The sequence below is a fragment of the Echiichthys vipera genome (genome assembly GCF_963691815.1).
Source record: "Echiichthys vipera genome assembly, chromosome: 4".
NCBI classification, from domain to species: Eukaryota; Metazoa; Chordata; class Actinopteri; order Perciformes; family Trachinidae; genus Echiichthys; species Echiichthys vipera.
This window is the reverse complement of record NC_139829.1, coordinates 30,784,513-30,846,868: the sequence shown is the minus strand read 5'-3', so window position 1 is coordinate 30,846,868 and position 62,356 is coordinate 30,784,513. Positions and strand designations below refer to the sequence as shown.

The following is a 62,356-nucleotide window of genomic DNA, read 5'->3' as shown; positions in this document are numbered from 1 at the left end:
AAAAAAGACGTTTTAATGCGTTCACCGGGCCGCCCGAGCTAATCAGTGTTAGCCGCATTCGGCTCTTAGCGACTGTTAACGGCTTTCCGGGATTTCTCCATTAATAGTTTATACGCGAAAAAATATATCTCGATGGCTTATTTGATGAGTGTATTTGCCAAAAAAGACCCTGGGGTGATTTTACGCCAGAATTTCACTTTAAGAGCAATAGCAACGTTTCCGAAGAATGTGTGCTGGCTCAACATCACCAGGGAGCCATTATTCATTTAGGTTTAATGAAATAAAGAATTAGGCTACACATTTTCAGGGTTATCTATAATTGTAGCACTCCAAACACATTACAATGCATTTGTATCGCCCTCACATCTCATGACATCAGAGGACAATCATAGAAACATCAAGATAACCACAATACAAAGGAACATTAGGCAGCTGTGCCTTCAGAATAAAAGCACACGTTTGCCACTTGGCAGACTTAGAATACATCATACGTGTTTATTTTATTGCGATGTATTCAAAATGTATGTATCACGTTCAAGTAGGTTGCCAGGTTGGTGCTAAATCCCACAATCATGTTTCAATAACAAAATCTAACTTCTGAATACCAAAGCCAAATATTTAATACAAGTTAAGTCAAGTCTCAAGTCACGTTGAATACCAAGTCAAAGTCAAATCGACCCTTTTATTTGATGTTCATCAAACAAATGTCAAGTTCCCTGGGTCCTATGTTCCCCAGTCCTATGTACCCCGGGTTCTATGTTTCCCTGGTCCTGGGTCCTATGTTCCCCGGGTCCTATGTTTCCTTGGTTCCCCGGGTCCTATGTTCCCCGGGTCCTTTGTTCCCTGGGTCCTATGTTCCTGGGGTGCTATGTTCCCCGGGTCTTATGTTCCCCGGGTACTATGTTTCCCTGGTTCCTGGGTCCTATGTTCCCCGGGACCTATGTTCCCTGGGTCCTATGTTCCCCTGGTCCTATGTTCCCTGGTCGTATGTTCCCCGGTTGTATGTTCCCCGGGTCCTATGTTTCCCTGGTTCACGTGTCCTATATTCCCTGGTGCCTATGTTCCCTTGGTCCTATGTTTCCAGGTTCCTATGTTCCCCGAGTTCTATGTTTCCCTGGTTCCGGGGTCCTATGTTCCCCGGGTCCTATGTTCCTGGGTCCCATGTTCCCCGGTCCTATGTTTCCCGGATCTTATGTTCCCCGGGTCCTTCGTTCCCTGGTTCCTGGGTCCTATGTTCCTGGGGGCCTATGTTCTCTGGGTCCTATGTTCCCTGGGTCTTATGTTCCCTGGGTCCTATGTTCCCTGGGTCTTATGTTCCCTGGGTCCTATGTTCCCCGGGTCTTATGTTCCCCGGGTCCTATGCTCCCCTGGGCCCTATGTTCCTGGCAGCCTATGTTCCCCGGTCCTATGTTCCCCGTGTTCTATGTTCCCCCTGTCCGGTGTTCCCCGGGTCTTATGTTTCTTCCCTGGTTTGTGTTTTTAGCATTACCGTTTGAAGCTGGGTGCTGACTTTTTGGAAGTGGAAAGTGGAAGGGACCCTCTTTTCCATACCACATGAAAGCAGCCTATGTCTGGCACACTATTCTCACTTTTTGTCCTTTATTTTGAAAACCGGAAGTTGTCTGCTTCTGTTACTCCTGCGGCCTTGACAGCGATAAAAAGATCCATCGAGTGAAAAGTGTTGCTGAGCAAAATTTAGCTACAAGCTTAAATCCAAATAACGAGCGAGTGCCTCGGAGACCCAGGACCTTCTCTGTCGTCGTGAGGCTCGGATCTGCTAAGATGACGGAGCTGAGGCACCGCGGAGCCAAAGACACCGACCCGACGTTACAACAGCAGCCGTCAGAGGACAAGGTAACGCCAGCCAGGAGCACTCAGTCCTACCGCCTGGAAGCGATGCTAATGCTAGTTAGCCAGCTAGCTATCGGTAGTCCTTATATCATCGTGTAGCTAGAGGAACATTTAAGTCAAAATCGATTAAAAAAAAGGGTGTTTAACGTTGGTTCCCCCCCTGTTTTCCCACAATAACCGTTGTTATTTAAAAGCCCCCTAACGCTGAACTAACATCCGCCAAACCGCTCACATTTTGGGCTTGTGAGTGATGCTTTTTACGGTCTTCCTGTCGGTGGTCGTCATGAAAACAACCGCCACAAGTTACAGTCGTATCGAGATGAACTGCGCTTTATTTACAGGAAAACACCTTCAGTTATATTTTAATAAGTTTTTATTTTACACCAAGCAAAGTAACAGTGAATTGTAAACAATAAGAAATGTGGGAAATACGTTTTCCAGGTCCAAACTGTGTTTTTACAGTATTTATTTACAGTATGTTTACTTGTTTACACATATGGTCCCTGCCAACAACAACAACAACAACTGTTTCAGGCAGTCTGTTGTCCAGTGAGATATCATATTTATTATTATTAGTCGTGGTTTTGGGGGAAGGGGGAAATAAACCATTATAAAGCTTTATCTGTGTTGTCAACATGGATGTCAAAGTCGCTTCCCAGAGATTAGTCGGAGCCCGAGGGGCGTGGTGATGGTGTGATGGATGTGGGGATCTGTGTATGACCTGAGGACGTGATGTCAGATCATTGCAACAAACTACACAGGACATATTATATTTTTTAACATTATATATTGTAAACATTCAGTTTTTCAATTTTACTTTATTTAATTCAATTGGAGGCAAAATATGTCATTACCTGCTATGAAAACAAAAACAATACAGTGGATTGTCAACTTACTAAGTTTCATATCCATAAAACTAAATTCTCCAAATCTCTTACATGATTATTCTTTAAGAAATTTAACAGTGCTACAAGAGGGTTCCTGGTTTGAATCCCTGCTGGGGCCCTTCTGTGTGGAGTTTGCATGTTGTCCCCGTGTCTGCGTGGGTTTTCTCCGGGTTCTCCGGTTTCCTCCCACAGTCCAAAGACGTGCAGGTGTTCGGTTCATTGATGACTCTAAATCACCGTAGGTGTGAATGGTTGTCTGTCTCTGTTCGTCTCTATGTGTCCTGTGATAGACTGGCGTCCTGTCCAGGGTGGACCCCGCCTCACGCCCGATGTCAGCTGGGATCGGCTCCAGCCCCCCGCGACCCTGATAGCGACAAGCGGTTGTAGATGAATGAATGAATGAACAATATAGCTCACTTTTTAATTAAATTTCTTTCCACAACGCCATTCATGTTTACATCTCGTGCTGTCAGGAGCACAGGCCTCTCGTCCATGAGCACGCTTCCTTCTTTGCTGTGATGGTTGGCAGGTGAAGTTCTGTAGAAAGATACCGCTCACAACAAGATATGTGGACTATCTTGAGTAACCGGGTCACAATTGATGGACAACTTGCACCAAAATAATCTAGATGGAAGACTATGAAGTTTTGATTTTGGGCTGAACTGTCCCTTTAACTCTTTATTTGTCCGTAGTTTGTGAAGCAAAGCTCAAAATGCAGGCAGCTGAACCTGACATGTCTGGGGGAGCACATCTGTGAGATCACCTAAAGCAGGTTTTACATGTAAACACCAGTGTAAAGCAGGATCCCATCAGCTAAATCCAGTGTAAATACCACATCCTGGCTTAAAAGAATACCACGCTAGCTCAACCCTGACCCACCCCTCAACCAAGTACGAATGCTAGAGCAGAACTAGGCCGCGCTCAACCCTAACTATAATGACATAAGAGAATGAAAGCTAACCAAACAAAAGCCTTTTCTTAAATTTGTTTCCACAGTCAAATGACCCCATTTGCTTTGCAGTGTGCACACTCTCTGACTGACTCATTTACACTCACCGGCCAAGTTATTAGGCACACCTGGTGCTTAATTAAGTGTCAGTGTGATCTAATTTAAAAGCTCGCTTCATTTCTTCTCCTTTCTTCCCCGTTCTGATGCTCGCTTTGAACTGCAGCACGTCCTCCTCACCATGTCTGCATGCCTGAATGCATTGGCTGATTAGAAATTTGCGTTAACGAGCGGTTGGACAGGTGCACCTAATAAAGTGGCCGGTGAGTGCATATTTTTGGGAGGTGAAAAAGGCCAAAAATTGATTGCCAATTTCTCAAAATGGCTGTTACAGTTGAGCGCTGCTTGGATTCATTTAGTCTGGAGTAAGCTGGACAAAATGCAAATGTATGGAAACCTCGAGCAACATCACACAACAATCAACCAGATAAAGTGCATCACTGCTGTTCTGGTGGATCCCCTTCCAGCGACATAGTGATCCAAGCAAAAGGAGGGGACAACAATTAGTTAAAAAAAAAAGCTAACTCCATTCTGGCCCTGCTGCGACCTTTTTATCTGGATCAGCTTTGAAAGAACTCTAGATAAAACGACATTAGTGTATGAAATGAGGATATTAGGTAAGGTACTTTGTTTATTTTGGTGGTTTGCGTAAAAAGGAGCAGAGTGAAATGCAGTTCGCAGATGTATGAATGAGTCACGCTGGGATCAAACTTTAGCAATGCCCCAAAATTCAGCTGCTACATCATTTCCGGATGGTGGTGCATCATCCGGTTGTATTTCTAATTATAGAAGGTTCTTTCAGGCGATGTCGGGAAGTCTGAGTTACCCTCGGTCTATTGGGAACACTTTGAAACAGTTGCTGTTAAGTATTTGTGCCCGATGAACTCACATCACGGCCCCGCTGAACCTCCTCTTTCCATTTCCTGTGTTTCTGAAGGACCCACGCTCCTCTACGTTTAGACGTCTCAACTCTAAAACCCCTGAAAAGAGGACCTTGGCTCATAAAAGTGCTCGTTCTCACTCACAGATTTAGATTTTTCTAATGAATCAGAGAAGAGCAAAAACAGAGACACTCCGCGTTGACAATGACTCCCTGAGCATGAGAGGGGGGGAGTGTTTATGTGAAATGAGCGCCTATTTTTAACTCAAGCATCCTGAGTGACGGATGTGGTCTCCATAGAAACCAGCAGGCGGAGAATGGGTCTGTATGTGCGCGTGTCTTTCCGGCTGCTTCTGCACTCAGTCGATGACGTTTTCCAAATTTGGGAAAATGTGCAGTTTTGCTTTCTCTTGGTTCCAGAAAGATCAAGTTAGTAAATCAGTGTTTTCCTTAGAGACACTGTTATAAAGGCACACGCACACGCACACGCACATGCACACGCACACACACACACACACATACACAGACACACACACACACGCTATCTCTAAAGAGCCAAAACATATTGTAGTTTTATTGCTATGAAACAAACATGTCTAGTCTTGGTGAACGTTATGACATTTTAGACATATTTTTTTTTGGTTTATTACAATTATTACAGTTGAATTGTAATATATGTAGGATATGTTGTAAGTAGTTTCTTGTTAAAACTGAATCATTTGGTAATATGTCATCATAATGTGAGACTAAACTTGTTTTAACTTGAAAAGGATCTTTTTAAAACATGAATTAATTTCTTGTTGAGAACTGAGAAAATCTTGAATATGAATGACTGAATCTAGTGATATGATATGTATCGCAATACAGGCATTAGGATATATTAGGATACTGTAAACACACCACTTTCCGCTGGCCTTCACCGAGAGCTAAACGCAGAGTTTCTTTCAATTAAGTGTACAATGTGCAAAATACGTTGTTGAAGCACTTCCTAGTTCCTCCATATCCTGTAAATCTCAGGAGACCTGTGAATGGCAAAACAGTTGCATTGATATATAGATATAATTTAGTGTTGTGGTCCCTTATTCTACCTATCCTCCATTGTTACAGTCTATATAATCCACGTTTAGTCTATTTGAGAAAAGGGAAATAAAGTCTGAGATGAGATTGTAACGTAATACGACAATAACTATAAAAATAGCGTGCTGTTGAGGCCAAAATCAACAAAGGTATATTATTAATGTCAAAAATACCCAGTTACATAATGTAATAGTGTCTAATTATTAAAGCGTGAGGCCGAGTGAGAGAAACAGCGAGCGGACCATCTGCGGTGTGACGTGAGGTGAGGACTCCGAGCCTAGTTTGGTCACCAGCAGCAGCAGAGAGGTCTATGGGGGGGGGGGGGGGGGGGGGAGTGAAAGGAAAGGAGCAACTGACCTAAAGAAACCTCTTTGTTTTCATCAGACGAGCTGAAGCTGCGTTTAACCGCCACTGTCTGACACATCCATCCCTTTGATTGTTGTTGCCATGGAGACACAGACATAAGTGTGTTTGGAGCGGGCCTCCGTCTGTGAACAGATGGTTCTGGGAAACCAACAATATGGATGGAGATGATTGTGCAGTGTTTAGCCTCCCACACAGAGCCCTTCACTGGCAGTCGTGCTGCTGTGTGCACGATGAAGCTGCTGCTGTTCAGTTCGGTTCAGTCACATATCAGCGTTTATTTGAGTACGTATCAACTCACAGAACACAGAATATATTTGTGTTGTGAATTAAGAAGGGACGCACCGATTGTGAAATCCTGGGCCGATGGCCGATAATGATTTTTCTTTGTTTTTATTTATTTATTCTTTAGTTGTTCAGGTACAGACACCAGTATCTGAGATGTCTCTGATACTGCCTAAAATGCTGGTGTCGACATCTGCGAGTACACAAGTCCGCATCAAACCCATACCAAGTAATTGATCCTTGAAAAGAATCTACTGACTGTTAAACTAGATACTAAAAGCTTTGATCACGTTATAACAACCTGAGCCAGGCCATACACAATAACAATCGCATCGCATAATAACAAAAATTAATAATACTATACTATATATTTTATTTTAACGCACTGGTATGGGATTGGTACTCGGCACCGCAATTTTGGGTATTGGGATTGGTGTCAGGAAGGAAAAAGTGGAATTGGAACATCTGATCATCTCATCTCATCTTCAACCGCTAATCCGGGGTCGGGTCGCGGGGGCAGCAGCTTTAGCAGGGGACCCCAAACTTCCCTTTCCCCGGGCCACATTAACCAGCTCTAACTGGGGGATCCTGAGGCGTTCCCAGGCCAGTGTGGAGATCTAATCTCTCCACCTGGTCCTGGGTCTTCCCCGAGGCCTCCTCCCAGCTGGACGTGCCTGGAACACCTCCCTAGGGAGGCGCCCAGGGTTCATCCTTACCAGATGATCCTGAACCACCTCAACTGGCTCCTTTCAACGCAAAGGAGCAGCGGCTCTACTCCGAGTTCCTCACGGATGCTGAACTTCTCCCCCTCTCTCTAAGGGAGACTCCAGCCCCCCTCCTGAGGGAACACATTTCGGCCGCTTGTACCCGTGACCTCGTTCTTTCGGTCCTGACCCAGCTTTCATGACCATAAGGGAGGGGAGGAACGAAGATTGACCGGTAGATTGAGAGCTTTGCCTTCCTCAGCTCCCTTTTTGTCACAACGGTGCGGTAGAGCGACTGCAAATTAATGCTCATGGTTACATAGTATCATCATAATAAACTGACTTTGCATCTATATTTGTATAAAACAGTGTATGTTTGGGTCACTGCCTCTTTCTGCGTCTGTGCTTCTAAAGTGACTCTGACGTCATGATGTTTGACTGTATCTGGCTCAGAAAGTCAGATGACAGTTCGTTCTGAATGAAGTTGTGTAAAACGCTGAAAAATGTATTCTGAGGCAGCTGACATGTTGTCTGTGGGGAAATGGGCTGTAGGCTCTTTCGTCTGTTTGTGCCGTAAAGGGCAAAAAAATACCATGAGCCTTGTAACCTAGATACCACACCATGTGATTTAGTTTGAGGCCATCCCTGTGGCAGTCATCGTGTAAAGACCATGTACTTCTAGTTTGACGGTTTATGCTGTGACATAAATAAAGAGAAGGCCGTGTGTTGCTGCAAATTTGTATAAGCAGTCATATTTCATAACAAAACAAAACAGTGGGGGCATGGATAACTAAAGAAGAGCTATTCTTAAAGGGTGCCTGTGACCGTAATCTTTATTTAACCAGGTTTGTCCCATTGAGATCCAAGATCTCTTTTGCAAGGGAGACCTGGCCAAGAATGACAGCACATGAAGTTTCAACACAATGTCCACAAGGACACTTTAGTTAAAAGAATTTACAGGATTAATTTAAACATTTGCACTCAAATAAAACATTTGCACTCCTGAAGCCTGGATGTAATGGAGTTGATCTTGGACTTGAACACATTCAGAGGCACCAGACTTTGGAGTTTAAGCTCTGACTGCAAAATGCTCCATGTACTTGGAGAAGAAAATCTAAAAGCGTTCTTCCCCATTTCTGTTCTCACGTTAGGAACAGCAACATGATAAAGAGCCTTAGAGCGGAGACTGTCGGCCCTGTTAGTTAAGATTAGTAGTGAAGATAAATAAGATGGAGTCATCTTAAGCATAGCCTTGTAAATCAGCACATACCAAAGACCGAGCCTGCGCGCTTATAACGATGGCCAACTGACTTTACTGTATAAGACACAATGATGAGTTAGAGCTCCACAGTTTGTAATGAACCTAAGAGCACCATGATACACACTATCCAGCATGTGGAGGCATTGAACGGAGGCATTCATATATAACACATCACCGTAATCAATCGTAAGAAAGGATCTAAGGTGGAACAAACAAAAATCCAAATATTTTTCAAAGTAAAGGCTGAAGAGTAACTTCTGTTTGTTGTGATTCTGTGCTCGCACCAGCATCACGTCTGTGCTAAATGTCTCGTTTCTCCTCCTCCTTGTCAGGGTTCAGACAGCGAGCTGAAGGTGGAAAAAGATGGTGCGTCAGATGGCGAGACCAAGGTGGAATCGGGGGTCCCGGAGGTGCCAGTCCCTGCCGATGACACCCCCGAAGTTCTAAACAAGGCCCTGTCTGGACTCTCGTCAAGGTACCCCCACTGCTAAAGAACAGCATGCTGATTATTTTGTCTACAGTAGCAAACGCTCTTTACAGTATTCAACGATATGACTGTACAGCAAGGTGTTGAGCAAATGTTCCCTGAATAGATGATGGCCAGTATAGAATATAAAAACAATTGAAGGAACCGCTCTGCGTTATGAGAGGAGGCCCCTCTTCTTCCTGGACATATGGGGGTGTCAGGTTTCATACATAGGAATCCCTCCTCACACATAGTTTCCTTTTGAAGAGCAGACGTGACGCACTGAACTCTTGAACCCTTATTCCCGGCAGAAACTCAGGACGCCCCTGTTTGAGACACAGTTACACTACTGTTCCAACACTTTATGTGTAATATTGATAATTAGCAGGCACCTCACACATCAGGGGTAATACACATCTAGGTATCTTGAAGAACACTTTCAAACACTGAAACTATGCTGGAGGTAGTGTCCTGTCCAGTGTTGTGCAAGTTACTGAGAAATAGTGATTAGTTACACTTGAAATCTTCTGAGAACTTGCGCTGGTTCCCGTATGCATATCCTCCAGCGTGTTGGCACAAGAGGATCAAGTGTGCGGCCGACCGAAAAGTGATGCGTTAATGTGATCAGTAAATTTAGTTGCTTTTGAAAAGCTGCCATTGGTAAAGTGCCTTTAGCTTTTCTTTGTTGTTATTATCTCTGACAGGATCATGCGTTCGCTCATGTGTGCGCGTGTGTACTGTATTCCTAATGTCTTCGTTATCCATTTTGAAAGTTAAAGTTTCTTCTAGTCAGACAAGTTAGTTGTATGGTAAGGATGTCCTCTTACCTTTTCTTAGCTGACAGTTTCGCCTGTACTCCAGCCTTCCTCAGAGCTGCTGTTTTCTTCCGGGTATGACGTGTTTTATGAGGGCAACACCATGAACAGGGACGAGGGGGCATACTTGCTCCCACACACCTGAGACACCATTCCCTGCCAGCGGCACTAGGGTGAGGAACGGGCACAACCGGGTCGGGGAGCTTTATTTTGAAGTTTCCCGGCCCGGTCAGCTGTTTTCATAAAACACTTCATACCCGGAAGAAAACAGCAGCTCTGAGGAAGGCTGGAGTACAGCTGAAACTGTCATCCTTACCTTATAACTAGTTTGTCTGACTAGAAGAAACTTAAACTTTCAAAAAGTGTCCTGTATCTGCCCGTCCTAAGCCAACCCAGCACACCACATGACCTTCCAGCCCAACACCCGCCTTGTGTTTAAAGACCTCCCACGGCGGCGCATATTGTCCGAAACATTTAATAATGTCCGCAAGCTGTTGAACCCGGTCAACCCGTCAGCCGTGGTGACACACCGGACGACCCCCCTGGTCAACGCGACAGGGCAACGTGCCCGCCAACAGGGATCAACGCACTCCGAATGCCCGCGTGAAGTCCACGGCCAGCGACGGCACAAAACACGACTAAAATAGGTCTTTCAAAAACTGTGGATCGTGAGCGTGGGAGCATAAAATGCACACAGAAATCAGTACGCTGCAGCATGTGAGACCAGCCGACAGCAGATACACGCACACCGGACACATTGCGGAGATAGTAATGAAGGAACGAGCTTTTCAGAAACGCTCATTTAATTACTTATAGTGCGTTAAAGTGCTGGTTACTGCCAAAAGTCACGGGGATCCTGTCAGGCAATTTTAATCCATGTCTGCCGCTGTGCATGACCGTATCTGTGCCCTTCCTCTCACACAAGACAGCCGGCACCTTTTGTGAACCTGTTTCTGTTCAGTTTTAAATGTGTGTGTGTGTGTGTGTGTGTGTGTGTGTGTGTGTGTGTCCTCAGATGGAAGAACTGGTGGGTCCGAGGCATCCTCACACTAGCCATGATCTCCTTTTTCTTCTTGATCATCTACCTTGGCCCTATGGTGCTTATGATGATTGTGAGTACAAACAATGCAATGATCATGATGTGCGAAAAGCTCAGACACCGCTCGAGTTAGCTCACAGAACTTGTGGAGCGAAACACCAACGTGTTGTACAGCGTATCAGGGTTCTTACTGTGATTTCTTTCTGCAGCATGTTTAGTTGAACTTTAGCCCACAATACGATTAATATGACCCAGGCTCTTTTATAACACGCAGGATCGCTGCTCCTGTCACCTGGGACTTTCTTGAAAATAGGCCCGTCAGACATTCTGTGTCAGTAGGACACATGGAGTTAGGACACATGCACACACACGCACACTCTTCTGACGCTCCAGTATCTTTCTCCGTGCAGGTCCTCTGTGTTCAGATCAAGTGCTTCCAGGAAATCATCACCATCGGCTACAGTGTGTACCACTCCTACCACCTGCCCTGGTTCAGGACACTGAGCTGGTAACACAATCACACTCTATCACACGTTGTTACCGAGGTGTCGAGAACTCTGCAAATATCCTCCCTTGCTTCCTTCTTATTGTGTTATTTCATGTTTTACTTTGTTGCAGACTTCCCGAGGTTTGTTTTTCTGACCTGAGGTTTTAAGTAGATTGTAGATGATTAAGCCAATCAGCAAATCTATTTAGAAGGATCAGAGATGTTTTGATATTTAGCAATAGTGGTGTACTGTGTAGTGTAATAGATAGCAGAGTCCTGACATTCACTATGCCCTCAGCATGAAAAAGCAAAACTGTTTTGTGTTAAATTTGGACCGGCAGTAGATTTTGAACTCCACGTTTGTCACGCAAGGAGGTGAGTTTGTTTCTTGCAGGCATACTGAACGCAGGGTCTGATTAGCTGCTGTCGTGAAGCCGTGAGACGTGTACATTTAACTCGCCCCTCCCGCCCCACAGGTACTTCCTGCTGTGTGTGAACTACTTCTTCTACGGCGAGACCGTGACAGATTACTTCTTCACGCTGGTGCAAAGGGAGGAGCCGCTTCGCATCCTCAGCAAATACCACCGGTTTATCTCCTTTGCGCTCTACCTCACAGGTACAAACCCCCGAGACCCCCCCGCTGAACATGGAGTCTGTGATAATGTCTACTTCTAAGTTGAATACCAACAAATAGAATATCAAAATTGATAACGTAGCGTAAAACAATAGGTTAGATGCTTCCTGACGTGGTTATTTCAGGCACTAGTGCAAGTCCCACTTCCTGTGCTGCAGGCTGTCAGTTAGTAAAACAGGATGTGGTGAGGAAGGAAGCGCCCTGACTGCTTCTGCCTCTTGCCTACTAGATTCAAGGTGAAACCGAATGGGCCGGCTTTCTCACTCGTCTCTGAGCAGAGAGGCTCTGAAGACATTGGCGTCTTACCTTTAAGTGTCAGAAACTGCTCCAATCTGCAGTGTTTTGGCATTATATATATTTTTTTTAATGCTGTAGGTGAAGCGTCTAACATGGAATAGAGTCAATGTTAATTTAAACACACCTTTAGTCTCACACATTCTCTGCTTTGTAACCTCGTCGCCTCAGTCTTGTTCAGTATAAAAAGCTCCAGCAGTCCCCACCTCCTCACTGCACATTCCCTCTGGGCTTTGCCTGAAATGGGTCGAGCTAAATTTAGTCGAGTTTGACCAAAGATGACCGGGATTCTGACTCAATTCATCTCTTGCAGGTTTCTGCATGTTTGTGCTGAGTTTGGTTAAGAAGCACTACCGCCTTCAGTTCTATATGGTAAGTGGCACCCGGCCTCCGCTGCGTTATCCATGAGGCTAGCTAAAATATGTGTATGGAGAAGTTGGCCAGGGGTCGCTGTTGTAGATATGTCTGGAACAGAGTCAGTCCAACTGTGTTCAGTTGATTATGTTGACCCATTCACTCATTTTTCCCTCCCCAAAATGAAGCCTAACTCTGGAGCATTATTTAGCCCCCTTCCCCAATAGATTCCTGCACTCATTAAGTTTAATATGACACCAATCAATTCATATTGATTTAAAGCCGAGCCTGCTACAACTTCTGGAAGACAGTATATTGACCAGTTCTGCCAGAACCCTAAAGGCGGTGTCAAACTCAGGCCCGTGGGCCAAATCTGGCCCGCGGTGTAATTATATTTGGCCCGCAAGATCAAATCAAGGTTCTATGAGAGCTGGTCCACGAGTATAAAGCACATTCACGTCTACTTTTCTGTTAACACACATTAGCATCCATGCTACCAGTCTCTGCAGACACACTTAACCAACCCCTCCCCAAAAACGACCAAAAGAAAGATGGAGAACAGGATCTTTCAGCAGCGTTGGGAGGCAGATGATCTGTGTCTGAAGGTAAAGATGACAAAACGACCAAAAACAGATGAAAACACCACAAAAAGATGACAAAACGACCAAAAACAGATGAAAACACCACAAAAACATGACAAAATGACTAAAAACAGATGAAAACACCACAAAAACATGACAAAACGACCAAAAACAGATGAAAACACCACAAAAAGATGTCAAAAGAAAGATGGAGGACAGGATCTTTCAGCAGCGGTGGGAGGCAGTTGATGTGTGTCTGAAGGTAAAGAGCTGTTTGTCACCGTGGCTGTAACCAAAGAATCAAACAGAAGAAACACCACGACAAGAAAAAGGAGCTGCACTGGAAAGGTTCAACGTTACACATTTGGACCTCCCCAGTTTTTTTAATTTGGCCCACTGTGAGCTGGAGTTTGACACCCCTGCCTTAAGGGGTTACAATTGTTGCCTTGTAACTCAAAGCTCCATGCTCATTCTGTGGGTAAGGTCCACTGAGCCCATCTCACACAATAACCAGATAGATCCAGACAGAAACTAGAGTTTTTGCTCACATACTGAAAAACAACCTTTGCTCTTCCGTCAGTAGAGCGCATTTCAATCCAACTATTGATCTTGGGTGGACAGTTTTACCACTACACACACACACAAACACTCCCATCTATCAGTTGAATGTACCCGCAATATTTTACCGGCTTAATGTCAGGGAGGAGACACTGCCTCCACCCACGTTTTCCAATCACATTGTGGATTTAATCACCCGGTCAGATAATCTTTAGCTAAAAGCCGTCTCTGTTCACAGCGACCTCTGGGTGGTGTACCACCAGCAAATCATGTGTTCTCACAACTGCGTCCAGTCTGTGAATAAATGTCTCCACTCATCATCATCACGAAGAACCGTAAGGGCTTCAGTGAGCCTGTGTACATATACGTGACTAATGCTGTGCTGTTGTCTCCACAGTTCGGTTGGACCCATGTGACTCTGCTGATCGTGGTGACGCAGTCTCACCTCATCATTCACAACCTGTTTGAGGGGATGATCTGGTAACGAAACACTCATTTATGTCCTTTACAAACATATATCACCGCAGTAATGTTGATGTGTAGGAGAATTAACACGACACGGTGGTTTGGTGGTTAGCACTGTCGCCTCACAGTGAGAGGGTTCCTGGTTTGAATCCGTGCGTGCCTGGTTGGGCCCCTTCTGTGTGGAGTTTGCATGTTGTCCCCGTGTCTGCGTGGGTTTTCTCCGGGTTCTCCGGTTTCCTCCCACAGTCCAAAGACGTGCAGGTGTTCGGTTCATTGATGACTCTAAATCACCCGTAGGTGTGAATGGTTGTCTGTCCCTGTTCGTCTCTATGTGCCCTGCGATAAACTGGCGTCCTGTCCAGGGTGTACCCCGCCTCACGCCCAATGTCAGCTGGGATCGGCTCCAGCCCCCTGCAACCCCGACAGGGACAAGCGGTTGAAGCTGAATGAATGATGATGAATATTTTTATTTAGTCTCACATACGAGTCTGTACACTCTTCTCGTCTGAACAGGTTCATTGTGCCGATTTCCTGCGTGATCTGTAACGACATCATGGCCTACATGTTTGGCTTCTTCTTCGGCCGCACCCCTCTCATCAAGGTCGGTTGTTTCACTGTTTTGCTGAAGCCAATCATGTTTTTCCCCAATCAAGTGTAAATTACTACCCAGTGTTTGCATATTCTCCTTTTGAGTTTTGCTCCTAATGACTCCTGTTATGGGAACATTAAAAGGATCGCGTGGAACGTGGTGATGTGTTAACCTGATATCCACACTTTGATTCCGCAGCTGTCACCTAAGAAGACATGGGAGGGATTCATCGGTGGATTGTTCTCCACTATTGTGTTTGGGATCATGGTAAGAGGGGACTTTAATCTCATGCTTTTATAGAGACAGGGTTGCTACGCAGTCTGGAAAAGTATGGAATTTAATTTGAGTCATTTCTGGATAAGCCAGTGATGTGACTGAAGCCTGTTCTCCTCCCAGCTCTCCTATGTGATGGCCAGCTACCGCTACTTTGTGTGTCCGGTGGAATTCAACAACGACTCCAACAGGTTCCAGGTGGACTGTGAGCCGTCGGACCTTTTCCAGCTGCAGGACTACGCCCTGCCTGGCGTCCTGGAGTCTCTCACTGGATGGGTAAGACTCACCTGCTCTCTGTCTCCACCGTCTGTTCGGCTTTACCGTGTCTCTTTGCCTGACGGCTCCACAAGACGCACGCAAACTTGTGAATGTAAAAGAAATGACTGTATTGCAAAAGCCTGTGTGGAGTCAGTGAGAGGGAACCAAGATGTTCAGTATAGTGTAGTGTGTTTGACCCCCATACGAGCCTTAGATCCGCAGGTGGGGCTCTCTTAGCTGCTCCGAGGCCGATGCTCAAAACCAGAGGTTACCGTGTCTACTCGCCTCGGCTTCGGAGTGACCTGCTTCCGTAGATGAGGCTTGCTGATTCAGCGTCCTCTTTTAAATCACTTCTTAAAACTCCTTTCTATAAACTTGCCTTCCTGTGATTTTATCTTTTTGTCCTTTTATCTCCTTATTTTTCTTTCTTTGCAAACACCTTATGTTAATTAATTAACTAACAAGATAATAATAATAATTTCCTTTGTCCTCTGCACACTTTTACACAATGAAGCGTAATTTCTGCTTACGTTCTACCTCATTGGATTTTAGTATTATTATTATTTGTTTTGTTTTTACTGTATTTGTGTGTACCTGCTTTTTTTAAAGGTTCTATTATTATTATTATTATTATAATTATTGTTTTTTTTAATTATTATTATTATTTGTGCAGCATCCTTTCAAATATTTCAGAGATGGACGATGCCTGACTGATGTAACACAGCATCTCTAAAGGTGTAGAACTTGTACTGTAAAAAAGGTTTTAATACGTCAGGACTTGGGTAGTTTCAGCTCACATATGGACGACAAAGTTGCCACATCTACTTAATAAATGCAGAACCAAGAAAAGAGGAGTGGGAAATGTGTGAAAATGATGTGGAAGTAACCCTTTATTAGACTTGCTGTTCAAACGCTGGTGGACTGTTGAGGTCTAACTCTTTCTCCTTGTGTCCACAGAGCACAGTGCGTCTCTATCCATTCCAGATCCACAGCATCGCTCTCTCCTCCTTCGCCTCCATCATGGGACCTTTTGGAGGCTTCTTTGCCAGCGGCTTCAAACGAGCCTTCAAGATCAAGGTGGGTGTGACGCCTCCATTTAAACTGTTGTTCATATTTGCATCCGTCCCGTCAGCTGTAGATAGTTTTTGTATTTCACTATACGGTGTATTGTGCTTGATTACATGTACAATATCGCTGCACACGTATTGTCCTTTGTGCTTTCAGGATTTTGCCAACACTATCCCGGGTCATGGTGGCATTATGGACCGGTTCGACTGCCAGTACCTTATGGCCACATTCGTTAACGTCTACATTGCGAGCTTCATAAGGTAAACGCACGTCGGTATGAAATGGTGATATGTTGAAGAACTCCAGACTCTATCTGACCAATCAGGTCCAGGCATTGTCCTGAGTCGCCCTTCTTACACAGTCCGTCCGTCCCATTCTTGTCAATGTGTCATCTGAGGAACCCCTGGGGGGAACTTCTTCAAATGCGGCACACATGTCCACTTGGACGCAAGGATGAACTGATTAGATTATGGAGGTCAAAGGCTAGGGTCACTGTGATCCTTCAAAACACATTTTTGTCCATAACTCGAATTCCTACACTAACAATGACAAGATTTCACACAAATATCTAACAGGATAAAATGATGAAGTGATGACATTTTATATCCAAATGTTTCTGTTCGCCATGACTCTGGAGCAGAAAGGGAATTAACAGATACTGAGCTGGTGACCCTAATCTTGAAACTGTGGTGATTGTTGAAGATGTTTGTGAAGCATCAACGTTTCACCAAAAAATACATTTTATCAAATTCCTGAACGCCTGGACAGTTTTGATGTAAACTGCATCTTTGGCGGTGTAGTAACGTAACGTAATTAGTGTATGCCTGAACACTGTGTAACACAAGTAACACCGACTACTGCAGTAACCCCACACAGTGATATTATCAGCTAAAGGTATGAAAGTGTTTACTCCTGTAGGCAGTAATCTAACGCCTGCAGTTTATGTTAGAGAAGACTGTTTAATCCGCTCCTCACAAGCTTTGATTGGTGAATCCCTGTTGGGATGAGGGATTTAATTAAAGGTCAGTTCTGTTTGTTTGGATAGAGTTTGGATGTACGATTGTGTTCTTCGTCCTCTCAGGGGCCCCAACCCCAGCAAGGTGATCCAGCAGCTGCTGGCTCTCCGCGTCGATCAGCAGCTCCACATCTTCAACTCCCTGAAGGCTCACCTGATAGAGAAGGGCCTGCTGCCCGCGCTGGAGGAGGCCGCCGCCTAGAGCCGCCCCGCACCCGCACCGGCTCGCCCTGTGAGGGAGACCAGAAGAGCAGGGCGGCACCCGAGGGCCCCGCGCAGCCCCGGGAGCTCTGGGAGACTCGTGAGAGAAAACACATCTGAGGAAAAAAAACAAAGAAAACCACAAAAATCTACAGCCTTGGGTCATTCCATTTCATTTGGGTCTGAGAGTCCAGTGTGTTTGTCTCCATCCAGTCTGTGAATCATGTTTGTGACCCGTGTTTTCAGGTTGAGTCACTGTACTGTTACACACTTCCGTTATAGCCAAATTAGATCTCTTCACACTGTTGAACAAAATGTCGGGTCAGCTGTACATTTCTACCTGTACACAGGATATCCTCTATATACCTATTAATGTGTGTTAATATTTTATTGTACATTTTAATTTTTGTTTTAATGCACCGCTCTCAACCCTGTTCCTCACTGTACTGTCACCACAGCTACACCCCCCATCCTCTCCCCCAATTTGAGTTTTTGTCGTGATCGTTTCTATTTATACATAGGTGGTTTTTATATTTGGTATGTTCTATTATATCTTAAAGTCGTGTCAGTTTTATTCAGACTGAAGTCACCTTCGCCATCTGCCACACGCATGTCCGTTTGTGTTTTTCTTGTTTTTGCTGCCATTCGTCATTTAGAAGAAAAAGGCCTCTTGCTCGGCCGAGTCATCCACATCATGATAATCAACTAACATCGAGCTTTAATGTCCTTAGATCAATGAATGGCTCAGTTACCCCGAAGTGTTCGACAGGACCAGTGCTTATCACAAATACAGAATCCAGTCTTTGAGTTGGTAATTCCCAAACTGTGTTGGTTGTGTGTTGTTTGCGGAGCTCCGTACGAAATCATGTTTTATCTGGAGGGATACCAGCACCTCCCCTTTAAGCAGCATAATGGTCACACTCGCCCCTCACCTGGTGGTGTTTCATAGCAGCAGAGCGCTCGTAGACGGAACATGGTTACATTTTATTTTTTGGTATAACTGACTTCTTCTGTGTTCATACTTCTTTTTAAATCTCTAACAGGGAGCTGTTGTATGTTTTACACGTGTTCATTAAGGTGGTGGTGGTGTTTGTGACGTTGCTGTGATTGGACGGTACAAGTAATGCTATCAACACTGCCACTGTCTGCTTGTGTGTGTGTTGTAACTGCCCCATGTCGACAGCGTCAGAGCAGAAAAGCCAGAATATACCGTCTGTCCGTCACTGGTTGACCTGTGTGACAGCGGTGAGCTCATGCATCTGATGTGCAGCTTGTTTGTATGCGGCTGTTAAGACGTGACGTGACGTATCACCCTTTCAAAATATGATTTCCGGGTCCAAGCGGGATTTCTACAACGCCGCAGTCACGTGTTCCCAGTTGTTTGCACAGATCTGACTTTGTAAAAACAACCTCATTGTCATTTAACCTCTTTCTTAATCATGAAAAAGACGTCTAACTGACAAAAGAGGTGATCGTGATCGTTCACATGGTCGGCCGCTGTGTCTGTTGTGTTTCAACGAAGCGTTTGGACCCAGAAATAGTAATTTGAAAGGGTGTTACGTCAGACTGAACAGCCAGACACACACACACATCTTTGCTTTTTTACATTATACAGTTGGATTCTGATATTTAGACCACTGGCAACTGTTTGCGTCACAAAATTCTCCAGTGTTGAGTTAATTTGAGTGTTTTTAAGCGTCTTTCGTTGTGTAACCACCTGTTTAAGTGGCACTCCACTGATTTTACACATGGAGATGAGTTTACTTGTCACGAGAGGTACGACGGGGATTGTGAAAACAGTTGTATAATGTCTCCTGTGGTAGTGAGGGAGCTTTAAGTCAGAGAAAATAGGAAATATCCATGACGTTGTCATAGTAACGGCTCATCTTGGAGACGAGGAATTTAAAGAGAAAGCCAGCGTCGTGAAAAACGTGGACATTTAACAGTCAGGGAGAAGATGATGAAAGATGTGATAGTGTTGCATTGTGGGGAATGTAGGCTCAAGCATTACACCCACACTAAAGACCAGATGTCAGTATAGCTTTCTCTGATGCATTCATTTTGATGATTGTCTCTGCAAATTTTGGGGACTCTTAAGTTGAAAAAAGACACTTAAGTTCTGGAGGGCTCCTTCAAAACTGCCAACACAATCTGATCTGTTCATTTCATAGGGTTGAATCAACTCAGACTGAAGTTATTTATAACTAATACGGAACTGGTGGACAACAAATAGACTTAAATGCATTTAAAGAAGATTTGTTGCTATTGTTTAGGTGAAGTAACGTAACTTTGGTACTTAAGATTTCCAAAGGCTCCCAAAAACGCTTAGATCGTCAAAGGTATGATGCTTATTAAACCTACCAATGGTCATTAATCCCATGTTTCTGGGTTGTTTTGGAGAAGTGGGGGTGCTGTAGAGGGGCAGCAAACATATTCTGTGCATGTTTCTCCACCTCTGCATAGATAGAGATTAGGCTCCGGTTAGCCTACCATACCCATCACCTCAGACTGTCCATACCCATCACCTCAGACTGTCCATACCCATCACCTCAGACTGTCCATACCCACCACCTAAGACTGTCCATACCCACCACCTAAGACTGTCCATACCCACCACCTCAGACTGTCCATATCCATCACCTCAGACTGTCCATACCCACCACCTCAGACTGTCCATACCCACCACCTCAGACTGTCCATATCCATCACCTCAGACTGTCCATACCCATCACCTCAGACTGTCCATACCCATCACCTCAGACTGTCCATACCCACCACCTCAGACTGTCCATACCCATCACCTCAGACTGTCCATATCCATCACCTCAGACTGTCCATACCCATCACCTCAGACTGTCCATACCCATCACCTCAGACTGTCCATACCCATCACCTCAGACTGTCCATACCCACCACCTCAGACTGTCCATATCCATCACCTCAGACTGTCCATACCCATCACCTCAGACTGTCCATACCCATCACCTCAGACTGTCCATACCCATCACCTCAGACTGTCCATACCCACCACCTCAGACTGTCCATACCCATCACCTCAGACTGTCCATACCCACCACCTCAGACTGTCCATACCCATCACCTCAGACTGTCCATACCCACCACCTCAGACTGTCCATACCCACCACCTCAGACTGTCCATACCCACCACCTCAGACTGTCCATACCCATCACCTCAGACTGTCCATACCCATCACCTAAGACTGTCCATACCCATCACCTCAGACTGTCCATACCCATCACCTCAGACTGTCCATACCCGCCACCTCAGACTGTCCATACCCATCACCTAAGACTGTCCATACCCATCACCTCAGACTGTCCATACCCATCACCTCAGACTGTCCATACCCATCACCTAAGACTGTCCATACCCATCACCTCAGACTGTCCATACCCATCACCTCAGACTGTCCATACCCATCACCTAAGACTGTCCATACCCATCACCTAAGACTGTCCATACCCATCACCTAAGACTGTCCATACCCATCACCTCAGACTGTCCATACCCATCACCTCAGACTGTCCATACCCATCACCTCAGACTGTCCATACCCACCACCTCAGACTGTCCATACCCATCACCTCAGACTGTCCATACCCATCACCTAAGACTGTCCATACCCATCACCTCAGACTGTCCATCGTGTCTGTGCACAATCATTTTACTTCTGTCTAATCAGAGAAAACCACTCCTGAAAGAAACGCTGGGTCCTGTTGGTGTTAACGTAAACCAGTCAATCTGAGGTCATTGTCGTAGGACAGAGCAGAAATATGAACATTCAGACCGTAGTCAGTGTAGCAGGGACGTTCAGGTCAGTCTCTTAATGGTACTCCTATAGAACAGCTGTTATCTCACCTCATCTCATCTTCAACTGCTTATCCGGGGTCGGGTCTCGGGGGCAGCAGCTTTAGCAGGGGACCCCAAACTTCCCTTTCCCGGGCCACATTAACCAGCTCTAACTGGGGGATCCTGAGGCGTTCCCAGGCCAGTGTGGAGATCTAATCTCTCCACCTGGTCCTGGGTCTTTCCCCGAGGCCTCCTCCCGGCTGGACGTGCCTGGAACACCTCCCATGTGAGCTGTTATCTGTGTACAGCCAATGACCGCTTCACTTAATCAGGGTCGTTCTGAAAATAGTTCCTCACCGTAAATTTCCTCTCGTCAGATTCTGTCCTCCAAAAAAATCTTTATATCTAGGAAGGACTTCAAATGTTTGTAACCGGAACATTTGCTCATGCTTCATCATGCCATCATCGATATCTGGGAGTTTTCAGATGCACTGAAACACCAGGCATGACTTTACACGTTGAACGTTCCACCATTCATATTTGTATTGATGTCTTTGGGTTGACCTGCGTGATAACCACAGTCTTACGCTCACCTTCTCAAAAGTATTTATTTGATTTACTGTAAGGAAGTCGCTATATTGTACATTTACGGAGATGTTTAGAAACATGAGTGTTCTTTAGTAATGTTTAAAGTGTTATTACGGCCATATAGGAGGAAGTATTGAGATAGCAGGAGGGTATTTCTTCTGTCCTTTCTTGCTGCGTCTTCAGTGCAGTTGGGTGTTTTCTAGGCTCTTCCCCCGGTCAGTAGCTGTCGTGTGTCATCGTCTGTGTCGCGGTGTGAGCTGATGGCGCGCAGATACTCGCGGCACTGTGTTGCGTCGTCTCCCTTTTTTGAACAGACGAGAAAGTCTCCCTAGAAAGTTGTCCCGTCGTTCTTAGATATCCTCTGTTTCTCTGGCTTCACCGCCTCTGTGGTGGTTCGATGTTTGAGCTTTTTCACCCCTGCAGCTCTGTACTGCCATTTCCAAGTGCGATGTTACGGTCGGCCACTAGAGAGAGGTGCAGCCCCTGTGGTCGGCTTCAAGTGTAACACTGAAGCTGCGTCTGAGCAGAATGGTTTGACCCCTTTGTTACTGCTGTTAGATACATTCCAGTATCCCTGAGATTGCATTTCTTTTGTTTGTTTGTTTGTTTGTTTCATGGCACCCAGGAAAACACCTCTGTGCCATTTTAATCAACACAGTGCCACTTTGCTGTTGTGAATCCTGCCCAGCCAGGACCTTACAAGGAATGTATGGGAGTTGTGACTGTCCCACATGCTGTAGGCTCCCCTCTGTGGACGTTTTATTATTTTTATTTTCTTTGTGTGGTTCTAGATTCTCTTCTGAAGCTGTTTGATTTCAGTATTTTATTCTTAAACTGTGCAATGGTTTGTGTTGAGTTGTACATTTGTCTAGAGAAAAGTTGTACTCTTGCTGAAATGTGCTTTGCCTTGGTTCAAAGACAATTAAAGGTATATATATATATAAAGAACAAACAAAGAAGTGGCGTTCTGTGTGTGTGACTGGTCTCTTCCCTCTCGCTGTTCTTCCCCATTTTGAAATAGATATTCAGTCCATTTCCTTACACCCACTGACCACTTCCATCTCTTTGAGCATGGGGGAACTATCACGATCACTGTATTCAAGGGTCAGTAGCTCAAGCTTTCGACCTTAACTGTAAATACCGACTGTGCATCATGGCAGCCTGAGCTGTGAAGCACCAGACCGAGTGGTGGAAACCATTTCCTCTCAAAGACACCCGTGGTTTCTTTGTGACACCAGCGAACATTAGTCATTTGAAAAGTCCCCACAAGTGTTACATGAAGCCCTGGAGCCCTGCACCTCTTTAGGGCATCAGCCTGGAAGCCATTTATAAAGATCAGAACAAGTATGAACACGGGAGCGAAGACAACATGAGGGGACGAGTTTAGAAGGGCTGAAAAAAGAAGAAGAAAGATTAACACACAGGAAGTAGGAAGCGTGATCTGCGATATCTCCACTTTGTGTGACAGTGTGTTTCTATTTGTGTGTGTGTGTGTGTGCTCGGGCGGCGTGTGTGTGTGTGTGTGAAATGAAACGCTGACCCGTGGTTTGAGTTAAGGATAATGTCTTTGAAACTACCTCGCAACTGGGACTTCAGCACCTTCAAGGCTGAGACAGCTCGCATAGGTAAGTCATGGGCCGTGCTGCGTTCACTGTCCGCTGTGTGGCTGCGGCGCTTTCACTCTTCACACTTTAGGCACCACAGTTTGGACATTTGACTGTTCCTTTAACTGCTTCTCATTTTACATTGATTTATCCACACAGCAGTGCACTTTTTTTCCCCTCCTCACTTTCACAAATGTTTCATCATATTGCTGAAGTTAAAATAGTCTGATCATTGTGCGGGTTTAAGGATTTTAGTGTTTGCTTGCTGTGTGTGTGTGTGTGTGTGTGTGCGTGTGTGTGTGTGTGTGTGCGTGTGTGTGTTATTGGTAGAGGTGAAAGTGTTTTTTTATTTATCACAATACAATTATATAGATTCTTTGCTGATTTCACAAACTCTGCAATGATACAACTTCAATTAGGGGCCTGCGAACAATATGAGACGGTCAGTCTAACACAATCAGTGACAAATCAATTCATAAAGAGCAACTAAAATATGACTTGACACTTTTATTACTGAGACAGACGTTTAAATGGAAGGGAACTATTCCTTTTAATAAAAATAATACATTTAAAGTGGGAATTTCAAAATAAAGGTGCGTCTTAAAGTTGACGATGTGACTTGATTGAATTGAACTGAATCTATACCCATCCAGCTCGTGGTATTGTTACACCCCTAGTTATTGTTTATTATTATTGTTTATTATACCATTTTTATTTACACAAATCACTCTCGTCTAATAAAGAACACATGAGTTATATATCAAAACATAGCATGACATATTCAACTTTAAAGTTCCCTAAAATGAACAATATTGCAATGAGGCGTTGAACGTCTGCAGAACTATTTGCAGTCATGTATTTAAGGTGACTGCACACAGCTGTCTAGACTCACTAATGCTACGCTCACCACTGTTTGCATACTGTAGGGTGGAATCAGTGCAATAACATGCTTCGTTGCCTCTCGGGCTGGGATGGCACAACAGTTGCAACATTCAAATATAAAGAGCTTTGCACACAAGCGGTGACTGGGTATCTGTCCCTATACAGCTCTGCCATTGTTCACAACACGCATCACTCGTGCTTCAGCTCTAATCATTTCCACAATCAGCGGTACTGGTTGTTCTGCGCTGTGGAAGGAAGTTGCTGTGTCTGTAGCACATTTACTTCATCTGCTTCACATTGACTGGATATCAGTCGCTATTATAAGCATGTTTGTGCTTTTAGTACGAAAGCAGAACTTCCTGAGAGCTCGCGACCCCCTCGTGAATCTTTTACCTTGAGATGTTTTGTGGACCGTGACAGATTTCATACCCTGGAACTAAAGTGACGCAGGTTTTCTGCAGGAAACTGATGCAAGAGCTCGGTTTCTGCAGTGCCCTGACTATGTAACTGTATGTATATGTAATTGTGTCCACATGTAAGTGTGTGTGTATATGACGTGTGTGCAATGCATATGTGTGCACACTCGTACTGCACCTGGCCTCTCATAATGATTTGAAAGGACAACCACAAACCTGTCAGTGTACAGGAGTGGAGGCGGATTTTAAGGGGAACTACACCCACAACATTCATAAATGTTATTCCTGTGCTCTAAGACGGACAATAATATAAGTAAACATGAACAACTCTCTCTAAAATCCAAAACCTAGAGTGCTGAAACTAGGCCATGGAAAATAAAATATTGAAATTGTTGTACATTGAATTGTACATAGGCTACACGGTGGTGTAGGGGTTAGCACTGTCGCCTCACAGCGAGAAGGTTCCAGGCCTGGGCCCTTCTGTGTGGAGTTTACATGTTCTCCCCGTGTCTGCGTGGGTTTTCTCCGGGTTCTCCGGTTTCCTCCCACAGTCCAAAGACGTGCAGGTGTTCGGTTCATTGATGACTCTAAATTGCCCGTAGGTGTGAATGGTTGTCTGTCTCTGTTTGTCTCTATGTGCCTTGCGATAGACTGGCGTCCTGTCCAGGGTGGACCCCGCCTCACGCCCGATGTCAGCTGGGATCGGCTCCAGCCCCCCGCGACCCTGACCCCGGGATAAGCGGTTGAAGATGAATGAATGAATGAATTGTACATGGGGTTAACTGACTGACTAACAGTGACTGACTGACTTCCATTCTTTATGCTAAACTAAACTAACCAGCTACTAGCTTCATATTTAACACACAGACATGAGAATAGTATCAGACTGTCAATGCACGATCTGAGGTGTGCATGAGCAGAAGGTCGGCCATCTTTTTTAAAAAAAAACTAGCTACGGCTACACCATTTGGACAAGAAACTATATGCAAAAAGTCTGCTAGTATGCAGATGACACTCGCTTAAGTTTAAACCAATTTAAATTCAATTTGATTTGGTTTGATACAAATCTAATAAAATCTTTAAGTAGTATATTTAGTCAATCTATTCATTAGTTTTTACGTAGGTGACCTTGTGTTTCTGTCATGTTTTTGTTGTCAGGTATTCGGCTGTTAAGTCGTGACGTAACGCCCTTTCAAAATATGATTTCCGGGTCCAAGCAGGTCGAAGCCCTGTATTTCTTCCACAACGCAGTGCCGTGTTCCCCCTTGTTTGAACAGATCTGAGTTTTTAAAAAAGCAACGTAATTGTCATTTTACCTCTTTCTTATGGATGAAAAAGGTGTTTAACTGTCCGAAGAGGTGATCGTAATTGTTCACGTTAGGCCGTTGTTGTCTGTTTTGTTTCAACGGAGCGTTTGGATCTGGAAGTCTTATTTTGAAAGGGCGTCACGTCAGACTTAACAGTCGGATTGTTTCAGTTGAGAATAAAAATTAAATCCATCTTGAGACCATTTTAAACAAGGAAATATAGAGATTTGAAACATTGATGAAGCAGTGAATAGGTTCTGTATACAGCAAAGTGGCATGACAAACTTAAATTAGGCTTTTATCTCGTTTTGGAAAAGAGCTCTACATATATTGATTAGTTTATTGTTAGAAGAAAGATCCATCCTAACTCCTTAATCCCAATATTAGCATTTGAAAGATGCTATTCCCTGTTATGGTCTTGAGCAGGACTCCGTTTTCTCTAGACTCAGTCTTGACTTGGTCTAGACTAAGTACTGGTATGGACTTGACTTGGACATGATTGTATTGGTGTTGACTACAGCCCTGTAATGTCTTTAGTTGTAGCTTTTTTTAGTCAGTGGGGAACTCTGAACATCATTCTCCCCTGTGTCAGTCTTGCACTTGACGTAAAGTCTTTTTGATGAGCACTGAACACGTCTTTGTGATGCTGTGGGCGTGTGGGCTCATCACCAGCTGAGGGTGTGGTGTGTCATCGGCCTCTGTGGGTGGGCTCGGGGTTCCTCAACAGCACTTTAACTTTCCCCTAATCAAGGGAGGGCGACGCTATTAAATTTAGACCAAAGGACTCTCAAACCTCTAGGTTGAGACCTTCAAAGTGACGCTGGCCCTCCGGCGATGATGTGTCAGTTTCCTGTTTACCCCGGTGCGGCCCTGTTTCTTCTCTTCTCCTCTTATCATCCTGCTTAAGAAGACATGGTGAATTTAAGAACAACTGAGCAAGTGGGCTCAATCTCAATCCAGCAATCTCGGCAGTCCGCAGCCCTGCGTGTTGCTCAGAGCGTCTCCTTGTGACTCTGGGTTCTCTGGGCCACGTAGACGCCTCACATCATGGCCTCTCACAGTGTCAGTTAAGGGTGACATTGTGAAGAGATCTCACAATATGTGTCAGTTTCAGTTTAAGTCAATAAAGAACTTAATACCTGATATTTCAAATGTATTGTTTGATGGCCGGTCCCCTGCAGACCACTGTGTTATTTATGTAGAACAATCACGGCTACGTTCTTGTGCCTTCCACAGGAAACTGGTCAGTTCAGAGCAGCAGTTTCCTTTCAGCCCGTAACAAAAATAGTTTACAACGAGCAGGTCTCTCAAACTTGATAGGCTGATGCTTATTCATATAAAAGAGGAAGTGCTCTGCTCCAGTTTAACAGAGCGATGTTCTTGCGACAGAGCAAGTCGGGGACTGTTTGTGACACTTTTACCTACAGCCTTTCTTGTGGTGTTTGGCAGCACGATCCAGGAGCGTGATACCTGGTGAAGGAAGCCCCGGCCCGGGCTCACCAGGCTCCCCCAGGTCCATGGAGAGGCCGCTGAAGGCCGGCTGGCTCAAGAAACAGCAGAGGTCTTTAGTCAAGAACTGGCAGCAGCGGTACTTTGTGCTGAGAGGAAGCACTCTGACCTACCACAAAGATGACAAGGAGACCACTGTCCAGGTGAGACACTGGGTATTTAGTCTATTATATTTCATACTAATACTGTTATCTTAATCATAACATCATCTTTTGTCCCTTTTTGCTCTCTGTTGGCATAAAACACATACGTATCTACATTATTTCCAATGCAATTCATATTAAAACAACACATATTAAAAGGCTACAATAACCTTTTGACAATTTGGCACATGCAATAGCTTATATGTGAGGTTAGGATTGTCATGTATTTATTCATATTTCAGTCTATGTCTCTATTACATGCCCTACTTCTTTTACATTCTCTGAAGTTAAGTAATAAAAGCAATCCAGCATTTGTGTTGAATGTCTTGCATGTTCATAGATGATTTCATAGGTTAATAAGAGATGTGTCTGTTATCATTTCCAATCAACACCACAAACATTTTAGCTGTGTGGCTAACTCTGCACACTTCCTGTAAACAAGACAAATGGTGCTTGAAGAGAGGCGAGAGAGACCAGCTGCCACTGAAACAACAACAACAACAATCGTCCAGCCAAGACCCTACAGTCTTTGTTATCACGCTGGAGATCTGTCTGGACCCAATACGTTCATTCATTCTCTCCGTACATGTATGAGTATAACACTCTCATGGTCTCATTGGCTGGAATATCAGGGGTGGCTACACAAAACCCCTTGACAGCACTATAAGCATCTATGCAGGGAGTCATTTGTAGACATGTATACGTTCGGTTTGTGTTCAGCTCTCTTCTTACATGTGCTGTTTTTCTCTCCTCCTTCTGATTAAGAAATAAGTTTAGACATGAGGGATAGCACAACAGGAAGAGACAGTAGCATTCATGAAAATGTGAAAAAAAAAACATTATCCAATTCAGGGACACTGAACAATTTGGCCTTGGTTTAAAAACAGATATAAAGGGGTGGGACTGTGGGCGGAGAGACAGGAAGTGGGCTGCACACGTGGTGAGCTGGGACATGTACTGTACAGTTTATGCTGGGATGTAAACAGTGAGCTCACTGAACATGAGTGGACCCTTAGTTAAGTGATAACAGATCAGCTGCGTTTTTCAGTATTACATCTTCAACGCGACACTCACTGAGTCCTTTCATCAGCAGCCACACGGAGGAACGTCTGCACTTTGTCAACTGCACTGGGTAGTGTACAGCATAGTTTTGGGGGAGCGTACCTCTGTTCCCCGCTTTGTATGTGACAAGGGAACATCGGACCTTTTTTCTTTAAAAAAAGAAAGGGTCCTATGTTCCCCAGTCTGTTATTTTTCCACAATCAGTGCACTATTCCCTGTAGGGACGACCCAGTTTTGGGGCTACCACTTTTAAAAAAGTCACTGTTAAAGTTATCTTGGCTATTTAAAAATGGTTTGTGCAGGGTGCCCCGGGTCATGCTAGTGCCAATTCTTTCTGACCAATGAGTGGTCTGCGGTGTTTTTACCCCACCTGTTAGCATCGCCTCTGCACACTTGGACCCTCAACTGACCAAAACAAGTACCAGGTACTATCCACAACCTTTGCCAATGGCAAAACATAAAAGAGTGCGTCGTATCACGCTGTACCATCCAATAGACTAGACTCTAAAACACTAAAAGTAAACAGCTAATGTAAATGGTAGCATATTGTGTTCTACAGTTTGTATGAATGTAAACATTAGTGTAAATATCAGAGGTTGGGTCTTGACTTGTAGTTGACGCTAATGTGCTTTGTGTTCCTTTTTTTTGTCTCCAGGGCGTCATCCAGCTGCGATTCAGTAAAGTTAATGAGCTCCCCCAGAACTCAGATGACCCGGGGAAATACCTCTTTGAGATCAAACCACGTAAGCATATAATCGACCTGTGAAAAGGGAGCAAATGTGACTTTAGCCGTTCTGTGGCACCTACAGACGGTTCAGTGTGTAGATACATACTGACGGGCCTGTCTGTGTGAGTCAGAACTTACCTGCTTGGTCATTTAGAAACTACCACAACTTAGATCTTGATATAGATTTCACATGCTCAGGGAGGCGTATCTGTCCTTCTGAAGGTTTTGCTGTAGTGAGATGCCTTTTTCTAACAGTACCCACCATTTCACAGGTACAACTAGAGACAGAGAGCGGTGTCCCTATGTGTTCATGGCAAACTCCCAGAGTGACATGGAGGAGTGGGTCCGCACTCTGCGCAGGGTCATTGGAGTACCAACAAATGGAGGTTCAGTAAAACCTTAAATTGTTATAGAAACAGGTTATGTGTGCCACTGCAACTGTCTTATTTGACAAGACTTTTCTAGAAATTAGAGGAATAATTTGACATTTTGGGAAGTACATTTACTCACTGTCTTGCTGAGAGGTAGTTGAGAAGACACACTTGTAGCTAGAGCTGGCAGCCAGTTAGCTTAGCTTAGCATGAAGACTGGAAAGATGGCAACAGCTGGCCAGGCTCTGTCTAAACAGAGGTCAGTTCCCGGTTCATACCCAAAACCTGCTCTGATTTGACCCTATCCCCGGACCAATATGCTGATGCTTACCATTCAAGGTGAATGCGTAACCTCCGACATCTTAACACATATGTAGAACAAAGCAACATACCTTCAAAGCTAGCAGCTGGAGGGTGATCCCTATGTACCCCGGGTCCTATGTTCCCTGGTCGCATAAGCCTCTGCTTTCACAGATTTAATTCAGCATTTTGCTACGGCTAGAGGTAACGGTTAGTATTAGGGTGAGGGGCAGGGTTAGGGGGTAGTGTTAGGGTCTACATAGGCCTATTTGCACAATTCTGCACTGATTGTGGAAACAATAACAGACCGGGGAACATAGGACCCTTTCTGTGAACAGTGGGGAACATCAAAAGGCCCGATGTTCCCCGGTCACAACACAAAGCGGGGAACATAGGACACTTGGAACATGGTACGCTCCTGCAGCTGGTTAGCTTAGCTCGGGATAAATAGTAGGAAGCCAGCACATGACCCCCATAAACCACATGTTTTAAATTCATTGCACAGATTAAACAAACAAGATATAACATTTTAAAAAGCGACCTTTAGATGTGCTGTAAGGGGTTGACTTATACCTTTGGACAGAGACTTGTTGCTCTCAGTCTTTATGCTAAGCTGTAGGCTAACCAGCTTCCGGCTCCTGCTGTAACTCACAGCATTTCTGTTTCTCAAAATGTTGCACTACTACTTTGAAGTGAATAAATAAGAATATCTTCCCTCCAACAAATGAAATGTTTCTAGCACAGGCACCACCATGTAATGACTATTTTACTACGTAAACCGGGACAATAATGGTGTTCATTTGGATGCATAAACTGTTTTCTGATTACACCGTCTGAAAATGACTTGTCCCAGATGTCATGTCGTACCTCTCTGCCTGTCTGCAGTGTTTGGAAAGAGTCTCATGGACACAGTTACATATGAGCAACGGTTCGGGTCTCACATGGTGCCAATCCTGGTGCAGAAGTGTGTGGAGTTCATCAAAGAACACGGCCTGAATGAGGAGGGCATCTTTCGCCTCCCGGGTCAGGACAATGCTGTCAAACAGTTCAGAGATGCCTTTGATGCAGGAGAGAGGCCCTCCTTCCCCAGGTAACATACTCACTGTCCCCTAGAGACTGGAGCCATAGAGTCGTGATTTCTACCTCAATATTACATTATTATTATTGTTTAATGGAAGCCCCCAACCCGAGCTGATGGCAAAACATTTATTGGCTTCTACACAGTTCAGTAGTGGTGGTATTTTGCATGTGGCATATACTGCATATAGACATATGATATAGGTTATTCTGGTTGTTGAAACAAACAGGAAATACTGGGTATAAAGTGGTTATGAGTAGCAGTCACTCTCATAAAAACCTTGACAGGGCCAAACCTGTCCTTAGAAAATCACTTTAAGGCTTCTTCTTCAAACCTGGTTGGTAAACGTATGAGCTTAAGAAGGTCACTTCTATATAAGGAGAAAAAGCCCTAACCTCAATCAATCAGCACCACCTTTTTTTTTTTCTTTCTGAGAAAGCAAGGAGAGATGAGAGATATACAAAGTGTCTGATAGATGTGTCTGCTCAAAGCTGTAGGCAATACCACATCCTGTTCTGTCAGTAACACGGGAGGAAGCATGTGTTACCCAACATCACAAGCTCCTCTGACAGAGGACTGTTGATTAAAACATCATCTTTTTTTTCTGGGGTGAGCATAGTGAAGAAGCCAGCGAGATGCTTTGTGTCCAATTTCAGGCCAAAAGGAAAACAAAGAACACAAGGTTCAGTTTTTCCCCCTTGACACTGAAATCTTGGCAGAGACCAAACAACAAACTTGAATCCAAGCCTGCAAAAGCTAAATATACAAAACGTAACCCCCAGGGCCCCAAACGTCCAAGAACAGAAACATCCAAGTGGGCTTTTTTTTTTTTAAAGCCCTTGTTTATACTACAACCCCATATGAATGTCATTTAGGAATTTAAGATGGACGAAAACTCTTTGAGTAAACATTCAAACCCCAAATTTGCGTTGCATGTGTAGAATGCAGCCGTACGTTACTTGTAATTATTTTTTAATGCCCTTCATCTCAAGATCACAAGTTAAGTATCATGTACTCTGAGAAAACAGGTGTCGTTATCTCGAGATCTTCATCTTCAACCACTTGTCCCTGTTGGGGTCAGCTGACATCGGGCGTGAGGCGGGGTCCACCCTGGACAGGACACCAGTCTATCACAGGGCACATAGAGACGAACAGAGACAGACAACCATTCACACCTACGGGCAATTCAGGGTAATCAATTAACCTAACACGTGCGTATCTTTGGACTGTTGGAGGAAACCGGAGAAAACCCACGCAGACAACATGCAAACTCCCCACAGAAGGGCCCCAGCCGGGATTCAAACGAGGAACCCTCTTGTTGTGAGGCGACAGTGCTAACCACCATGCCACCGTGTCGCGGGAGACAAGAGATTGTTTCCTTTTATTACTTATGAAGTGTATCAGGGATCAGGAGTGGCATTTCATCACTCCATCTGTGGTCAAATTAGCCAATGCTACAACTTTAGTGCACCCCTATATACTGACATCTATGTTAAATGCCTTTAAGCCGCCCGGACTGAGTGGTGACTTTACAAAAGGCCTGTCTCTAAATTGATAAATTGATGCAGTAAAAATGCTTGATTTTATGTCTGTATGTAGTCAGAGATGTCCTCGACTCAAATGCAAACCATCAGTCGTTCTCAGGAATTATGACCCATTTAATTTTATTTCCACGGCTTCGTATTTTAGATCTAACTTTTGTTAACACCTTATTTTGAAAAATTAGACGCAGCCATTAGTGTATCCTTCTGCTAACTTCGCCAAGTCTGTTACTGTCAGCTCGATCTGAGCCGTTTAAACATTTCATCCCTGATAAACATTAGAAATATTAAGAAGAAACACTCAAAAACAATTATTATTATTAAGTATTTCTGTGATCTCAAGAGAACGGCATTGAAAGAATCATTGTAAACATGGTCGTTCTCGGCTTCCGTAGCTCCAGTGAACATATTGTATCAGGTTAAAGGCTTCTATAGACAGCATGTAATCAAGCAGACAGCATGTCTCTGATGTAGTCGTCGGGTTAAAATCCAATTCAACTCACATACTGGCAAAATGTCACTAGTCTAACATTGTGTTCTTTTTGTCATTATGTAAGTGGATGTTCATTTGATATGTGTCTTTGCCTGCAGTGACACAGACGTCCACACAGTGGCATCGCTGCTCAAGCTGTACCTGCGTGAGCTTCCCGAGCCTGTGGTGCCCTGGACTCAGTACCAAGACTTCCTGGATTGCACCAACCTCCAGGACACAACCACCCCAGAGGTATGCTTATCTGTAAAGCCTGTGAATGTTCTCATCTGTAAAAAAGACACAGTATGTCTGAGTGAATGCATACCGTGTGCAGAGGTGATTGTGATTAATGCACAGGCTGGCCTGGGCTGCAGCCTAGGGGCCCCGGGTGTGCAGGGGCCCCGAATTGACCAGACTACCTTTTAATTTACTACACTGGGACAAAACGTGCTTCTTACTGGGGCCCTTAGAAACATTAGAAAAAGGAAGTTGGGACACATTTAATCAATCAGCTGCCATCACGTGGCCGGGTTTATAAGGTCAGGTTTGTTGTTAACTGATCCTCACTCACTGTTACGAGAGAGTATAGTGGCAAAATGTCAGAAATGAAATGTGAAAGTGGAGCACGAAAACAGCAGGACCAAGATCTACTAAAGAAAATTCCTAAATCAACAGGATTTTTCAATTATTCTTCATCTGTACTAGGTTTTTTTTCTAATAAAGCATGATTAATAATGTTTTGGGGGGCCAAACAAACAGTAGCCTAGGGGCCCATGACCACCTTAATCCGCTGCTGACTGTGTGAGTGTGCTTGTGTGTGTGTGTGTGTGTGTGTGTGTGTGTGTGTGTGTGTGTGTGTGTGTGCGTCTGTGTGTGTGTGTGTGCATAAGAGATGCCGTGTCCTTGAATGTCTTTCTCATATGTCCTTTCAGGGCTGGGAAAAGTTGGAGAAACAAATCGCTCTTCTCCCCAGAATCAACTGCAACCTTCTCAGTTATGTCTGCCGGTGAGTAGAAACAGGAACGCGGAGAATTACGAGACGTTCCAGAGGAGAGCCAAGAGACCTTTGTGGTCAGAGAGGACATCCCATAATTGGAAAGATAGATTGTTCCCCTGCACGCCCTTGAGAAAGACACTTTGTTGTACATCCAGATCTCAGGTCCCTCTGGGTAAAACACGTCAGCCTGCTGCTGCTCTGAGATCAGTTCCCATCCCCCAACACACACTAACCTGTATCTGTTAACTACGCTGAAATCGTGTCTTCTTGCTTTGCAGCTTTTTGTTTGAGGTACAGCTTCACTCCAAGGTGAATAAGATGAATGTGGAGAACTTAGCTACAGTGATGGGGATCAACCTCCTCAAGCCTCAGATAGAAGACCCCATCACTGTGATGAAGGGTAAGAACACGCTGCTGCTGTTGTGTCCCGCACCAACATGTGTGCTGGAATCATGTGTGTATCATGTGTCTGATGTCCTGGTCCAAAAAGGGCAGAGCATATCATGTGTTTTGGCTGTGAGAACTAATGCTCAACATCTGGAAAACACTCTGAATGATGTGTAATTACTGATGTTATTAAGCGATTATACTGTAGGTATGTGGCAATACTGCACCATGACGACATCCTTCTCTTTTTCTGATGCTATATTTAGAGAATAAAACTTTTTTTAACGAAAAAAAACAGTTAGGAAGACACGTCTCATTTGGATACCCTTGTGTTATACAGAAGCAAAACTTGCTGTATGTGCTACTTCATCAATTCCATGAACTTTACCTACTATCTGTTAAATGACTGCCGACATCTCGACTATATGGGGGGCTATTGGGGCGGCAGTAGCTCAGTCCATAGGTGACTTGGCTGGGAACCATAGGGTCGCTGGTTCAAGTCCCCGTGAGGACCATGTATGGAGCGTGGACTGGTGGCTGGAGAGGTGCCAGTTCATCTCCTGGGCACTGCCGAGGTGCTGTTGAGCAAGGCACCGAACCCCCAACTGCTCGGGGCGCTGGTCACTGGCAGCCCCCTCGCTCTAACATCTCTCCCTAATTGCATGTATAGGCCCTGTTTGTGCATGTGTGTATTTCGGGCCTGTGTATGTATGTATGTATAATAATAAGAGTGAAAAAATTCAATTTCCCCGTGCGGGATAAATAAAGTAATTCTTCTTCTTCTTCTTCTTCTTCTTCTATATGCAAGTGCAATAAAAAAGTTATTCATCTCAAGTGACATCTCAAGTCATCTCAAAAGACTGAAGAGGTCGCGAGTACAAGAGGGTGGCTGGAGTCTCCCTTAGAGAGAGGGGGAGAAGTTCAGCATCCGTGGGGAACTCGGAGTAGAGCCGCTGCTCCTTTGCGTTGAAAGGAGCCAGTTGAGGTGGTTCAGGATCATCTAGTAAGGATGAACCCTGGGCGCCTCCCTAGGGAGGTGTTCCAGGCACGTCCAGCTGGGAGGAGGCCTCGGGGAAGACCCAGGACCAGGTGGAGAGATTATATCTCCACACTGGCCTGGGAACGCCTCAGGATCCCCCAGTTAGAGCTGGTTAATGTGGCCCTGGAAAGGGAAGTTTGGGGTCCCCTGCTAAAGCTGCTGCCCCCGCGACCCGACCCCGGATAAGAGGCTGAAGATGAGATGAGAGACGAAGAAAGTGAATCAAGAATTTGCATAAGAACTCTCAGAAGACGTTTTGATCCTAATCCTTTCACGTTTGTGTTTGTTTTTCTTCGCAGCGACTCCTCAGATCCAGAAGCTGATGACAGTGATGATCAGACAGCATGAGACTCTGTTTCCTCTCTCCAAAGACGTGCTTCCCTCCCCTCCCTTAAACAAGGCTGAAAGCCAGAAGAACACTCCCAGAAGCTTTGTGGGCTGGGAGTCCGCAGAGGTACGAGCGGTTGACCACACACTAAGCCTCTGTCATGATGTTTGTGTTTGTAGGGATACGTTGCTGTGTGACAATCCCTTCAGATGCGTTAATTAATTTAACATTTAAATCATTTGATTTGAAACACCCCTCACAGTCAGACACAATTGTTTGATGATATAAAGTTTTCAAAAGGTTCAATAGCTGTTAACAGTGGCGAGAAGACCTCCTGGCTGATCGATACGCATGTCTGAAGAGTAAATATGGAGCTGGAGCTAGCAAACGACTAGCTTAGCTTAGCATAAAGACTGGAAACAGGGGAACCAGCTAGCCCGAGTCTAAAGTTCACTCATTAACACATTAGAGCTTATTCATGCTCCTGACCAAGTAGTTCTCAAGCACATAAGCCGCTGTAGAACCACCGATGGTCATTTTTACAGTAACATTTTTACAGTTCAGTTTTTCTACAAGTTAAACAAACAACATGCAAAGTGAGCAGAAGTGCTGGGAGGCAGATTTTGTGGGAGTGTACCTATGATCCCAGGGTCCTATGTTCCCCTCTTTGTATGCACCCGGGGAACATAGGACCCTTATTTTGAAAAAAGGTCAAATGCTCCCCGTTTGAAAGGGTCCTATGTAATGTCTGTTATTTGTGCCACAATCAGTGCCAAATTCCCCGGCAAATAGGCCTATGTAGACCCTAACACTACCCTCACAAAATGCTGAATTAAATCCGTGAAGGCAGAGGCTCATGCCACCGGGGAACATAGGGTGACCCTGATTTTGTGACCTTTGGAGAGAGAATGAAATCGATCCTCTTATCCACGGCAGCAAAGCAAAGTTTCCTCAAATGTCAAACTTTTCTTTTGAAGCCTGGAACAAGAGGATGTATGTGAGCTGACCTTCCAAGGTGAAACCACTGGCAGATGTTCAAAAAAAGAAGCTTTTTTTACAACTCTATAGACTCTATTACTGTCTGCCTGGGTGACTGTGTGCTACTTAAAATTCACATTCAACATTAAAATGCAGTGTTTTGGTGTTTTTGCACTTATTTTAACTCAAATCTCAGAAAAACAACTTTTTTCTCACTGATAAATGCATTAAATTTGACTTAACTAACTAACTAACTAACGAATGAACGAAGGAACGGACTAACAAACTAACATACTAACTAACTAACAAACAAACGAACAAACGAACTAACGAACTAACGAACGAACGAACGAACGAACAAATGAACTAACTAACTAACTAACTAACTAACTAACGAACAAACGAACTAACTAACTAACAAACAAACGAACAAACTAACTAACGAACTAACGAACGAACGAACGAACGAACAAATGAACTAACTAACTAACTAACTAACTAACTAACGAACAAACGAACTAACGAACTAACGAACTAATGAACAAACTAACTAACTAACTAACTAACTAACTAACTAACAAACAAACGAACAAACGAACTAACGAACTAACAAACAAACGAACAAACTAACTAACGAACTAACGAACGAACGAACGAACGAACAAATGAACTAACTAACTAACTAACTAACTAACTAACGAACAAACGAACTAACGAACTAACGAACTAATGAACAAACTAACTAACTAACTAACTAACTAACTAACAAACAAACGAACAAACGAACTAACGAACTAATGAACAAACTAACTAACTAACTAACTAACGAACGAACGAACGAACGAACGAACGAACGAACTAACGAACTAACGAACTAATGAACAAACTAACTAACTAACTAACGAACAAACGAACTAACGAACTAACAAACTAATGAACAAACTAACTAACTAACTAACGAACGAACGAACGAACGAACAAATGAACTAACTAACTAACGAACTAACAAACTAACTAACGAACTAACTAACGAACGAACTAACTAACTAAATAACTAACTAATGAACAAACTAACTAACTAATGAACAAACTAACTAACTAACTAACTAACTAACTAACGAACTAATGAACTAACTAACGAACGAATGAACAAACGAACGAACCTAGGAACTAACGAACCTATGAACTAACGAACCTATGAACTAACGAACCTATGAACTAACAAACCTATGAACAAACTAACTAACTAACTAACTAACGAACTAACTAACTAACTAACTAACGAACTAATGAACTAACTAACGAACGAACGAACAAACGAACGAACCTATGAACTAACGAACCTATGAACTAACGAACCTATGAACTAACAAACCTATGAACAAACTAACTAACTAACTAACTAACGAACTAACTAACTAACTAAATAACTAACTAATGAACAAACTAACTAACTAATGAACAAACTAACTAACTAACTAACTAACTAACTAACGAACTAATGAACTAACTAACGAACGAATGAACAAACGAACGAACCTAGGAACTAACGAACCTATGAACTAACGAACCTATGAACTAACGAACCTATGAACTAACAAACCTATGAACAAACTAACTAACTAACTAACTAACGAACTAACTAACTAACTAACTAACGAACTAATGAACTAACTAACGAACGAACGAACAAACGAACGAACCTATGAACTAACGAACCTATTAACTAACGAACGAACGAGCTAACGAACTAACTAACTAACACTTAACATGGTCTCACATGTATGATGGTTGACAATGCTTTCTAGCTTTCTAACTAACTATGATTAATGACTTATTGATTCAAATACTAATTATATAAATATATATATAATAGTCTCCACTGGAACATTTGACAGGGTCCTTTGACGGCGGTTCTCTATGAATTTGCAGAGTCAGTGTGGTCAGCTGGAAAGATGACCCTCCATCACCACAAACGCTATAAAAGAACTAAAACATGTCAATGCCGTCTTTATTTCTGTGCCATTCATATTTTCCAAGTTACTTTGGTTCGGATCATGTTTTTTCTTCATCTGCAGTGTATCTCTACTTCCATTTCTTCCCCCTGATTCTCAAAAACATTTGCACATATAAGATGTATGTGTAGTATAAACGTGTGTTATTCATCTTCAGTTATGTGTTTTGTCTCAGATGGGTGATGCATCTCTGTCTGAGTCTCCAGAAGAGGAGGAAGACATCGACAGTCCAGGTCCAGACAGAGGAAGCTGCAGCTCTCAAAACAAGCTTCAGGAGCCTCGCTCACCTTCCACGGACGACTGGATGGGAAGTCCCCGCAAACGCACTCAGACCCTGCCCACCTTCAACTGCCCCCTCATCGGCATGGCGGCAAAGGCCGACGTCCTCAACCGGTGGAGTCACATCCAGGAGACTGTGGAGGAGAAGAGTGGGACATTGTCAGAGGACATTTTTAAGATCCTCGACCTCCGGAGTTCAGGTTCATTGTTCGGGGGGTCTAAGATCAGTAACAAGGAGGGAGAGGAAAGGTTAACAGCCCGAAGAGGAAGTGACAACACAGGTTCTTCTACTGCTGACAACAACTCCCAGCCGGCCCGGGCGCTGTCTAATCAAAAGAGCGTAGGGGACCTGACAGTTCAGCAGGTCAACAGCAGGTCTGAGCAAAGGAAAGACGGCCAGCAGCTCGTAGACAGGTGAGTTCTGAAGAATCACACTTTTTAAGCTTTAAAGTAATATCACAGATTATTAATTCATTCTTTCATTCATCTTCAACCGCTTGTCCCTTTCGGGTTTGCGGGGGGGCTGGAGCCGATCCCAGCTGACATCGGGCGTGAGGCGGGGTACACCCTGGACAGGACGCCAGTCTATCGAATATGACAAATTAAATAGTTAATTACCCCAAAATTTATGTTTTAAAAATGTTCTCATCTCTCGTCTCATCTTTAACCGCTTATCCGGGGTCGGGTCTCGGGGGCAGCAGCTCTAGCAGGGGACCCCAAACTTCCCTTTCCCGGGCCACATTAACCAGCTCTAACTGGGGAAACCCAAGGCGTTCCCAGGCCAGTGTGGAGATATAATCTCTCCACCTGGTCCTGGGTCTTCCCCGAGGCCTCCTCCCAGCTGGACGTGCCTGGAACACCTCCCTAGGGAGGCGCCCAGGGTTCATCCTTACTAGATGATCCTGAACCACCTCAACTGGCTCCTTTCAACGCAAAGGAGCAGCGGCTCTACTCCGAGTTCCTCACGGATGCTGAACTTCTCCCCCTATCTCAAAGGGAGACTCCAGCCCCCCTCCTGGGAAAACACATTTCAGCCGCTTGTACCCGCGACCTCGTTCTTTCGGTCATGACCCAGCTTTCATGACCATAGGAACCAAGATTGATCGTCACAACGGTGCGGTAGAGCGACTGCAACACTGCCCCCGCTGCTCCGATTCTCCAGTCAAACTCACGCTCTAATGTTGTCAGGTGAAAACGTGACGAAAAGAGGATCTTATCCAAGAATATTTTAGCTTGACTTCTTAAAGGTTTTTGTTTTTCCAAGGGCATTTATAGAACATGCGACCCAAGGAAGAACACATGGTCTTTCAATGCAAACACCGAGATTGGAGCCGTACACAGACGTTAAAAGGAAATCAAGCACCTGCTAAAAAATAAATGTGTTTTGACAGTTAATTTTGTTTCATATTGAGTCCAAATTTTCATTAAATGTGAAAGTAAAAAGGAACAGGTTTGTTCCAAGTGCAGTATTTCTTGTTTTGGGAATATTGTAGAAAGTGATATTGTCAGACTAAAGTCGATCATTGGCATAGAATCAAGAAAATGACACCTACTTTCTGGAAACTCTTGAAATAAGTTAATTATATTGAAAACGGGTGTCGCAATCTCACTCCACTGTCAGAATTTGGCCTTTAGAAAGAACATTTACTGTATTTTAAAAAAAAAACTCAACATTAGACAACGAAACAGACACCTTTTTGGACTGGATTCATTTTTTTTTGGCAGTGATGAAGACTATATGACATGGATTGCTTCCAGAATAGATTGAGTTGCTCTTTGGACCTTTTACCGCATACCTGAACCATCTGCGTCTCTCACTGTCTCTTGCAGTCTGCTGCAGGAGAACAAGGAGCTGAAGGCCACAGTAGCGGAGCTCCGTTCTGCTCTGGAGGCGGAAAGCAACCGCGTGGCCGCTCTGGAGATCTGCCTGAGAGATGCAGAGCGCAGCCGAGACGAGGCCCAGAGACGCAACGAGGGGCTACAAAGAGACATTCAGAAATTCCTTACTACAAAGCCACAAGCTCCCACCTAAGAGTCATATTTAGACTCGCTAGTGTATGGATTTACTGTATGACTCCATTAATCCCAACAGAGCTATTTTCATATGAACTGGTTATGGAAAAAACAATTTTCCTCCAGTCGGATGACACTTGATAATTTCTATTTGAGCTCTGTTTGGTCCTGAAGGTAAATTATTGGTTCATTTACTTGTGCCTGTAAGGAAAATATTTTAAATAACAAATGTAAACAGACTTTAATATCACTATTCAAATTGAAGACTTGCCTCAAAGGTGTTCCTCCCTGCAGGAGTCATGTCACGGTACATGAAGGCCCTCGATCTGTGCCAGTGCGAGGCAAACAACGACTGAAATCTTTGATCACAGGTCAACCCGACTAAATAAAGGTTAATGGTTGACAGTGCAAATACTGTGCAAAGTTAATAGACCATTATTTGATCTGTGGTCAAATAATAAAACAGCACACATGCAGTGTTTTCATTGATGCATTTAAAAATCTCACACCACATACAGTGTTTACTATACCAACACATCACTATACCTTTAATATTTGTGCACCGTTACTGGAAAACAGTGATGACTTTTAGATACAAATGAATGGGGTCATCCCTATGTTCCTCGGTCACATAAGCGTCTTCCTTCCCTGATTTCATTTTGCATTTTGTTAGGCTTAGGGGTTATGGTTAGGGTCAGGGCTATGGGGTAGGGTTAGGGGTTACATAAGCCTATGTGCTGTGGAATTAGGCACTGATACAGATGGATTGTGGATTAAATAACAGGCCGGGGAACATCAGACCTTTTGGAGAAAAACAGGGAACATCAGAGCCTTTTCTTAAAGCTATGGGAACACGGCCCAAATGATCTTCTTGGTTTAGCGTGTTAGCATGCTAAAATTAGCTAGGTAGCACTAAACACAAAGTGCATCTAGGGCTGATGGGCTCGTCAGCAGATTTGCAGGTTTTTGGTCATAAACACAAAAGTGATATGGTGAAATTGTTGAAATTGACCATGAAACCATCAAACCTTCATGGCAATCCATGTAATAGCTGTGGTGTGTGGTCCAACTGAACAACATTGCACCAGAGATATGTGCTACTAGCATTGAAAAAAAACCCAAACAAAACTGTGGTATACCAGATTTTCCTCTCAGGGGTTGAATGGCGAGTGGACATAAATGGTTTGGACAGCCAAACACGTCTACAGGACGCCTAACATTGCTCTTTGTCTGCTGGATATGTATAGGCAATGTATTGCTAACACATTCGTCATTATGACTTCACATGGGGGTAAAACGTAAGTGGGGTTACTGCTCTAAATATACCATGTTATGACTGATCAGTAGAACGTTAATTTCCTTAAAAAACGCTTAACCTCAATTCATTGTATAATATCTTTTGTGGTATTATACAATAGGTGGTAGGCTATTGTTTGGGAGTGTGTTAGTCTGCCATACATTTTCCATGCTAAATAAAATACCGTTGTGGGGGAAACACGGATGAAAATCATAAATTCAGACATTTGAGATGCGCACAAAATAGTCTGTTGGAAGGTTCAATGCAAAAGTAGCTTCTCCGGACTTTATAAATCAACATTTGTTCCACTCTTAGGTCCATAATACGGACCATATGGATGCGACTGACTGTGTAAATGTGTGCGTGTGTGTGTGCAAAAGGACATTGCCATTATCAAGCCTTCGTACAGCCATCAGGAAGATGTGAAAGTCTGTTGCGGCAGCAGTTTCACAGCGACAGATAACAGCATGCCTGTCAACTGTCAGCCTGGCAGATGAGTGGCAGAGGCAGGAAAAGCTCATTCCTTCCCATCTCTGTGACGCGCTGCAATCAGGAGTGTATCTGCAGGTCACGCAAAGAAGCTCAGGAATGAAGGACAGTTGCGTAGTGGGATGAGAGTTCAGGTGACAAACAGAATTAACATTCAAATCTGTTGAGGGGCCAGAGTGAGTCATGATTAATCTGATCAGAAAACATCCTCTTGTGCCTCCTGTGTCCAGATTTCCCATTTCAGACGCACTGTTCACTTACCAGAAGAGGAAGTGCACACAGAACAACGGGGTGTGGGTGGAGGTGGAGGGTTACTTTGTTGAATTAACCTAAATTACTTTTTTTATACAACTCTGCCGTCCTCATGAGCGACTTGAAATTTCCTCCAGACTCCATGTCGACTCAGTATCTTTCAACCTCGACCATTAAGGCCTCACACCTCATTGCATTTCAATTTCATTTGGACGAGTGTTGTCTAATAGATGTATCCTGTTACATTCTCCGATATCAACAGAGTCTCGGTGCACTTTGTGAAAAAGAAATGGTCAATGGAGCCTAGAGAGCAGCTCGCAGAACTCCACCATTTACAAAGCAAATAAACAAATGAAGAATATCAACCCTGGAGCACCCACCCAAACAAAATAGCGCTTCCACAAGGAAGAGGCTACAGGACAGTGTTTACAAAATCCTCATTAAGGAAGTTATGAGATAACACACGCTCATGTGCATCACACAAAGTTGCACGCACGCACGCACACACACACACACACACACCAGCAAAGAGACCATAAGCACTGAGCAATACAGAGCCCACCATATCATAGATAAGGGACAGAAAGAAAGAGCTGGGAAGAAGAGAGCAGAGCACACAGAGAGACCGACAGAGGAGAGGACACAACAGAGATGAGTCGGACGGACAAAGCCAAACCTCGGCCACCCTGCCACCGGAACTGCAGCCCAGTTGCACAGGACATCAAAAGGTGTTCATGAGAATAAATGCTGTGAGATCTGGAATAGAGCAGCAGGAACACACACTTCTGCAGAGAGGCTCACACTGGTCAGTGCAAGGGTCAACGACACTGCTGCAAGGGATCCAGAACTTTCTTTGCCTACAGATGAACTGACTGCAACCTTTGTGATTAAGGTGTTCAGGGAACACAATCATTCAGTCTTTCTCCTGTATCAGCTCATCCATATACAACCCCACAGAGAATAAAAGAGAAAGCTGCAGTTTGTTTTTCCCATGGCGAGTGTTTGGGTGACTCAATTGGGAACTATCTGCAGCTCCAAGACTTTGCTCTTGCTGTTCTCCGTCCTGCTGCTCCAGGGGTTTTGTGGACTGAGCAGCCCGATCTCCAACACCCATCAGAGGCATCGCCCAGCTCCGGGGCTGGGAGACGGGCACGGAGGGGTGGTGGATTTGTCACTGCTGGAGCAGGATAACAGCATGAACATGCAGAGCCTGCTGGGGAGCCTGAAGGAACAGTTTCTCCGGACTTTCAACCTGTCTGGCTTGGGTCCTCCTCCCCTGCCTCCTGAAAGCACACGAGAAGAGCCACCGGAGTACATGATGGAGCTCTACAACCGTTTTGCTAACGATCGCACTGCCATGCCCACTGCCAACATCATCCGTAGCTTCAAAAATGAAGGTAAATATACCCTGCTCCGTATGATGATCTCCCTGTTCTTCATATAGATTGCTTATAATGAGAACTATTTTTTCTTTCTTACTGTAAGTGCTGTTTATTGAATAATTTTGACATTTTTCATTTAAATATTATTTGCATTTTCCTCATCACACTCTAGTCTGCAAGGCCAAAACATATATAAGTTGACCTGGTATACTTGCATACTTGTATATAACCAAAATGTAGTTGTTTAATTCAAAGCATTAAGTCATGACCCTGTTCCTTACTCTGTGAAAGCCAATGTTCACTTCAAAATGCTTTTCTTATTCTGCAATAGAACTGCTTGTAATGAAAATAAGATGCTAGTTAAGGATGGAATTGAGGAATATTCAGTATTATTAGGTTTGGATAGGGTAAGGATTCGTTGCAGCACTCAACTAAATCAATGACTCAAGGCTTTACTACATATACAGAAGTTTAACTTTGACCATTTATTTCCCAGATTCATCTCCCAGTGTTGTGGGTGTTGGAGGAGTGAGGCGTCACCCGCTCCTCTTCAATGTGTCAGTGCCCCATCATGAACGCATCACAGCGGCCGAGCTTCGCCTCTACACCCTTGTCCAGACTGACCGCCACCTCTACGCTGGTGTCGACCGCAAGGTCACTATCTATGAACTGGAGTCGCGTCTCAGAGATGACAACACGACTGACGAAAACACGGAAAGAGGCGATGGATTCAGAGGGGACGGAGAGCGGACAGAGCTGGTGGAGTTGGCGTCACGCCAGGTCTACGGCACTGATAACGGCTGGGAGGCCTTTGATCTCACTGCTGCTGTGAAACGCTGGCGCAAATCCGACCACTGCACCACGCACCGGCTGGAAGTGCACATTGCCAGCATGGCTAATGAAAACAATGTTCAAGGTACGACAGAGGACAACAAAGACAGTAGTCCACCCGAAGGGGACATGAAGATTGACACCAGCACTGAGGAAAAACACAAACCTCTGCTGATTGTTTTCTCTGATGACCAAAGTAGCGATCACCGTGAGGACAAGCATGAGCTGAACGAGATGATTGACCACGAAACCTCTAACATGGTTCTCCAGAATGACTTGGGGTTGGGCCTGAACGGGCTGTGGGGGGAACTGGAGAGGGACAGGGATGAGAGAGACGAAGAAGCAGAGCCAGATGAAGAGGACCTCATCCAAATGCGCTCCAATCTGATATATGACACCGCATCCCGCATTCGTCGCAATGCCAAGGGAAACCACTGCAAGAAACAATCTCTGTACGTAGAGTTCAAGGATATTGGATGGGACAGTTGGATCTTGGCACCCACTGGTTACGATGCCTTTGAGTGTACTGGCCTTTGTTCCTTCCCACTGACAAAGCATGTCACACCCACCAAGCACGCTATTGTCCAGACACTGATCAACATCAACAGTCCTCAGAAGGCGTCACGAGCTTGTTGCGTGCCCACCAAGCTGGACCCCATCTCCCTGCTGTACTTGGATGACACAGGTGTGGTGACTTACAAGTACAAGTTTGAAGGCATGGTGGTGGCTGAGTGTGGCTGCAGATAGTCCATACTGAGAGAGAGTTTAACTCTAAAGTCTTACATTAAGAGGAAAGACAGGACTAACAGAAAAACGAGGTCAATCAACAAAGGGACGATTGTTGGAATCTCTATAAGGGTTGCTTAGTGAGACTGGAAATGCACATTCACTATTCATGAAACAATGTGTGCGCTCCAAATGAATATGGACAAAAAAATATGTTTTAAACAGCAAACAAGTGTACTTCATCTAAATACTGACAGTGGAAAGACAGTGTCCTACAGAGCTACAGTTGCCAATAGTGGTGCCAAGGTGTGTCCACATACCCACGAGACTGAAAAGGCACAAGACTTCCCAGAGGACCGAACCAAGCACATCCTACAGTGTGTGCGGCCTGGTGGGAACCAGTGGGCCAGGCGTCCCCCTCCCTCTCCTTCCCCCTGACATCTGTCTTCCTCTCCACTTATCTCTGGCCTCCCCACTCGATGCAAACACTAATCAGCACTTCATGCGTCCTGGCGCAGTGAAATGACCCCCCCTGAGGCAACCTGACAAGACATGAACTCTCCAGGCCAACCTCCTGCCTCCTGCAGCCTCCTGATACGTAGGCGCTGTGCAGGGGTCCTATCGGCGGAGTTATCTATTCCAATCCTGTTTCCCACTTCACATGCCTCTTTTCCACTCCCCCGAGCTACAGTGATAGCAAGGTGTGGGAGGGTGAGAAACATGTATGCCACCACTCAGGCTCGGAGAACTGGACGGCACTCTGGGCAACCTTTACGGCGGTGGGACTGGGGAGTAGGACAGGACGAGAGGGTAGGGGTTGTCCACATTCCTAGGAAACAAACAATCTCACTGACCTATCACCATGTGCCCCTAGCATATCTCCAACTCCTCAGCTGAGTCATCCATCACTTTTAGGGTAAAAATGGCCTTTTTGGACAGTTATTATCTGACGGTCAAACTCAAAGACTGGAAGAGGGGGCTTCTTATCACATTCCCTTTATGGATGACCTGCAGGAAATACAGTTTCAGATTGAGAGTTTCTTCTTTGTTCAAAAGCCTTTTGATACCTCTGCTGCTTGTGTCAAATAAAAGACTATTTATTGTTCTAATTTATTTATTTTTACAACAGAGTAGATGACTATATATGTACATTTGTAAGTGTAAAGCAGGTTTTGTATCCACGACAATGCATTTGCAGCATAAAATGAATTATGTTGGGAAGAGAAATGTCTACAACAATAAAGAACAATTACTTCACAAATCCACAAGTCTCCTTAACTATGAAATAATAGCCCAATGCTGTTTACACACCATCAAAATGTCATTAGGATTATCTCGTATCAAGATGAATGTAAATATTTGGAGCTGAAATGCCACACTGACGTTGTTTTTCGTGCATGATCCAGTTTCCACATTCCCATTATCAATCAAAGCATCTAGGATCTGTCAGCTTTCCTTTCAATTACCAGGAAGAAGCTGCTACAGCGGTGACGCAATGCATTGCTGAAATTCAGATCATTTAGTCTGACAATATCAGCTCCCAGGTCATAGTTCATACATGACACACAAACAAAGAACCATGGGAAAAGGAGCGGAAGGCCCGCTAATGAACAAAATAGATGGCCTGCTGCTCACACTGACAGCTAGCAGATGCATGCAGCTGTGATGAAAAACCTGTTTTCGTGGAGAGAAAATGTGAACACGAAACAAAAAAAGGTCTAGACTCCAGGAGCTCTCTCTCTGTTCTCACTTCTTCTTGTATGGACGTTAAACTGCATTGCAAAAGCGCTTTGTTGTTCTTGTCATGTACCAACGCACATTGAAGATACAATAAAGGATACAGGTCGGACTCATGCTCTGAAATGTGTTAAACTTTCTATTATTGTGTTGTTACACTAATGTTAGCGTTAGGGTCAAGGATGACATTCCCAGAAGAAGATACAGAAAGGTATTTTGCAAGATATGGATAGTGATGTAAAGGTTGGATTGTGGCAGGCAGCTAATAGCAGCTTACTTTTCAAACTGGTTAAAGATACAGTTGGGCATCAGTGCTGCTCTCATGTGTGTATGCTGCATATGAAGCCACATCCTGGAAACACTGGAAACAAGATCCACCTGCCAGCACCACCTTTCCTGAGTCTTGCCATCATTGTAAGATTGTCAGGCAATTGGTGAAAAATGAAAAATATTGCGCATTACAGCTTTACAGCAACACGGCTGTTTGGTGGTTAGCGCTGTCGCCTCACAGTGAGAGGGTTCCTGGTTCAAATCCCAGCTGGGGCCCTTCTGGGTGGAGTTTGCATGTTCTCCCCGTGTCTGTGCTGGTTTTCACCGGGTTCCTCCCACAGTCCAAAGACGTGCTGGTGTTCGGTTCATTGATGACTCTAAATTGCCCGTAGGTGTGAATGGTTGTGTGTCTCTGTTCGTCTCTATGTGTCCTGTGATAGACTGGCGTCCTGTCCAGGGGGGACCCCGCCTCACGCCCGATGGCAGCTGGGATCGGCTCCAGCCCCCCGGCGACCCTGATATGAACAAGCGGTTGAAGATTAATGAATGAATGAATGAGCTTCATAGCTGGTAGGGAACTTTTTTTTAAAAACATTGGACAGAACCTGAATGTTGCTATGCTACGCTATGTATCATAGCTGTATTGTAGCTGCAGTGGCGACCAATCACAGTAGTTCTCGTACAGTCACTGAGTTAACATTTAACAAAAATGCAGGTGAGAAGTACGTCAGAGGTAAATACTGTCATCATAACACTATCTCCACATTGTTACGAAAGTATGATTATAAAATACTTCTGCTACCTGATTTGACCTGCTTCATCTTTGTACATCACCATACAGTAAAATCAAATATGCTAATCTGCATTTGCTGTACAAACACTGTTTAATTTTTAATCTTATGAGCTGAAGTTTCAGTTATTTAAATGCATTAGTAAAAGGCTTTGGCAGCAGCCCACTAATGACAAGTGCACTGAGATGTTTCAGCAAGCAAACAAGTCACTGACTGACCTCTCGTGTAAGAAGAGAGCACAGGTCGTCTAAAAATGGCTCCAGAGCAGACAACAGTCCCAGATATGTAAAGCTCACTAATTGGATATTTACAGAGCGCTGGAAGAAATATGACTCTGGCCTTTGTCACTGAATGGCAAAACTTTTTATGAAATATGATGAAATGGGAAGTCTTTGGTATTTACTCTGATGATAAGGACTGGTGGAGCGCGCTCTGTGCTTTTTCCTCTCTCCCTGTCTCTCTCTCTCTCCCTGTCTCTGTCTGTCTCTCTGTCTCTGTCTCTGTCTCTCTCTCACTTTTGTTTTGACATGGCTTCACTCTTCTTGTTGTTCTGCTGGAGTTTCTAAAGGATTTGGCCTACGTGATGAATTTAGGAGCGCACCTCACATCGAGTAAACAAACTGAACGTTTCCCACTGTCCCGAGCGCTTCAAAATCCCGTAACGCTCCAGTGCCTGACATCACGACACGGGCTGCAGGACGTGTGTCTCGCTGTGAACGTGTGTTTTGGTGTGTGTGTGTGTCACCCAAAGCTGCATGACTCGCCCAGACTCTGACGTGGGGTCCGTAATGGGGTCTGATTGTTTCCGTTTTGGGTCACGTGCTTATCATTCCATCTCTCGGCAACACCACCACCCAGCACTCGTCTCTCTCTCTCTTTGCTCCAATCTCTTTATTTATTTCCCACGAAAAGTACACTTGGCTCAACGTTACTTCATGACCACATGCAAAAGTTCCTCCAAATGTTCAAACAAGCTTTACAATTGAGTCTGATGTTGCGAAATTTCAAAAAAGCCCACTGAAAGAGTCAGAAATGAAAAACAGATGTTGTGACTCGACTGATTTCTCAGAACTGTGAGTTTAGTTCGAGTCAGCACAAAGAGAAATGGTATAACTGCCATTCTTCATTAAAAAGTAATGACTTTCACTCACCAGAGACCCTCAAAAAATATATTCTAAGTCATTATTGAAAAGGCTGCAGCATGAGAAGAAATGAATGTGCAAGTATTTAATATTACATGTTCAAAAGACACCACTCTGCTAAAGTAAAGTCATGATAAATAAACTCATTATCCCTCTACAAGTACTACGTTTGGCTCCCCGTGGTGAGTCATTAAGTGTTATACAAAGCACCTCGCCGTGATGAAGTGTAGCAAGCTTGAGCAATCTGGAGCTCTTTGGTGTCCTTCCCCTCATGCGAACGCAGCGTGCGCCCCGAGGGAGAGGTGGCTACAAATCATCTGGCATGACCCCGGCTGGATTCTGAATCTAAGCCCTGAGGATGCTGTTGTTGGGTTTTAAACTTTCAAATCGTTCAACTTTAACAGTGTTTTTTAAATCGTCTCATTTGAAAAACAAACTGCAAAGGTTATAAACGACAAATAGTGACTGAAGGGCTTCTCGTCGAGAAAAGAAAACATGGTTTTGATTAGTCAGATCCACATGGAACCGGTTTACAGAGAGAGTTAACAGCTGAGGGGCCCAGGACATAAAACCCCAGCACCACAGCAGCACCACAGAAACCTGAACCTGAGACCAACAAAACCAAAGCTTTGTCTCGCTTCCACAGGTTTTCCCATGCGTAAATGACCAGATATAGCGCCAGATATCAGAATCGAACTCCTGGAATCTTTACTCGGGGTAAAAAATACAGAAAAACAGCTTTGGCTCTCAGAGGAATGCTCACTTTAAATGTTTACATCATTCACTGAAGTGCTACGGAGATATTTATCTTCTGCACGACAACGACTTGCTTTACCTTCAGAAAACACATGACAGACTCATATCACAGCATTTGGTGATATTACAAATGGGAAATACACTTGTTTGTTTTCCTGATAGGAGCTAGAAGAGAGGTCTGATACCACTTTCATGTCTGTACGGTAAATATGAAGCTACATCCAGAAGCCACTTCAGCTTATCTTCACAAGATAGGGGGGACCAGATCCACCTACCAAGGCCCTAAACTCCCCAATGAACATGCATTGTCCTGCTGAGCTCATTTGTCTGAATGTTATATTTTTAATGCTCAGTCCATGGGTGACTCTGCTGGGAACCAGAAGGTCGCCGGTTCGAGTGAATAGAGTGTGGACTGGTGGCTGGAGAGGTGCAAGTTCATCTCCTGGGCACTGCAGAGGAGCTGTTGAGCAAGGCACCGAACCCCCAACTGCTCAGGGATCCGATCCATTTGACAGCCCCCTCGCTCTGACATCTCTCCATTAACTGCATGTATATAGGTCCTGTTTGTGCATGTGTGTGTATTTTGGGCCTGTGTGTGTGTAACATGAATAATAAAAATTTAATATCCCCTTGCGGGATTAATAAAGTAATTCTTCTAATTCTTCTTCTATGTTCATGGAAAATGTGTGCCTCATATGATTTTTTAAGCAAATAAAACAAAGACAGACAGGGGTGTCAAAGTGATCCAGTAAAGAGCTGTGGTGGCTGCAGGTTTTCATTCCAACCAAGCGAGAACACACCTGACTCGACTTATTCAATCACCTGAAGTGTCTTCACACAGTTGATTTGTTGGACCAGGTGTGTTTTTGATTGGTTGGAATGAAAACCTGCAGCCACAGCGCCCTTTACTGGATCACTTTGACACCACTGAACTAGAAGGACACTTGGATAGAGCAATGAACAAGGATTTGTTCATCTGTCTCGTTACTGGGCTTGCTCCAAAATTGCATGGGTGCTTCCTTTGCCCATACGGCACCCTGCCCCCAAGTTTCATGAAAATCTGTCCGGTAGTTTTTCTGTAATCCTGCTGAAAAATAAAAAACAAAGTAAACCCAAAAAACCATAACCTCCCTGGCCGAGGTAATACGTTCAAGTTATCTATTTTGTATTTCAAAATACCTAATTTGGTTACTTGCATTCTGTTCCTCCCCAACCCTGTTCCCACATCATACACCATGGTCTGGGTGAAAACCCTACTCTGATTGGCTGCAAGGAGTCCATTAAAAGGAGATTTTGGACACCTACAAAGTAGTTTCAGTGGAGCTGTCTGGTTATTGCCCAACAAGGTGTCCATCATCAGGAGTTATGGACGGAGGGGAGGCCAGAACCAGGCGGGGATCCGTCCAAAGCCAGGAATAATGGACTCCCCGTTGTCCATTAATTCCTCATAATGGACTGCTTGTCATGCATTATCTCTTAAATATCTCATTTGTTTTAAATGTGTGGTCGTAAGGTTTGTTACGTGCCAGACTAGTTCCTGGCCGGAGCACCTCCTGGAGTCTCCACGGACACAGACCGGCTGTTTTCCTCTGTTTCCTGTCTTTGTGCTACACTAAGCTGTTGGTCATAGCCTCTAATTTACTGTAAACCGCCTCCATAGTGGCATCAGACTTCTCCTTCCTTTAACCTCTTTGTTAGATAACCTGAGCGAGTGAACATCAGCAGACATCCACACTCCACATTCATTCGTGAAAGGTTACGCTACCATCTGTGTCTAACCATCTGTCATGTATTATCTGCCCCGCGCCTGACAAAGTGAAAGGCTATAAATTCCTCCCAAACACTCCCATGTTCTGAAGGCAGATCAGCTGCATGTTAGTTCTGGCATTTGTATCAATGTCTTGATTGTCTTTTTCTCTCCATCTCGTGCTGCATTCACAATGCAGAACAGCTGTAGATGTTAAAGTGCCGTGCATACACGCTGCATACTGCATGTGAACATGATACCTGTCCATTAGCATATTATTCACAAGGGAACAGTATGTAGTATGGGTGTGTAGTCTTGTTTAGGGAGTTACACCGATTATCATTTCACTATAAATAGCATTTTAAAATGTCTTGATACTGAAACGATGAATGACTGAAATCCGTTTGCCGTAAACCTTCATCACATCTTCACAGCTTTGCTGGAACTTGAGAAATCCTCAGTCCGATATGTGCAACAGTTCTGTCACTCTGGACGTGACACCGGTGCACGGTATGTGCCAAAGAGGCGGTCCCAGTGGGTGAAGTAGGGGGCGTAGTTGACGTTGTGGAGAGTATGGTGGGCTTGGTGGCAGGGGGCTCCTCCCAGGCAGGGCAGCAGTCTGTGCAGGGCCCAGGGCAGGTCGTATCCACTGTGGTCCTCCACAGCCAGCCAGCTGTTGATGAGGTGGAAGAGGGCTTCGCTCAGCGGGTGGCAGCCCACCACCCAGGCACTGCTCAGAGCCAGCAGCAGCAGAGACAGCAGCTCAATGGAGCTGCTGTCCTGAGCGGCGAGAGCGAAGGGTACGCGGTGCTGGTGGTGCTGCTGGTGGGTCTTGCGGTAGAGCCAGGGAAACCTTAGGAGGCACACACAAAAGGCTGTATCTGCTTACTCTCTTACTGGTATGGATAATCACAACAATATTCCCAGAGTGGTAAAACGTCAGTGTCTGTGGTTAAGTTAGTTCTTCTTTGGGACCCATCCACCACCTTGACACTACTCTTGATGTGGATGTTTGCGCTCTTATACGTCTGACTTCCCTCTGTGCTCCAGACATAATTTCTACAGTAAGAAATGTGTGCGTAACATACAAAATACACTACATTACTTTGCACAGGTGTATGTACAAGTGCATGTGACGTGACAGCCTGTGTAGTGATGTCATCAGGGTTATCTCTGATTCATATTTTGAACAGTGTGTGTGACACATTGGAGGAGTGGGATTTAAAGGCATGATCGTCTGCCCTGCACAAAATATACTAAAGAACAATCCAAATTAGTTAAATAGAGGGAAATGTAGGGTTCACTGTTTTTGGGGCTTGATATATGAGGGACTAATCACTGACTAGTGACCAGAATTAGAAGCAATTACTTAAACATAAGCTGTATGCTGTTCTGCGGTGTCATAGGGAAGGTTTTCGTTGCCACCGTACTCTACGGGGGAATTGTTGGGTCTCTGTAAATCATAAATAAGTCATAGAGTGTGGTCTTTACCTACTCTGTAAAGTGTCCTGAGATAACTTTTGTTATGATTTGGCACTGTGAATAAAACTGAATTGACTTCTAATCCTATGAATGAATCCAGCCAAGTGGAATGAAGGTTATGACATTGTAACCCTAGTTCTAGCTCCACCTGAACTGAGGTTACACCATCGTTCTAGCTCACACAGGCCCCCACACGCAAATAGTTTGCCCATATCCTTTTGGCCGATATTTGTGCATGCAGGCTCTTTCATGTTTTCTATTTGGGGGGGAACCAACACTCTCCACAGAGCCGTGATAAATAGGCTCCTGCATGTGGAATGGAAAAAACCAAGGATCCAAGTGCGGCACAATCATGATCAACAGCACAATAATGGTATGGAGTGGGCGCAGACTGCTCACCTGTGCATGGAGACGTGCCAGATAAAGAAGAGCATGTCAAATATCAGTAAACACGCGAAGACTTCCACGAAGAGCTGCCAGCAGGACGGGGCCAGCTCCGGTAACGCGGGGCTCCGCACTGTGGGCAGCAGCGCGGTGACGGGGAGCACGGTGGTCAGGTATCTGTACAGCACCCTCCAAAAACAGTCAAACCATCGCCGGAAGGACGGCGGCGGACCCGAGCCTGCAGAGATCCTCCAGGAGCGGACGCGCGCACAGAAGCCCCCCAGCATGTCCAAGAAGAGGAAAGGTGCGCAGAGCGCGACGTGCGTCAAGAAGGCGTAGGACGCGGGCAGGTAAGGGGAGAGCAGGATCTCCTCATGTCCCGCTTTCATGGACTCCCATAGCCCCTGGAGGACAGGCGCGCACGCCTCCCCATGCTCCGTGGAGGGCACGTTCATCACCAACGTCTCACGGTCTCCTGCATCTTCTTCCAGGGAATGTAGTCTTACAAAAGGGTTACTTTGAGAGAAAAGGCAGCACTTTTTATCCTTTCAGTGCCAATATCCTCACAGGAAAGACGTGTCCACCCTCTGAATGAGCTCCTGAGTCCCGGGTAAACTCTCTAAAGGTAACTTAGGTGTTTTTCTTCGGCTGCTGCTCCGCTTCTTTCTGGAGACGAGACATGCTGTCGGATAACTTTCTCTCCACACAGGAGGAGGAGGAGGAGGAGGAGCCCCGGATTAATACATGTGCAAATATAAACAGCGAATTAAAAAGTCTGTCTTATCTTTCATGGTGACGAAAGTGGTGACTAAAGAGGTGAAGCAGCTTTCGGTTTTACGCGCCGGAGCCTCCCACGCAGAGTTGGCACAGTTTGGAAAGGCAGGGGGTTTCTGGGAGAGGACCGTCACATTGTTTTAGGGATGGAGGTTCCGACTGTGATTCGACACAAGACACTTGATTATTCTGCTGGTGCTGCTGCTGCTGCTGCAGTCTCACTCAGATCTGGATCAGGTTTCTCTCCTTTGGGGGATTTTCCAGGAGAAAGAGACAGAACAGGACCGGTTCTCAGGAGCATGAGCGACATGAGATGATGAATGATTTACAGGGGAAAGGAGCATTTCAGCATCTCATGATTTGATTGTCAAGGGTTTTTATTGTGTGTGTGTGTGTGTGTGTGTGTGTGTGTGTGTGTGTGTGTAGCACCATACAGACCATAAAGACATCTCTAAAAAAGCATCATTAGTTATGCCTTTCATGCAATCTGAAGACTTTTATTAACATTGGAAAGTTATAGTTGCTATTGTGTAAAACAGAAATACACTTTTCTTTAATACAAATGATGTTGAATTCCCACCTTGCTTTTTGATTCGGGGCGGCAGTAGCTCAGTCCATAGGGGACTTTGCTGGTAACCGTATTGTCGCTGGTTCAAGTCCCTGTGTGGACCATGTATGGAGCGTGGACTGGTGGCTGGTGAGGTGCCAGTTCATCTCCTGGGCACTGCCAAGGTGCTGTTGAGTAAGTCACCGAACCCCCAACTGCTCAGGGAGCAGGTCACTGGCAGCCCCCTCGCTCTAACATCTCTCCTTAATTGTATTGGGGTGTGTGTGTGTGTGTGTGTGATCTCTCCTTAATTGTATAGGTCCTGTGTGTGTGACATGATTAATAATAAGAGTGAAAAAAATTCAATTCAATTTCCCCGGTGCGGGATAAATAAAGTAATTCTTCTTTTTCTAGATTTTTATCCCAAGTTCAATCCACAATAAACATATTCACCATCATTCAGTGTTCAGTCATTTCTCTTTTTAAACCGAATTTATAAAATATAGTTGACATGAAACATTGTTGAACGGTCCTTAACAGAGGGCTTCTTTCCTTTTCTTCTCATCCTTTTCCAAGTTCACCCTCCACATCATCATTTAGACCAGGGCTCTGCAGCCCACGGCTCTGGGGCTGCATGCTTCTCTTTAGTCCCTTTAGTCCCTGTAGCTTTGGAAAAAATCTATACACAGTGTGTAAATAATGTGTTTTTTTGCACAGTGGACAATAAAAACATTTCATCTTGGAGTTGAAGGTGATATTGAAGAAATATTAGGTGAAACTGAAATATGCGTCACATCCTTCGTGTCTACGGCCCAGAGCCTTTCCCTGCAGGGGGCTAATGATGACTTGGTGACCCGCACTGCTGGTGGAAAATCTTGTTTCGTGGACATTTTTAATTTGCTTTCACATGATGATGGCTTACCTGTATGCTTGGTATGTGGTGAGAAATCAGCGAACAACCACAATTCTAGGACACGTAACAAAGCCAGGGAACAGTAACTTTATATAAACCTTTATAAGCTGTGACGTCAAATGTGTTTTGCGGCTCCAGACACATTTGATCTGCTGGAGGAGTGGGAATATGGCTCTTTTGATAGTAAAGGTTGCAAACCCCTGATTTAGACGGTCAAACACAACATCATTTACTGTCATCCTTGTCTAAAAATGTCCATTTCCTCTAATTCAGAGTTATTATTTTTCTTGCAGTTTGTAATTTTCTGTTCTTTCATCAGGTGGACAGAAATGCCACTCCAAATGAATACTGTCACTCACTAACTGCTGGTTGTGTAAAGGTAGGAAACTGTTTGCCAGCGAGTTAGAACTTGTCAGCTGTGATAATATAATATAATAATATATCAGTATTGTGTTCACAACTTGTTGCCTGCTCCCCCGAAAGTATTATAGGTCTGATTTTAGTCTCCCCACATAATCTAGACACTGTAAACCAGGAGCCAGGGCAGGATTGCAGCATACGTGACGCATTTCCTGAATGTTCACTGGAAAACAAACTATTTGTTGGTTCAGAGTTAATCAGGAGTGACTCATGAAGATGGGGTTCAGTGGTGGCCGTGAAATGTGAAATCCCAGACATCTCAATGAAAGAAATGTTCCCCAGTGACTCATTCGTTCCTCCAGTGACTTTCAAACATTCAGTGAAAACTTATCTAGAGGTCAACCAGAGGAGCTGTATGTGAGAGCGCAAAGATGTCTGAATGGGACATCAGAATGGACTTTACCCTGCCAGGCCCTCATCACAGAGCCTGGGTAATCTCCGACTGAGCCCATTTTTGAGCATGGTGACGTTTCTATCATGCGGCTCAGGCAAAAGCAGAAGACAACAAAACCTCAGAGGGTGAAAAAGAACGGCGATTACATGAAGACGTCAACAAAATGTCTAACCGGAGAGAAGAGACCTGCCAACTTCTGTGAGTACGCAATCTCCTGTTGCGTCTTACATGTATGAAAGAGAAACTCGAGACCCGTCCGCACCTGATTCGCCAGAGTTTGGATGATTTGTGATGAGCAATACAAACATAGGAAGCTTTCATTCTGGGGGCTAGTGCACAAAACCTAGATAATGGATTAAGACGGGACTTTCCGGTTATCCTGGTTTACTTAATCCTGGACTCGGTTGCACAAAAGCAGAGTTACATAAGTTACCATGGAGATTTATTCTGGGTGAAACTGTATGCAAGGGTGGAAAGTACAATTAAGTACAATTTTGAGCGACTTGTACTTGACTTGAGTAATTCCATTTTATGCGACCCAGACTAGAGAAAGGCTGGCTTTTTCCATTCATCCCGGTTGTCTAAATGCGGCCCCCTGGTGTTATAGTCTGACTAAGGGCGCACTCCCACTGTTCCTCTGTCCCGTGCCCCGTGCTTTAGGGTCCTTGTCCCCCCCTCCAGGCCCGTTTGTACTCACACTACCTGGGCCTCGCCAAATGCTTCTTGCTGCCTATACGTCATCACGCCGTAACACGTCACACGCATTGATTGACGTTGCGATGCGTCGCTTTGTTTACAAAAGCACCCGGTCTTTGGGCCACATAATGGAAAGCAGCGCAGAACACATGGTAACATTTTTGGCTTCGTGTTGTTTTTGGACTCATTGTGACGCGGCACGACTGCGTTTACTCGACGTTGCATGGTCCGTCCTTCTTTTTTCTATGTCCGAACAGGCGCACATAAAATTACATCAGAACAGCCGTAGGCCTCATGCTCGTACATGTTCAAATGGGCCGTGGCCGTAGGAGTGGCCTCCTAGACGCGGTACGGTTGCACTCACACTGGTCAAACGAACTAGACTTAAGCCGTGAAGCGTGCTTGGGCACGGTACGGATGGACAGTGTGAGTGCGCCCTAACTGGATGTACACTGTTGGGATAAAGCCTGGCTTTGGCCACCTGCTCCAGACGCATTCTCCTCCCCTTCCACTATCTCCGCCATCAATTTTGTAAGGGCGCCATTGATGCATCTGGGGCTTAGCAACGACCAATTTGACTGTGATAGGTTTAAAGAAACACTAAAAAGCCAGGTGTTTCCCTCCTATTCCAGAATAATAACTCGTGCAGCCAGACTTTTCTGGATTTAGGTCTGGTAATGCAAGATTAGTATCATTGTTACTCATAAGTGGACCTCCCATTGGACTTGCTATGTTAATAAAAACTCTTAATAATGTCATTGACGTCTCAAAGAATAATCAACTTTATTGCCAAGGGACAATATCTTGATTGCACATCACAACTGAAATCAGTGCTAACACGTTTGCCTTTCAAGTCATTGAGTCTCAAACAAAGATATGTATACAAAAAATGACAAGCGGAGGTCACTTTAAGGGTCATCTGGACCAACTTTAGACAACAGAACAACAGGTCGGTGCCAAAAAACACATAATATAATCACTGTTTTTAGAAGAAATGATGAATGGGTGACAGTGAATTCAGGACAGAGGCTTTAGCTTCAGACTACAGAATTATCATTCACTCTGGTAGTCTCTGCTCAACATGCCAAGTTCCCAGAATCCACGTCTGAACCTGCCCTTCCCTCGACGCCTGAAGCTACGCAATAAAATGATTCAATTTACTTTGAAGAATACATACTTTCGTCGTTAACTCATACCCACGTATTCTGTGTTGTGCAACCCCACAGCCCTCTGTTGAAACAACCCAACAAAAACGGCCAAATGCTGGTAAACGACCTTCACATTTGGACAAAGAATAGTTTTAGTCATCTAAGTAAGAAGACATGGGCCATGACAGTTAATCGAGTGTGGTGTTTTGGTCCTGATCAGTCTGACTCACCAGATGTAGACTGCTGATTGAAGCCTGCCATTGGCTGCCTTCTGTATACCACTTAGCATTCTCCACTATCTATTTTGCAAGGGAACCACCGCTGCATCACGGCTCCCCAAAGTGATTCTGATTGGTTTAAAGAAATACAAAAACAAGCCAGATCGGGGTTTTTTTTTGCCCTATGTCAGACTGATGACGGTTCAGCCATAGGTCTGGCTATGTGGGACTCGTTCTACTTAAAATGAATTTCTGACCCCTTCAGATAATCTTGAAAAAACCCAGGTTGGTAATATTTCTCAACATCAATCTGTAAATTGCAGTTCCTACGACCTCTTCCCCCTCCAGGGGCAAAGGGTCCTGTTGCCAAAGACAAGGGCGAACATGAAACGGTTACAATTAAAGCATCGAAAATAGGTGAAAACTGCCTCTTGTGAAAAGCCAGCGTCACGTCTGTATGAGTACAAAAGCTGTCGTAACCCAACATTCAAAGTGGGCCCGGGTTTTGAATAAAATTCCCAATGCAAAATAGATATTAACAGTCAAAATAAGCAGTCGCACAAACATAAGTCTCTCCACTGAGAGTACAGTGCTATGTATACAGCAAAATGTGGTACAACTTCAAGTAGCTGCGCAAATTCAAATTATATCCAACGAGTCGTCTGTGCTCAGAAGAAATGAAAAAAAGAATAAACAACCAAATAGACGGATGGATCCATCAGACAGGCAGCAGCTACCACAGCACATTCATCGTCCCTGTCTTTTGTCAACAGTGACGTTTCTGGTCAGGGACAGTATTTTTCAAGCAGTTCAGAATAAGAAATCGTGGCCTCAGAGCGACGCCTATCGGGTCCTTTAATCACCGGAGGAGCATCGACATTGGGAATTACTTTCTTTATTTTGTCAAGTCAGTCCATGTCCAGATCTTTTTCCCCCTGGGATGCAACCGCTTCATTCGCAAAACATTAAATAAATGCAACTGGCCGTTTGCTAAATCCCCCGTTAAACAGCGATCGTGCTTTCGTAGTGTGAATCGAGCTGTAGACAAAGTGAAACTGCATTTAAAAAGTTCTGATAAAACTTGTGTGTCACCTTTTCAAAACAAGGTAAAACACAAGTACGGGATTCCTCTTTGTTCATCTCTGTTAACGTAAGCTGTGATTGTTAGCATGTCACGCTAACTAGCTCACTACCTGCCATAAAAATGAAGTATTTCTTCAACGGCCAATATTTAGCATAGGACTAACTATAACTACTACTTCATTACGTTGTGACTTTATAAAGAAAAACTTTCTATAGGTGGAGCTGAATGACTTTTAGTGCAATATGTAGCCATTAAGTGCAGATTTAAGTCCCCATCCACAAGATTGTTGTTTTAAAAATGAGTCGGCTGGAAAAATGAAACAGTCAGTCGGGGATTTCAACCAACGTATTGAGCCAACGTTAGCTTAACTAGCCACCTAGCTACAGCTGATTAAGTCAGTTTTAGCCAATAAAATCTTCAGTCACCGCCTAGAAATGAGAAGCTGCCGTAGTCATCGTTGCCGTGTGAGAGCAGAACGCTTAGCAACAGTAACTAGGGTACGGGGTTAGCAAATGGCCAATTCATTTAACAAAAACAATAAATGTGGTTTAATTCATTGCACCAAGAAGCTTAATTAAGATGAATTCAGTCATTTCCACGCCACTGAACAAATATCACTGCTTGAAACGCTCATCGAGTACAAATGCGTGGAAATGGATCTAATTATGAACCTGTGAATGTTCTCATTTCAAAGCAATTTCAGTCAAAAAGCAACTGGAATTGTGGAAACCTCTCATCCAAGAGGCTTCGTCAGTTCATGTACGCATCCGACCAGGCCAGTCCCAGCCTGGTCCTGGTCCTGGTCCTGGTCCTGGTCCAGTCGCAGTCTGGTCCTGGTCCTGGTCCTGGTCCTGGTCCAGTCCCAGCCTGGTCAGATGCGTACATGAACTGATGAAGCCTCTTGGATGAGAGGTGAAACGTCTTCCTAGACAAATAACCAAGTCCAGTTGCTTTTGACTAAATCGCTTTGTGTGAATGATACACTTATGGGTGTTGTTATTTTAGCTAGTTTTTCTTGCACTCAATCAAATTTAGACAATCTCATTCTCTGTCAGAACAAAGTGGAGGCCTAGGAAGCCTCCTAAATAGCTTCAGTTCTCGACCCTGAGGTAGGAGAATATTACAAACTTTCAGTGTGATTTCTAGCGGTTATTCAGAGGTGTTTGAGAAATACGGGCCCTGATCCAGCAGACCCCCCTCCGGGTCAGAGGGAGAAGATGCCAGCCAGTCTGTGGGCCGGGCTCCTGCCGTCCAGCAGACGGTCATCAAACCCCTGGGTGGTCCTGTGGGCCCCGCTACTTCCCTTGCTAATCCAGGTCCAGGATCTGCTCAGCAACAATGTCCATGGCTGCAGAGGCTTTGACGGAGCTCCCTGCAGAGCCAGAGTCCACAAACATCTGCGGTATATCGTTTCCAAAGTAGATTTTGCTGTTGGCTGCGATGGCGTTGTACTTCATCAGTTGCAGGTACTCTGGTGTTAACTTCAGCTGCAAGAGGAGAATTCAAATTAAAAGAGAACCGTCTGGACTGTGCGGTCCTGATTTGGTGGGACGTGCGTTTGTGTCATCTCTTTACCTTATTGGCCTCCGCGGTTCTATGCGATGTGTAGAATTCTGCA

The 62,356-nt window shown here is 44.5% G+C and overlaps 5 protein-coding genes across 5 annotated transcripts in view; 3 read left to right on the top strand and 2 right to left on the bottom strand.

Annotated features, from left to right (window-relative positions):
* The first annotated feature begins 1,684 nt into the window (after positions 1 to 1,684).
* On the top strand, positions 1,685 to 20,034 carry cds2 (CDP-diacylglycerol synthase (phosphatidate cytidylyltransferase) 2). The gene is made up of 13 exons (XM_083912230.1): positions 1,685 to 1,854; positions 8,647 to 8,789; positions 10,611 to 10,707; positions 11,045 to 11,142; positions 11,598 to 11,737; positions 12,363 to 12,421; positions 13,940 to 14,022; positions 14,521 to 14,608; positions 14,795 to 14,863; positions 14,993 to 15,145; positions 16,085 to 16,204; positions 16,352 to 16,455; positions 17,277 to 20,034. The coding sequence occupies exons 1-13, from the start codon at positions 1,783 to 1,785 to the stop codon at positions 17,410 to 17,412; spliced, it is 1,362 nt and encodes a 453-aa protein (XP_083768356.1). The 5' UTR covers positions 1,685 to 1,782; the 3' UTR covers positions 17,413 to 20,034.
* Positions 20,035 to 23,327: 3,293 nt separating this feature from the next.
* Positions 23,328 to 41,749, top strand: arhgap25 (Rho GTPase activating protein 25). Its single transcript, XM_083912082.1, has 11 exons — positions 23,328 to 23,435; positions 27,469 to 27,671; positions 29,389 to 29,476; positions 29,733 to 29,846; positions 31,017 to 31,221; positions 33,342 to 33,474; positions 34,155 to 34,228; positions 34,498 to 34,619; positions 35,945 to 36,099; positions 39,142 to 39,659; positions 41,076 to 41,749. The coding sequence occupies exons 1-11, from the start codon at positions 23,372 to 23,374 to the stop codon at positions 41,275 to 41,277; spliced, it is 1,878 nt and encodes a 625-aa protein (XP_083768208.1). The 5' UTR covers positions 23,328 to 23,371; the 3' UTR covers positions 41,278 to 41,749.
* Positions 41,750 to 44,287: 2,538 nt separating this feature from the next.
* Positions 44,288 to 46,256, top strand: bmp10 (bone morphogenetic protein 10; the record flags this gene model as incomplete). Its single annotated transcript, XM_083912083.1, has 2 exons — positions 44,288 to 44,693; positions 45,175 to 46,256. The coding sequence occupies 2 exons, from the start codon at positions 44,288 to 44,290 to the stop codon at positions 46,254 to 46,256; spliced, it is 1,488 nt and encodes a 495-aa protein (XP_083768209.1).
* Positions 46,257 to 51,828: 5,572 nt separating this feature from the next.
* Positions 51,829 to 55,772, bottom strand: ch25hl3 (cholesterol 25-hydroxylase like 3). Its single transcript, XM_083912085.1, has 2 exons — positions 54,560 to 55,772; positions 51,829 to 53,531 (listed from the first exon to the last, which is right to left on the bottom strand). Exons 1-2 carry the CDS (start codon positions 54,997 to 54,999, stop codon positions 53,162 to 53,164), a joined length of 810 nt encoding a protein of 269 aa, XP_083768211.1. The 5' UTR covers positions 55,000 to 55,772; the 3' UTR covers positions 51,829 to 53,161.
* A 3,368-nt stretch (positions 55,773 to 59,140) lies between these two features.
* The window catches only part of erlin2 (ER lipid raft associated 2), an 18,115-nt gene continuing 14,899 nt past the window's right edge, over positions 59,141 to 62,356 (bottom strand). The window contains exons 11-12 of the mRNA XM_083912084.1: positions 62,314 to 62,356; positions 59,141 to 62,225 (exon numbers count right to left, since the gene is read on the bottom strand). The exon at positions 62,314 to 62,356 is cut by the window's right edge and continues 37 nt beyond it. Of these exons, the coding sequence (XP_083768210.1) occupies positions 62,046 to 62,225; positions 62,314 to 62,356 (223 nt within the window). The 3' untranslated portion in view covers positions 59,141 to 62,045. The remainder of the gene's footprint in view (positions 62,226 to 62,313) is intronic.

Coding starts and splice junctions, on each gene's coding strand:
- cds2 (XM_083912230.1), top strand. CDS start 1,783: ATGACGGAGCTGAGGCACCGCGGAGCCAAAGACACCGACCCGACGTTA. Junction 10,708..11,044: donor CTATGGTGCTTATGATGATT/GTGAGTACAAAC, acceptor TTCTCCGTGCAG/GTCCTCTGTGTTCAGATCAA. Junction 14,609..14,794: donor GCCGCACCCCTCTCATCAAG/GTCGGTTGTTTC, acceptor TTGATTCCGCAG/CTGTCACCTAAGAAGACATG.
- arhgap25 (XM_083912082.1), top strand. CDS start 23,372: ATGTCTTTGAAACTACCTCGCAACTGGGACTTCAGCACCTTCAAGGCT. Junction 34,229..34,497: donor CTTCTCAGTTATGTCTGCCG/GTGAGTAGAAAC, acceptor CTTGCTTTGCAG/CTTTTTGTTTGAGGTACAGC. Junction 39,660..41,075: donor GGCCAGCAGCTCGTAGACAG/GTGAGTTCTGAA, acceptor TGTCTCTTGCAG/TCTGCTGCAGGAGAACAAGG.
- ch25hl3 (XM_083912085.1), bottom strand. CDS start 54,999: ATGAACGTGCCCTCCACGGAGCATGGGGAGGCGTGCGCGCCTGTCCTC. Junction 53,532..54,559: donor TGGCACGTCTCCATGCACAG/GTGAGCAGTCTG, acceptor GTGCCTCCTAAG/GTTTCCCTGGCTCTACCGCA.